This window comes from Rutidosis leptorrhynchoides, chromosome 11, assembly GCF_046630445.1.
Source record: "Rutidosis leptorrhynchoides isolate AG116_Rl617_1_P2 chromosome 11, CSIRO_AGI_Rlap_v1, whole genome shotgun sequence".
NCBI classification, from domain to species: Eukaryota; Viridiplantae; Streptophyta; class Magnoliopsida; order Asterales; family Asteraceae; genus Rutidosis; species Rutidosis leptorrhynchoides.
This window is the reverse complement of record NC_092343.1, coordinates 321,641,244-321,713,332: the sequence shown is the minus strand read 5'-3', so window position 1 is coordinate 321,713,332 and position 72,089 is coordinate 321,641,244. Positions and strand designations below refer to the sequence as shown.

Here is a 72,089-nt window from a genome sequence, read left to right as displayed (position 1 = left end):
TACTCCATCGTTGAACAAAACACCCTTAGGGATGGGTGGGTTAACGAGTCTACAAACTTTGTCAAAGGTTATGATCAAAAGAGCTAATGGTTTCAAGGTATCTGACCTTAAAGGCATGTTGAATCTTCAAGGTGAACTTTCCATTAGTGGTTTGGAAAAAGTAACAGTTCCACAACAAGCTACAGATGCCAACTTGGAGGGAAAGAAGGGTCTTGTGAGTTTGGATATGGAATGGAGTGATGTATTTGATGATTCTCGGAATTCAATTCTAGAATATAAAGTATTTCAAATGCTAAGGCCTCCCACTAAGTTGAACAAACTAAACATTTGGAGCTATGGGGGAATGAAATTTCCTAGTTGGTTTGTAGGTCCCTCATTTGATAAGTTAACAGAGCTTACAATAGAAAATTGTCCAAATTTGGTTGAGTTGTCAATTGGACTAATATCGACACTTGAGTATTTGTTTATATCTTTTTGTGAAAATTTGGTATCAATAGGAGAAAATGAGGTTAATGTTGGAAGTAGCGACAGGAAATCTGTCCTTAAAGAAGTTGTTCTTTCTCATTGTGATTCATTGGAGAGTTACAATTGCCCTAATACAGTTGAGAAATTGCACATATTTTATTGTGATTCAATGACATCAGTGAGTATGTCAACAACATTGCAGGAGCTGCCATCCTCTCTCAGGTCTCTTGACGTCTTTAATTGTAAGAATCTAAAATCTTTTTCTCATGAGCATTTGCAAAGTCTCACATCTTTGGAAGAGATGAGGATAATTAGGTATGATTCATTTCCATGTGGGTCGTGGCCTCCTAATTTAAGGAAGCTAGAAATAGGAAGGTTAAAGAAGCCAATGTCAGAGTGGGGGCTGCAGAATTACCCAGAGTGGGGGCTGCAGAATTACCCGACCTCACTTGTTATCCTAAGATTAGATGGTTCTAACTCCGGAGTGACTTCATTTGCAATGGAAGGAGATGAGATGAATGCTGCATTAACATCTTTTCTTCTACCACCATCTCTAACTTTTCTAGAAATCAGGAATTTTAATGATGTGGAATCAATTTCAGAGGTGGTCCAACATCTCACTCACCTTCAACGACTTTATATTTGGAGGTGCCCAAATATTAAGGATGTGCCACAATCAACTTCATCTTTGACAGTACATGTCGATTAATGAAAGGTATGTCCTCTCTATCTCTAGCAATACCAAAATAACAGTCTTAATTAATTAGCGTGTATATTAACATTTATTTTCTAATTTTATATGCTTCATTACATTTATTCAATGATACTCAATTCATTTGAATCTAATGGTTGCTCATTTTTGTGTTGTAGTATAACCCTCCAACTATGTTATTAAATTTCTCAAACACTTCCTAATAATATGTAATCCTTACTCGTTATTGTGAACATCGCACAATCTGTTTCATGAAATTTCTCAAAAGTTACTCAGTTTATTTTTTAGTTTTCTCAAAAGACGCTCACTTTCTGTTTGATTTCTGCTTCTCATTTGTCTGCAGTTGATATTCATTCAGGGTTAAACGACGTGATGTTACATTAATGCTCAAATCTTCCTAATTTCAGTACATGGATTAAATCGTTATCAGTGCCAATGTAACTTTGCTGATGAGAAGCTAACATCTGATGAGTTGATGAATTTGGCTTGATCTATTCAAAAACAGATTCATGTGTGTATGTATATATGTTTCATTGGTACTGCGCGCAGATGACTGGGAAAACTTATGGACACATATGAAACCTGCATTACTTCACTTAAAAGAATCTCCCCAGCAAACTTTAATAATTTGATAGTTGGAAATAATTTGATTATTGATTTTGGTTCACAAGTTTGATCTGACAATTGGTTTGTATGTGATATTTACAAATAATCAAATGTTTGTAAAATAACTCATGTCAGATGTTTTTTTTTTAAGTTTGTATTATGAAGCTTTCAGATGTGTGGTCACATACCTGATGCACTCCTTATGTTCTCCACTTTTAGGAAAACATGAATTTGTCTTATATTGTCTCATTTTCCTTTTTATCTTTATTAAAAGAACCTTTTATAAGGCCAGATTTTCATTCTCATAGTGAACTATATCACACTCAGAGGTTGCAAAATGGGTGGGTCATGCAGGTTTGATAATGGGTCAAAAATGGTACAAATTAAACTGGGTCAGATCGGGTCAGGTTTCATTACGTTCAACTGCAATCATTTTTGCTCATTTCTCAAACCTTGTTGAGAAGTTATGCGTTAGTATCTTTGTAAATTAAATATGTGCTTTTATATACTAACAAAGCAATTTGATAGTTCTTTCTTTTCATTTTTTTTTTTTTTTTCATTTTCACTTCAAAGTTTGGTGACTTCGACCTTTTTAACCTGTGTTTTTGTAGTTTAATACTTCCAGGTTTACCTATTAGACCTGTTACGGATACATAATCCTAATCAACCCATATTAACGGGTCGAAATGATTATTTTCATTTTATCCTAGCTGAACTAAGCAATTTTGTGAAATGAAAACTGATTAGAAATTAGCAATGCACAGCCTAGGTGTCAAACTCAAAATGGGTGGGTCATGCAGATTCGATAACGGGTCGAAAATGAAGAATATCTAAATATAAAATATAAACGTCTTTGATACGGATGTTATAAACCGGTGACCGAAAAAGAAGTTGATCTCGTCTTAATCTTATCTGTATATTAAGCCCTTATACGAGAACGCGTAAATACAGGCATAATATTTTTATAGAAAATGAAGCCTAATAATGACAATCCGTCGTTGAGATGAACTAAAGCAATTTAGTGAAATGAACACTGATTTGAAATTAGCAATGCACAGACTATCAAGTTGACCATGTATAAGTACTAATGTTCTTCGAGAGATATAGGAATTATGGTATTTGTTGAATTCATGTTGATAAAGTTATGCTAGTTAAATATTGAATTTCTGTATTCTCTCTCTTGTAGATTTGACTTTTGAGTATCTGTTGTATTGAGTTTCACTTTCTGTTAAACCAAATTTTGACTTTTTATCTTTTACGACACAGTTGAAATGTAGAAGAAAAGCCAACTTGAAAAGCTATTTTTTATTATTATTTTTTTTTTGGCAGAAAAAACGAAAACTATATATAAAGTTGCTTTCATCGAAAAATAAAAGCAGCTAAAACCGTACAAATAAACAAGAACCGACTAGGCTGGAGACTAGAAATAAATATTAGTTAGCCCTAGAAATAAATCTTTTGTTGAAAAGATTTGAACTGGATTTTTTTGGTTACAATAGTATTTGTTTGTCAGACTGATTATACCTGGTAACAAAAATGTTTCTTAGTCTAAGAGCAGTACACTAAAACTCCCCTAAGCAATGCTGAATTTTCAAAAACTAAGTAATTAATTGGTCAACTTCGGTCAGTTGATCCAAATCGGATTTAGTTGATCTAAATCGGATTTACTTGGTCCAAGTCGGATTTTTACGTCATCCAATACCTATCAAATTGGTTTAGTTGGTCAGATACCTATCAAAAGCAGCATCAGCTTATGGAACTGAAATTTCAAGATTCCGCAGCACCTGTATGTTCTCCACTTTTGGAAATACAAGAATTTGTTCTATATTGTCTCGTTTGCCTTTATTATTATCTCTATTAAAAGAACCCTTGTTCATAAAGCCGGATTTTCATTCTCATAGTGAATTATATATGTCAAACTTAAAGGTTACAAAATAGGTGGGTCTGGTCTAATAAATAGTATCTATATAAGCATGTTAATTAAATATGTAAAGCTTAACTGTATCTTGATTGGAATTATGAATCATGTCTATTATTGTTTATTTGGCTACATGAAAAAGATGGAATAATGATAAATGAGACGTCTAATAAATAAATAAACAGTGGCTGCTAATATTTCAGGCCGGGGATCTCAAGAACAAGAGGGAGCTACTACAAACTCGTGGTATCCTCCAGCTGTCGTTACCACACCCCTTTAATTTTGTAAGCGTATCCTCATCACCAACGACTCCGGACGCGACCATTGTTAACCTCAGCCTTTGATCTCATCTCAATACCGTCTTCGTCCTGCAATTGCAACGAAACGTTACCAACCCCGCTTTCTTCTTAAATTTGTTCTTAAAACCTTTGAGCCTTCCAATTTTAGGCCCACTAGTAAGTCCTCCTTTGACTCTTCCTGTTTATAGGAGAGTCCTTGACATCACCTTCAACCTTAGAAGACGACCTAAAACTATATGCTTTAACACCACTTAACAAACGCGATAACTCAATGGGAGCAATGAAGCTACCAAATTGCAAACAGGGATCGTCATTAACAATTCCATTATTATTTTCATCAACATTAATCGAAACACCCTCGGTTTCAGTTATAGCTTCGGATGAGGCATCGCCCTTCTCCGACCCTCACGAGTAAAAAAAGGCACACGAGTCGCCCTTGCAAAAACAATCCGAACCATGGTTAAAAGGCTCGAACAACTCTGGAATTATCCAACCCGAAAGGCACAATCGATGTCACAATTTCTCCTTGACATAGAACAGTAGACGAACACAATTGTTGTGCTCCACCAGACTCCACAATTGGAGTCATGGACACATCGACCAAATCGACACCCTCGATGTCGGCCATATGTCTGACCAAACCCCTGAGGGAGAAGATCATCTTTATACGTTTAGTAGTGATTAGAATAAACAACGTGAGAGCCAACAACAACATCTAGGTTAGCTTGACCATCTTCGAAATCAACATCAACATCATTAATGTCGTCCAACATCACTTTACAACTCAGCGCACTAATCCGGTCCAAGGTATACCCATCATTGTTCATTCTCTCCATCATAAACTTGTCATCATTAACCTCATTACTCAAACAGGAGTGTTGGAACACTCGCCCAAATCTTTCAAAACAACGTCAAGTAAATAACATCATTTCGCATGACGTATCGTTTGTGATTTGCTCATATTTGTAGAATTAGTTTGGCCATGTACAACTACCGTTTGTACCTAACCAAACTGGGGGGACTTAATGACGTACGTCACGTCATGCCCTGTCACGTGCCTAGTCACGTGCAACGCATGACGTCTAGCACGTAAGCCTGAAGAAAACCTAAAGCTGTATCACGTGAAACAACGTGATGACCACGTAACGGATAAGCTTAGCGTATTCAATTCAACTTTACGCGACTGATAGCGTTCCGTACTAACAAGATTGACTTGGTATTGCTGAACTGGACTATATCCCTACATTTCAGGAACGTGGAGAACGTGCAGAAGGCTGTAGGCATGATTAGGAGGTTCTAGTGGCAGTTACAGATCGTGGGTGCTATTATAATGGCTATCATGCATAACCGTCATTTATCAATCTATAAATAGCATCCCCAGACCTCATTTGAAGGCCAATCAACTCATCAATCAACTCGCACATACTAACCTTCTTTTGTAGCTTACCTTGGAGGCTCGGCAAAAGACAAACAACACCACCACATCCATATCCCTTTAACCGAAGGAACCCCTTCCAAAGTTTAATTTCTCCTTTTAATTTACTTGCACTCGAACCAAACAGTTTTGGTTTGATCATTTGGCGCCATCCGTGGGACCCGATTGATCAACGCTTTCGTAACAAGATGACAGAAGGTTCCAACCCACCACCCACTACCAACACTGGCAAAGAACCATATGACCCTTTCAAACCCCTCGACGATAGCACTTATGAAACTCCGAATGATTCCATCAAGGGCACCCGATTGCAGTTCGTTGGTGACGAAGAGGAAACTGATCGACGTGACTCGAAAGAGACGGAAACTCAAGAAGAGAACGTAAACCAGCTCAAACCCATTAACGGCGAGGAAGCCATACGCTTCTTGGCGAAGGGAGGATTCGTTATACCCTCACTCATGTCCAAAGGCGGTGAAAAGCCTACCGGCATGTCCAAAGCGCTACACCGTAAAACTACACGTTCGGCGTCGGAGACTGGGAAGAGCTCTAGCAAAACCCGGGAGGAGGCACGCAAGGACTTAATTGAGAATTTGATTCTTGCTGCACCAGAATCTATGAGTGCTCAGGCCGAGCAGCCTCGCGTGGCGGACAACATGCTGAATAACTGGTATGCTATGATGGGGGATAACGTCAAACGGTCATTCGAGGTTTCTGCAACGTCGGAAAAGTTTACCAGAGAAATAGCTACCCATCCGCTGCCCGCCGTCCTCACTACCCCCCTCACGCTTGGGATGCATGACGGAAGCTAGGATCCGGAAGACTTTTTGCAGCAATTTGAACACGCTGTCAAGACGCAACATTGGGATAACCCAACGGCATGCCATATGTTTCCGGGACAACTTCAGGCCGTTGCGCTGGAGTGGTTTGCCAAGCTACCCGCGTTAAGTATCACTAGCTTCACGGACCTTAGTACCAAGTTCGTGCAACGCTTCCAGAATTTTAAACGCACAGAGTTGACCCATTTGGATGCACACAACATCAAGATGAGGTCATGCGAGTCTTTGATGGGTTTTACCTCTCGCTTCACGGCGGAATGTCAGAAAATCCCAGACTTACCGGAGTCACAGCAAATTTCTGCGTACATCATGGCAATCTGTCAGGTTAGGCATTTGTCCCTGGTAAAAGCGATGCGGCATAAGTTACCAAAAACATACGTTGAGGCGGTGAAGATGGTGAAAGACTACTTACGGTCAGAGGAGTTCGTCGACGCTGCCATTGGCGATCACAAGACAACGGATCACAATGATAAATACGACAAAGGTAATGGTAAGGGGCACGCAAATAACAGCTATAAAGGTAGCGGTAGTAGCAGTGGCGGCGGTTATGGACGCTCCAGTCATAAGTCTGGCGACCGCCGCAATTACCGTCCATACGAACGTTACGGTTCTAAGAGGTTGTCGTCGGAGGAGGAAAGTTTAATAAAGTCGCTATCCAAGACTCCGAAGGAAATCTTGGCAACAGAGGAAATAAGCAGAGATTTCCCACCACCCAAGCCCATGAAACCACGTTTCACGGTAGACGAAACACAATAGTGCGTTTTCCACGAAGACAAAGGGCATGATGTTGATGACTGCCGCGAGCTAAAGAAAGTCATCATTGAAAGGCTTAAGTTAGGGAAGCTTAACCACTTAAAACCCTCGAACAAAGGAGGTTCCGTGACCAAGAGGTTTGCGTGGCAGAAAGGAAAAGATGAAGCGCCTGAAAAGCACATTCACATGATTCAGATGTGGCATTCGGGTCACGTAAGAAAGGCCGAAGCACTAGAGGAATGGGAATGCGCACCAATCATGTTCCCAGCGTTTTGGAAATTTTGCCCAACGGACCTACCGTTAACAATCACCGCAACAATCGGAAGCTGCCGAGTATCGCGTATTTATATCGATATGGGTAGCGCTGTAGACGTCATCTATGAACATTGTTTTTTGCAGTTACTGCAAGACGTAAGGGATAAGGTCAAGCCCCCGTTGCACCCCGTCGCGGGATGCACAGGCAAAAAAACTTGGCCCTTGGGACATGTTAATATTGACGTGACGGTAGGAGATGATCACCGTTCCCGTACCATGCAATTAACATTTGTAGTGGTTCGTAGCCAATCCAAGTACAATGTGATTCTAGGACAGACGGCGCTTCAAGAGTTGAGTGCCATACCTTCTACGGTTCACGGTATGCTAAAGTTCCCCACAAGGACGGCGCTTCAAGAGTTGGGTGCCATACCTTCTACGGTTAGGATCTTGCCCGAGTCTGCGCCGATATCAGTCAACCGGTCTTGCAGCCGACACCCATTAAGCAAGAGGGGGGTGTCATAATCAATCATGTGTTTCCCGAGAAAGTCATTAAGATCGGTAACACCCTTTCGGAGGGAACTAAGAGTGCCCTATGCGAGCACTGTCTAACAATGCCGATGTTTTCGCTTGGCAAGAGTCAGACACGACAGGAGTTCCAAGGGAGGTGGCGGAACACCATTTAAACGCAAATCCAAGCATAACACTGGTACGATAAAAAAAGAGGGGAATGGCGCCTGAACGAAGCGCGTTCCTACGTGGCGAGGTAGATAATCTTGTAACATATTGAGAGAGGTTCGCTACCAAACCTGGGTAGCTAACCCGGTGCTAGTCAAGAAAGCTAACGGGACGTGGTGCATGTGCGTTGATTTCAAAGACATCAACAAAGCATGCCCAAAGGATAACTATCCGTTACTGGAGATTGACTGGAAGGTTGAGTCGCTAGCCGGGTTCCGCTTTAAATGCTTCCTTGACGCATACAAAGGGAACCATCAGATTCAAATGGCGGAAGGAGACGAAGATAAGACGGCATTTCACACCGATCACGACATCTTTTGCTACACTAAGATTCCGTTTGGACTAAAGAACGCTGGGGGCAACATATCAACGAGTGATCGACGCCGCCTTCAAGAACCAGATAGGACGCAACATTGAAGCTTACGTCGATGATATCGTGATCAAAAGCCATACGGAACCGTCACTCCTTAAAGATATCCAGGAAACGTTCGACTCCCTGAGGAAAATAAATATGAAACTCAACCCGGAGAAATGCAACTTTGGTTTCGAAGAAGGTAACTTTCTTGGTCACGTTGTGACACCACGCGGCATAAGAGCGAATCCGAAAAAGATTCAGGTTGTGGATGAAATGGTATCGCCACGTACGAAAAAGGAAGTACAAAGTCTAAACGGGAAGCTAGCAGCGTTGTCCAGGTTCTTTTCGAAAGCAGCGGAGCGTTCTTTACCGTTCTTTCAGGTACTGAAGGCAAGCATAGGCAAAAGTTTCAAATGGACTCCGGAAGCAGAAAATGCCTTCCAAGAAATGAAAACGTTAATCAAAACCCTACCTACGCTAACAGCTCCGATACCGGGTGAAGTGTTCGTTCTAGCTAATGACACTAATGTTACATGCTTGTTTACTAATGTTCCAAAAATTTCAGGAGAAACTTTAACTGTTTACTTAGCAGCGGGTGCTGAAGCGATCAACTCGGTACTAGTGGCGGAGCGCGATGGAATCCAGATGCCGGTGTACTTCGTCAGCAAGGTTTTGCAGCATGGCGAAGTCAACTATAATCCAGTTGAGAAACTTGTTTATGCGCTAGTTCACACCGCTAGGAGGCTAAGGCGATACTTTCAAGCACATCACATTTTGGTGCTAACAGATACGCCTATCAAACAGGTACAACATTTTTGGAACGAACAAGTACAGCGGAGAATGTTTCTAACTTTTTCGTGGCACGTTTTAAGCAAGCCGGAGATCTCCGGCCGAATGGCAAAATGGGCAATCGAACTGGGAGAGCATGAAATCAGCTACGCGCCGCGTAACGCTATCAAAGGACAAATCATGGCCGATTTCATGGTAGAATTCATCAATTCAGGACCACCAACAGCTGCCAATGAGACGGCACCCCATTCCATCACGTGGGAACTTTACAATGATGGAGCGTCAAGTTCAGATGGGGCCGGTGCCGGCCTAATACTTACAAGCCCAGACGGAGAGGAACACACCTACGCCTTACGTTTCGCTTTCCCTGTTTCAAACAACGAAGTGGAATATGAAGCGTTGCTCTCTGGATTGCGCATCGCGGAAAAGATGTGTGACGACCCGGAAATTTCTGACCAAATTTAAACTTAATCTTTAAATGAATTAATATTTCTGACACGATAAGCAAAGTCTGTTAAGTTGAAATTCAAAAATTTTGAACTGTGTTCATGTAACCTTCGACTTTTCCGGACGATTCACGAACCACTATTTGTAAATAAGATATGTATATAAATATATGTATATATTTGAGATTGATATTTACATGATTAAATGTTTCCAACATGTTAAGCAATCACACTTGTTAAGATTTGATTAATTGAAACGGATTTTACATAAACGTTTGACCACCCAGTTTGTCCGACGATTCACGAACGTTAAAACTTGTACAAACGACATGATGATATATATATGGACATATATATATATATTTAACATGGTATTATTATAAGTAAGTATCTCATTAATTATTTTAACAATGGGTTATATACATAAAATGAGACTACTAAATTAAGGAATTTGAAACAAGATATATATGTAACGGTTATCGACGTAATAACGTCTTAATTAAAATAAATACATATGTATTGTATTAAGATATATTAATACATTATGTTTAACATGATATAATGATAATTAAGTATATCATTAAGTGTATTAACAATGAACTATATACATAAAACGAGACTACTAACTTAAGGGTTTCGAAACAATATATACAAGTAACGATTAACGACGAAATAACGACTTAATTAAAATATATATATATATATATATATATATATATATATATATATATATATATATATATATATATATATATATATATATATATATATATATATATATATATATATATATATATATATATGTATTGTATTAATATGTACTAATACACTTTTTAAAGCCTTAAGAACATATATCAAAATACTTATACTTAACAAAAATGCTTACAATTACATTCTCGTTCATTTTCATCAACAATTTTACTCGTATGCACCCGTATTCGTACTCGTACAATACACAGCTTCTAGATGTATATACTATTGGTATATACACTCAATCATCAGCTCCTTAGCAGCCCATGTAAGTCATTAAACATGTGAGAACCATCATTTGGCAACTAGCATGAATGATTACACAAAATTAAAAAAATATTATAAATCATTCATGAATTATTTACATGAAAACAAAATTACACATCCTTTATATCTAATCCATATACCAACGACCAAAAACACCTACAAACACTTTCATTCTTCAATTTTCTTCATCTAATTGATCTCTCTAAAGTTCCATCTTCAAGTTCTAAGTGTTCTTCATAAATTCTACAAGTTCTAGTTTCATAAAATCAAGAATACTTCCAAGTTTACTAGCTCACTTCCAATCTTGTAAAGTGATCATCCAACCTCAAGAAATCCTTGTTGTTTACAGTAAGATATCATTCTAAATCAAGGTAATAGTCATATACAAACTTTGATTCAATTCCTATAACTATAACTATCTTAATTCGAGTGATAATCTTACTTGAACTTGTTTTCGTGTCATGATTCTACTTCAAGAACTTTCAAGCCATCCAAGATCCTTTGAAGCTAGATCATTTCTTGTCACTTCCAGTAGGTTTATCTACTAAACTTGAGGTAGTAATGATGTTCATAACATCGTTCGATTCATACTTATATAATTATCTTATTTGAAGAAAATAACTTGTAATCACTAGAACATTGTTTAGTTAATTCTAAACTTGTTCGCAAACAAAGTTAATCCTTCTAACTTGACTTTTAAAAATAACTTAACACATATTTTATATCTATATGATATGCTAATTTAATGAGTTAAAACTTGGAAACACGAAGAACACCGTAAAACTGGATATACGCCGTCGTAGTAAAACCGGGGGCTGTTTCGGGTTGGATAATAATAATAAAAAAAAACTATCTTAGACTTTGATTTAAAGCTTTGTATTTTGGGAAAATAATATTTCATATAAACATGATAACATATCCAAAAATTATGGTTAAACTCAAAGTAGAAGTATGTTTTTCAAAATGGTCATCAAGATGTCGTTCTTTCGACGGAAATGACTACCTCTTTCAAATATGGACTTGTAACCTGTAACTCCGACTATAAACTACTACTTTTTCAATTTAGTTCTAAATACTACAGTTCTTTACGAAACCATAGAAATTTGAATCACTCAAAACCGATTTATAACGAAGAAGATATGGGCAAAACAAGATTGGTTAAAAATCACCAAAATAGCTACGGGATTATTTTGCAAAAATCTATACTAACCATGTCCTAGCTAACTTTTCTTGTATTATACATGTATTTATACATATTTCCTTGTACTATACTAGTCTTGGTTAATCGTAAGACACATGTACACAATACGTCGAGATAACTTCAAAGACAACAGTTTGTACAGTGGGTCGTGATTAAACCTTAGACAATATATATACAATACGTCAGATAAATCGTAAGACACATGTACACAACACGTCGAGATAACTTCAAAGACAATAGTTATACAATGGGTTGTGATTAAACATTAGACAATATATATACAATACGTCAGATAAATCGTAAGACACATGTACACAACACGTCGAGATAACTTCAAAGACAATAGTTGTACAATGGGTTGTGATTGAGTCTTAGACATTATATTTACAATACGTCTTGATTATTCCAGGGTGATGTATTGAACTATATATATGGACTACTAACGTTGGACTGCTAACATTGGACTACTAACGTTGGACTGCTAACTTGACAACTTAAATCATCAACACATAAATAAAAATATGATTTGAATATATTTATCATACTTTGATATATATGTATATATTTGTTATAGGTTCGTGAATCGATCCGTGGCTAAGTCTGATTTTCGACGAATTGAAAATTTGTGAAAGTGAGTTTCATTACTCCCTTTTATATATATTTTTGGGCTGAGAATACATGCGCTGTTTTATAAACTGTTTTACGAAATGGACACAAGTACTTAAACTATATTCTATGGTTGGATTACGAATATCAAATATCGCCCCTTGTTAGCTTGGTAGCCTAAGAATTAGGGAAATGGCCCCTAATTGACGCGAATCCTAAAGATAGATCTATGGACCTTGACAAGTCCCATTCGGGGTACGAATGCTTTAGTACTTCGATTGATATATACTGATTGCGACGGCCAGTATATAGCATGCAGATTGTGAAATGCCTGTATGCGGAGGATATTCTATATGCATCCTGTTAGTTCGGTTACCAAGTGTTCACCATCTGAATGATTTTATGTTTATGCAGATTGCGAAATGCCTGTATAATGATTATGGAAATGAAAATGAAAACAAAAATCTTGTGGTCTATTAAATTGTTAGAAATGAATATTTATGATAAACTAATGAACTCACCAACCTTTTGGTTGACACTTTTAAGCATGTTTATTCTCAGGTATGAAAGAAATCTTCCGCTGTGCATTTGCCCAATTTAAAGATATTACTTGGAGTCATTCATGACATATTTCAAAAGATGTTGCATTCGAGTCGTTGAGTTCAACAAGATTATATTAATGTAAATGACAGATTAAGTCATTTGTAGTCTGATTATATTGTGAAATGGTATGCATATTTGTCAACTATCATTTTAATGAAAGTTTTCTTTTAAAAACGAATGCAATTTTTGTAAAACGTATCATATAGAGGTCAATACCTCGCAATGAGACCAAATGTTATTGTATTCGTCCATATGGATTTGGACGGGCCATTTCAGTTGGTATCAGAGCGTTGGTCTTAGCGAACCAGGTCTTGCATTAAAGTGTCTAACTGATAAGTTGTTATGATGCATTAATGAGTCTGGACTTCGACCGTGTCTGCACGTCAAAAGTTTTTCTTATCATCTCTTGTCGGGAATTACCTGCTTAACATTCTTAGTCTATACACGTCTTACTGCATTGATTGCATGATTAGTGTATAGACAAAATTCATATCTTAGCGTATCTGTTACTGTAAACTTTGTCTGACAGCTTCCGAAAATTCCTCCGTAAATTGCGGAATCCTTTGTACTCTATATAGGTATTCTATGCAAATAGAATATCATCTGATATTCGAAAATCATTTAATACCTAAAATCCTTTATCTAACCGTGCAAGATGAATCCTGCAACTAGTTCGAGTTCTTCAGAATCTGACAGCTATTCCGATATGGATTTCTACCTGAGCTCCGAAAGCAGTGTAACCGGAATGGATCAACCAATCAGCCATCACCAATTTTGGATGAATTGGGGATGGGTTCATAGTCGACTTAATCAGTGGAGACAAGAAGAAGGCGATCCCTTCCATCCACCAAATTTTCCTCTTGGCGAAGAGCCTGAAGCACTTACTGGTGAACCTGTCCGAAACACCATCTTCACCCTCATTTCCAAAATAGCTCGCAACGATTACATCATATCTACTATTCTAAACCTTATTCATCCGCTCATTCCGACCACCCATCATCCTGGAGTAATAGAAGAAGTCAACGAACTTCGCAATCGAGTAATCAATCTGGAGAATATGGTGCACAACTTACAAGCACCAGCAACACCACCGACATCACCAGTACCCCCATCAACAGCACCTGTATCACCAGCAGTCTCACCATCATCAGCAACACCTGCAGTACCACAAGCTCCACAAGTTCCATAACCACCGCAGATATCAACACATAAATTACCAATAAGAATATTATACTATCGAGTTATGAAATATTAACTCATTCTTTCCAAAGAATTTACATATATATATATATATATGTATATGTATTTTGTATATGAATTTTGAAACCATATTATATCTTTTCATACTAATCTGATACGTGTGAATTTTGAAGGGTAAATACTACTCAATTAATTCACATTACTAAAATGCCATGATATACATCCTTCGTTAACAACCTAAATCTCTGCATCACCTCAAAGAATTCTGTCCCCTAATAAACCAAGTGTATTATTCAATTAGGTTTGATTTTACACTTTCATTTCAGATGTACCTGAAACTTTTTAGAAAATATCATTCGTACGTTGCGAAATTCACAAGAATTCCACGAACACCAACATATTCCACCGAGAAATATTTAAGTTCACAATTAATATGTTACACTGTACACTCTTCAATTATTCGATATTCATTATCTATACTCACTACTTTCACAATGATATATATTCTTCCATAGAAATCAGAACAACCATTTTCATTCAGATTCAATTACATACTCTGATTTTGACAAATCAGAATCCAAGTCAAGATATAACAGATAGCATCACTCTTAGATCCTTACATCTTTCAAAACCATAGTTTGAATTCAAAACTGTGCTAGAACATCACTCTTATTCATAAAACTCATAAATATATTCATTCAAAATCCTGAATGATTTCATCTTGAACATCATATGTATATTGACGATTACAACCTGCGTTCAAACCCTTTATGATTCTTGAAAATACCCCAACTACTGATCAATCGAGAAGATGAACCAACCACACATTATCGACAGAAAGAAAGAGTTATACTTATAGTCATACACCTGAAAAGCTCTCTAAACCTAAGTAAGACTTTATGTAAGACCCAAATATTTATTGTACATAATGTATTTATGGTGCACGATGCGTGTGTGAAGTGTACGAAGCATGTACGTGTCGCTTGCTCGAACGTCGAAGGAAACGGGACGTGGTCTGAAGTACCAAGGTGTGTACGTATCTTTTCAACCCCAAATAAAGTTTGTGTTGATGTTTCAAAGCCTTACCATTGGAAAGAAAATCTTATTACGTTTCCAACGATATTTGATTCATCGAAAACGGAGCTACGGACAAAAAGTTATGGCCAAAACAAGTTTCTGAAATCTGACCTGCAGAGTGGAGCGGCGCTCCACATAGTGGCGCGGCGCGCCGAATGGGTCAGAAGCAATTTTCAGCCTTTTTAAAGGCTTTAAATGAAGGGTACTTTGGTCTTTTCACTTGGGGTCGGTTTAGGGTCATCAAAACTGATCCTTTGATCAGTTTGGATCAAATTCTCACCAACCAAAACACTCTCAACCATTTTTAGAGAGAGAGTAAGGGTTTAGAGAGAGAGGGCTTGATTTGGGGAAGAAGGAGTCGATTTCTCACCAAAGCTCGGGTTCTAAAGTTGTTCCTTTCGTTCTTGGCTACGCGGTGATAGTATTGGTAAGCTCAAACTCCGAGTTTCAATTATTTGATTTGATATTCAAGTTAGGGTTTGAGTAAATTTGTTGTGAAACCCTTTTAGGTGATGAAATGAGTTTAGTGATGCTAGTAATCGGGTTTGTTGTTAATTGTTGGCGGATTTCGGGTTGGTGAACTATTTGGCCATGTTTAGAACTTGAAATTTAGTTAAATCACTTAAGTTAGTGATTATGGAAGTATTGGAACCCATTTAGGGTTATTTGGTTGACTAACTTTGACTTTGGGTCAAATTAGGGTTTCGTGGTGATTATGACCCAATTGGCGATTTAATGAAGTTTATAAACTTAAAATGGATTAAGTTGAAGTATAAAACCGAGTTAAATGTGTTTTGGTGTCAAAACTTGCAAAGAATGAGATTTTGACCTTTATGGGTCAAAATTAGGGTTTAAGGGTCAAAATGGGTATGACACGTGTTTAACACTTGAGTTCGGGTTTAATTGGCATATTAGGACCATTCTCACTTGTGTTAGTGACTATTGGTTAGTTTGGGCACGGTTTGTGCTTGGAAGTGCATTTGGGTCGAAATTGCACTTACGAATTGGGTTGATTTGTAAATCCACTCTAAGTGTATTATTGTAATTGTGGTAATGGAATAGGTACTTTCCATTGGCGAGTTGCGGATTACTTGGAAGCATTCTTCAAGACTTCAAGGTGAGTGGAATATCTATATATGTATGTGTATGATTTATGTGCCCGTGGAAATGGTGTCACATAGCCGTTTGGTGACCATAGTTGTGGGATATAGCCGTTTGGTGACCATAGTTGTGAGATATAGACATTTTGTCCACATTGATAGTTGCCCGTAGTAATGATGTCACATAGCCGTTTTTGTGACCGTAGTGGTGGGACATGGCCGTTCTTGTCCATAATGATTATTGTGAGTGGAATATGTATATATGTATGTATATGATTTATGTACCGTGTTGATGGTGTCACATAGCCGTTTTGTGACCAAGGTTGTGGGACTTAGCCGTATTAGTCCATGTTTTGTACTAAGGCACATAGCCGTGTTTGTGCATTTAGTGGCAAGTAATAGCCGTGTTTGTGTATTTAGTGGCAAGTAATAGCCGTGTTTTACTCCCACGTTGTTATTTGAGTTACCCGTACACATAGCCGTGTTGGTGTACGAAAGCGTGAGTAATAGCCGTGTTCTACTCACATTGAGCAAGTGATGCCATAGCCGTTTTTGGAACACTTGAGGGGTGATGCCATAGCCGTTTTTGGAACACCTCGGGGGGTTAGCATGCCATAGCCGTTTTTGGAAGCTAACGAATGTTATGAACATCGATGACTTGATTCGCGAAGTCGTTCCCCTAGCGAAGAGATTGGTTAACCATGAATTGTAATTGTTGATGCTAGCATTTAATTTGATTTATTATATATATTTATTTATGCTAATGATGTTGCTAGTTGTACGGTTTGACGTTACTAGCTATTGATTGCTTATGAGGTTGCTAGTTATACGATTTGATGATACTAGCGTTTGGTACGATGAGGTAAGTGATTTATGTGTATTTATGTGATGTCGTGGATGCGAGTAGGTAAGTTGTATATGCATGTATATATTTATTCTACTCACTAAGCATTAGCTTACCCTCTCGTTGTTGACTCTTTTTATAGATTGCATGCGGATTGGTGGCTCGGGTAAGCGCGAGGACTAGAAGACTTGCATAGTTTGCTTTAGAGACTTGCTTTTGGATTGTTTAGGATTGGGTAGCGTATCCCCAATCGCCATGCTCGGCTTCGTTTTGTATTAAAAGTCTTATGGTCAAATATTGCATTTTGGTACTCAAGGGGTAATTTGGGTCGATGTGGGACCCGCTTCGTAAATTTGATTTTATTAATTAAACGTGCTAGTTTTTCATATATGAAGTCATGGTTAAAAGCGTTTTAGCTAAATGTGTCGGGAACTAGTCAAACATTTTCATTAAATTGACTTCCGGGGACAGCGGGCTGTCCAGGTGGTTTGGCGCGCCGCGCGGCCACCTGGCGCGCCGCGCAGATGGCCTGCACCAGAAATTTTTTTTTTGTTTGAAATTTCGTCGTGTTTGGTCGGTTACGGTTTGGGTTGTTACAAGTGGTATCAGAGCATGGTCTAAGGGATTTAGGTGACTTGAGATAGGTGCCTAGACTTAGACTTTTGTGTGTGCTTAATTTGTTGCGGGACTTGTAGGATTACGGGTCGGAATGGGTTTAGTTAGTGCCTTGTTTATAGGTTGACTAACGTTTATATTAGTAATGCGGATATTATTAATATGCTCTTGTGTTGTGATAGTAATTCTCGCGTGTGTCTGTACCGCGTAGAATTTTGGTCGTGTTTGTTTATATCATCGAGCGAGGCGGTCGTTGTACTAACAAGTCGATGCGGCGTGTGTGCGTAATAAGAACTTGCAGACCTTATTACGGGTGCAAATCGTGTCTAACGAGTGATGTACGACGAGTGTTTAGCAAGATGGGAGGGTGTTGTGCGTGTCGTTTTATACGTGCGTGGACTAATCGTTTTGCATTCTTTAGAATGACGACGCGAAACGAGACCGAGACGAACGACACGGAATTTAACGCTAGAGTTACGGCCGCCGTTGCGGAGCAAATGAGGGCGTTTCGAGAAGAAATGGATGGGAAGTATTCCGAATTCCAAAATAGGGGTGAAATGGAGCGTTGTCTTAAGAGCTTCATGAGGACTAAACCCCCTATGTATGATGGGAAACCGGATCCTTTGGTGAGTACGATTTGGGTTTCGGATGTCGAAGGGTGTTTTCGTACTATGGAATGCCCACCCGAGAAAAAGACGAGACTCGCTACTAGTTTGTTGCGAGGTAGGGCGAAGGATTGGTTGGATGGCAAGATTGATCTTGTCGGTGGTGAGACGTTTATGGCATTATCATGGGACGAATTTAAGGAGGGATTCTTCGAGGAGTTCCGAACTTCAGCCGATTTATCGGAATTGCGTTGTGAGTTGCGAAATTTGCAACAGGGTTCTATGGACTTGAATACTTTAAAGACGACTTTTATGTCGAAGGCTCGTTTTTGCCCGGAATATTTGGGGAACGATCGTTTGTTGATGGAGGATTTCTATCGAACTTTGAGCGATGACTTGAAAAGCAAAATTAGCCGGGGTTACGCGAAGTCGTTTGCGGAGTTATTTGCGGTGGCTAGAGGTTTCGAGTCTTATACGCGATCGAAAAAGGCCGAACCTTCAAGTGAGAGAAGGGTTATTACTTATGGTGCTCCGAGTAAGAGGACTAAGGGTCCGAGTGCGAGTACGAGTAATGTGGTAAAGGGCGCGGTGGATTCTCGTGCGCCTAGGTGTTTAAATTGTGGCGTTAGGGGTCACAAGTTGTGGGAATGCACAATGCCGAGAAGTGATGACGGAATGTGCTACTATTGTCATAAAGAGGGACATCGCAAGCCGGATTGTCCCGAGTTGGCGGCGGCGAATGCCGCAAGGAGACGTTGAGGTACGTTTCGTTTTAATAAATATGTCTTTTGAATATTTATTTATGTGGCGTTTAGGTTCGGATTTGTTAGATGCATTGTGTTGTGCATGTTGTTGTTATGGGTGACGTTCCTAATGGAAGTACCATATGGTGACGTTTTAATTGATTGGTGAAGGGCGTAAGACTTGGTGCAACCAAGCATTCCTTATTGTTTGGGAAATGTTTCTACCAAGCCACGGAAATGGTTTTGGTGTCCGATTGTTAAGCGCGTGTTCGCTTTTATGTTGAAGTGATGAACCATGAGGTTCGCCGGGTGATTGGAACCCTTGAGATCGAGTGTTTGAAATCTCGATGTATGTCGGTAATGGAGTCATTATGACGCGACATTAGGTGCCTCTTTTATACCTACTAGCGTGGTGTTCGACTCCGACTAGGTTATGGTTGTGGTTGCATTGTACTTAGGGTACCGGAGTAAAACCCTTAGATACATGAGTGACTAGGTGGAATGTGACAAACTAATGAAATTGGATGATTGCGAGGGTATAGTTTGGGTATTTGTGGTACACTTTTCGTTCAAAGTGTTTAAGGATTGGTCAAGTCCTTCGTGTGCTCAAGGTTTGGAGCAAGGTATGGTAACGGGTCGTGTGAACCCAATTGTTTGTAAAGTCTACCTTTGGTAGCATTGTACGGTTGTACGAGTTGTGGATATGGAACGTAGTTCTAAGTGAGGGAGTGGCACTCCCGCACGAGGAGGTTTTAGTGTGAGATTTCGGATGATGCTTTTGTTAGATCCGGAAATTTGGTCGAGACCTAGTTTTGGTCAATTGGTGGTAGAGTACAATTTTTGGCTCATTGGTACTTATGATATTGGATTTGTAAATTACCACCGAGGTGGTAAGTTTGGTGAATCTCGTCGAGAGATAATGGACGTGTTTTGGCGAGCAAGGTGAAATCCCTCGGTTAAGGGATGTGCGTATCGGATTCTCTTCTAGAGAAATATTGTTTTGTGCCTATGCTTGATATAGGTGGTTCTTGCTCGATAGTGTGGACGGTTAGCGGTATCCGTTAGGGTTCACTATAGTGTAGCGGAGCGCGATGTTGCACTACTCATAGTGCGAGGTATTGTTATAGTGGTGAAGCATGACTTTCGGGGTCCGCTGACTTCATCATGAGGTATTGTTATATCGGTGAAGCATGACTTTCGGGTCCGCTGACTTCATCCGGTGTTGAGTGATCTATCAGTTGTTTTATACTCCTATGGTGGGATCGTGAGGACCGTATTGTGTGATTACTGATGCGATAGCCGTATTTCGCTCACATGTCGTTACGGGCGTGACAATGGTCGATTTTGTACGCCTAGGGTTTTAAGTTGTTATAGTCGATTGGACGCTAGCAGTTCTAGTCGTTCGCGTATGATGTTACGGTAGTTGCGTATTGGTTGTATTATACGCTACAAGGGATGTTTAGTGATTGGTGTTATCCGTAAGGATTCGTTTGGTTCGGTCTTCATCGTTTCGGGTTGTTGACCTTAGGTTGAGACTTGGTTGCTTTAGCACGGTACTTGGTAATGGTACGCTAGAGGAGTGATATCTCGGTTAGAGATGGGATGAGTTTCCCGATGCGAGGGAATGAGTATGGTTTTAGTGCTCGGATTGTGGATTTGAGAAAAATCGTGGATGACGATTTAGTTGTGGAAGGCGATTCGTCGGGAAGAATTGCTTAGGAAAGTCGGATTGGGACTTATGTTGAGGACCGTGGAGTGTGGTCCGTTTGGTTAAGTGACGAGGATCACGAGGACGTGATCGATTCTAAGTGGGGGAGAGTTGTAAGACCCAAATATTTATTGTACATAATGTATTTATGGTGCACGATGCGTGTGTGAAGTGTACGAAGCATGTACGTGTCGCTTGCTCGAACGTCGAAGGAAACGGGACGTGGTCTGAAGTACCAAGGTGTGTACGTATCTTTTCAACCCCAAATAAAGTTTGTGTTGATGTTTCAAAGCCTTACCATTGGAAAGAAAATCTTATTACGTTTCCAACGATATTTGATTCATCGAAAACGGAGCTACGGACAAAAAGTTATGGCCAAAACAAGTTTCTGAAATCTGACCTGCAGAGTGGAGCGGCGCTCCACATAGTGGCGCGGCGCGCCGAATGGGTCAGAAGCAATTTTCAGCCTTTTTAAAGGCTTTAAATGAAGGGTACTTTGGTCTTTTCACTTGGGGTCGGTTTAGGGTCATCAAAACTGATCCTTTGATCAGTTTGGATCAAATTCTCACCAACCAAAACACTCTCAACCATTTTTAGAGAGAGAGTAAGGGTTTAGAGAGAGAGGGCTTGATTTGGGGAAGAAGGAGTCGATTTCTCACCAAAGCTCGGGTTCTAAAGTTGTTCCTTTCGTTCTTGGCTACGCGGTGATAGTATTGGTAAGCTCAAACTCCGAGTTTCAATTATTTGATTTGATATTCAAGTTAGGGTTTGAGTAAATTTGTTGTGAAACCCTTTTAGGTGATGAAATGAGTTTAGTGATGCTAGTAATCGGGTTTGTTGTTAATTGTTGGCGGATTTCGGGTTGGTGAACTATTTGGCCATGTTTAGAACTTGAAATTTAGTTAAATCACTTAAGTTAGTGATTATGGAAGTATTGGAACCCATTTAGGGTTATTTGGTTGACTAACTTTGACTTTGGGTCAAATTAGGGTTTCGTGGTGATTATGACCCAATTGGCGATTTAATGAAGTTTATAAACTTAAAATGGATTAAGTTGAAGTATAAAACCGAGTTAAATGTGTTTTGGTGTCAAAACTTGCAAAGAATGAGATTTTGACCTTTATGGGTCAAAATTAGGGTTTAAGGGTCAAAATGGGTATGACACGTGTTTAACACTTGAGTTCGGGTTTAATTGGCATATTAGGACCATTCTCACTTGTGTTAGTGACTATTGGTTAGTTTGGGCACGGTTTGTGCTTGGAAGTGCATTTGGGTCGAAATTGCACTTACGAATTGGGTTGATTTGTAAATCCACTCTAAGTGTATTATTGTAATTGTGGTAATGGAATAGGTACTTTCCATTGGCGAGTTGCGGATTACTTGGAAGCATTCTTCAAGACTTCAAGGTGAGTGGAATATCTATATATGTATGTGTATGATTTATGTGCCCGTGGAAATGGTGTCACATAGCCGTTTGGTGACCATAGTTGTGGGATATAGCCGTTTGGTGACCATAGTTGTGAGATATAGACATTTTGTCCACATTGATAGTTGCCCGTAGTAATGATGTCACATAGCCGTTTTTGTGACCGTAGTGGTGGGACATGGCCGTTCTTGTCCATAATGATTATTGTGAGTGGAATATGTATATATGTATGTATATGATTTATGTACCGTGTTGATGGTGTCACATAGCCGTTTTGTGACCAAGGTTGTGGGACTTAGCCGTATTAGTCCATGTTTTGTACTAAGGCACATAGCCGTGTTTGTGCATTTAGTGGCAAGTAATAGCCGTGTTTGTGTATTTAGTGGCAAGTAATAGCCGTGTTTTACTCCCACGTTGTTATTTGAGTTACCCGTACACATAGCCGTGTTGGTGTACGAAAGCGTGAGTAATAGCCGTGTTCTACTCACATTGAGCAAGTGATGCCATAGCCGTTTTTGGAACACTTGAGGGGTGATGCCATAGCCGTTTTTGGAACACCTCGGGGGGTTAGCATGCCATAGCCGTTTTTGGAAGCTAACGAATGTTATGAACATCGATGACTTGATTCGCGAAGTCGTTCCCCTAGCGAAGAGATTGGTTAACCATGAATTGTAATTGTTGATGCTAGCATTTAATTTGATTTATTATATATATTTATTTATGCTAATGATGTTGCTAGTTGTACGGTTTGACGTTACTAGCTATTGATTGCTTATGAGGTTGCTAGTTATACGATTTGATGATACTAGCGTTTGGTACGATGAGGTAAGTGATTTATGTGTATTTATGTGATGTCGTGGATGCGAGTAGGTAAGTTGTATATGCATGTATATATTTATTCTACTCACTAAGCATTAGCTTACCCTCTCGTTGTTGACTCTTTTTATAGATTGCATGCGGATTGGTGGCTCGGGTAAGCGCGAGGACTAGAAGACTTGCATAGTTTGCTTTAGAGACTTGCTTTTGGATTGTTTAGGATTGGGTAGCGTATCCCCAATCGCCATGCTCGGCTTCGTTTTGTATTAAAAGTCTTATGGTCAAATATTGCATTTTGGTACTCAAGGGGTAATTTGGGTCGATGTGGGACCCGCTTCGTAAATTTGATTTTATTAATTAAACGTGCTAGTTTTTCATATATGAAGTCATGGTTAAAAGCGTTTTAGCTAAATGTGTCGGGAACTAGTCAAACATTTTCATTAAATTGACTTCCGGGGACAGCGGGCTGTCCAGGTGGTTTGGCGCGCCGCGCGGCCACCTGGCGCGCCACGCAGATGGCCTGCACCAGAAATTTTTTTTTTTGTTTGAAATTTCGTCGTGTTTGGTCGGTTACGGTTTGGGTTGTTACACTTTAACATGTATCCGTGATAAATCCTTAGGCATTATTATTACCGAAAATAACTTTGAAATTCCTTTTCAAGTATCTAGTTTTGTCACACCTTCAGCAATACAACTTCGACGTTTCATTTGGAGAAACCTTAATTAAACCTTGATATATACGATTGCCTTTCTATCGTTGTTACCGGGGAACCTTTTATGTTCCACCATATTAGCAGTAAACGTACCAGCGACTCCATTACTTTTCAACTTAAATCACTCCGAAATATCACTATCATTATTCATTGAAATCCATCATATACTCATCAACGTCTTGTAACGATAACTGTCATACCACATACCGGGAAGCATCAATCATTATTTCGAATTTCGCAACGTTTCTACGTCAACTGTTATATACTTACATATGACGTCTATCTCCCGGACTTACGTACTCCAATTCTGGAATTTTGAAAAGAACCCCAACCTGCGAATTAGTTCTTTGAGTTTTGAAAATGCTGAAGAAGCAGCAAAAACTGTAAACGACCTTAACAGTCAAAAGTTTGACGATAAAGAATAGAGTGTTGGAAACGCTCAACAGAAAATTGATACTAGAAAGCGGATTAAGCAAAACTATGAAGGAGACGGTGAACAAATTATAAGGACTAAACTTATACATAAAGAATCCAGATGATTCTGTATCCGATGAAATCTTTAGCGAATATCTTGCTCCTTACTTATTCTATATACTTGAGGAAGAATTTTCTTCATCAACCTTCGATCTTAGAAATTCCAAAAATATCATCATAAATATCCTTGATATTTCTGAGGATATTTTCATAAATATTCTTGTCCGAAATTACTTATCTCTTCGTGCTATCTGTGTTACATCTTAAAGGAAACTGTTTTAGTTTCTAAATTTCTATATACTTCGAGTTTAGATTATGAATGTTTTTGAAGTAGTGTTGGGAATCAAAGCATGAGTTAGTATAATATAATGACGCCTGATCAATGTGGTAATATTACAGTAAGTCATGCTGAGTTTCTAATGGAACATGATGATTCACAGATTATATCATCATCATGTGTCATGTTACACGAATCTTTCATTCTATTTAACCTCTAAAAATATCAAGAACATATTTTCTTGATAGTTCTATCTTTTCCGTGATACCGGTAATTTACCAAATTAAATCGTGCTATTATAATTCCTTTCTGCTTAAAACATTAGTTATGTTCATTTGAAATTTCGTACCTACAAAATCGAGACGTCTTGATCGCTTTACTTAAAGTTGAGAAGAGAAAACAAAAGCATGGAGCTCCGAAATATAAAGGAAAATATAAAGCCCAATAAAAAATCAGAAATTACAAACCGTGTATATCAATGCGTATAGCAATATAAAGACACGGGAGAATGATAAATACAACAATCCCTAGAGCATAATAGAAATAAACAGATTCCTTCGGAGGGAGCTGGAAAAGAAGGATAATGGTGGCGAACGTCAATATTAGGTCAAGAACCAGAACTGGATTGAGCATTTTTCACAATCTTTTGGATGTATGAATTGATGAAGAAAGTAGGGATGGTGATAATAATGAGTCGAAAGAGGTCAATTTATAGTAGATATAACAGACAGAGCAATCGAGGCAGATTACCGCATTTAATTAAAGAGGATCCTAATTTCCTTAAATCCTGAAAAATCAAATCTTTTATAGATTTCGAAGATTTTCTTTACATTCCTTGAAATCCGGAAATCAACTGTGACTACGTCAAAAATTAAGACGAAACTTTATTTCCTCAATTCCATCTTTTACGATAGCTTCATTCATACTCTTCGCGTAATCGAATTGTTCTATCCATATTTTCGCAAAGATGAAAAAAACTCTATATTTATTGAACTCGTGCTATTCATAAACGGAACTCGACTCATTCAAGGTATTCAAAATACTCCATTAATCTATTTCCTTGATAATGATTATATGAACGATCAAATTCATGATAAGAATTCAAGTTATAGTTCTTGATACAAGAATAATCTTACTTCCATTATCAAACTTTCCTTAAACAAATTTCGGGATGAAATTTCTTTAACGGGTAGGTACTGTGACAACTCGGAAATTTCAGACCAAATTTAAACTTAATCTTTAAATGAATTAATGTTTCCGACATGATAAGCAAAGTCTGTTAAATTGAAATTCAAAAATTTGGAACTGTGTTCATGTAACCTTCAACTTTTCCGGACGATTCACGGACCACTATTTGTAAATAATATATGTATATAAATATATGTATATATTTGAGATTGATATTTACATGATTAAATATTTCCAACATGTTTGGAAATCAAACTTGTTAAGACTTGATTAATTGAAACGGATTTTACGTAAACGTTTGACCACCCAGTTTGTCCGACGATTCACGAACGTTAATAACTTGTACAAACGACATGAGGATATATATATGGACATATATATATATATATATATATATATATATATATATATATATATATATATATATATATATATATATATATATATATATATATATATATATATATATATATATATATATATATATATATATATATATATATATATATTTAACATGGTATTATTATAATTAAGTATCTCATTAATTATTTTAACAATGGGTTATATACATAAAATGAGACTACTAAATTAAGGAATTTGAAACAAGATATATATGTAACGGTTATCGACGTAATAACGTCTTAATTAAAATAAATACATATGTATTGTATTAAGATATATTAATACATTATGTTTAACATGATATAATGGTAATTAAGTATATCATTAAGTGTATTAACAATGAACTATATACATAAAACGAGACTACTAACTTAAAGGTTTCGAAACAATATATACAAGTAACGATTAACGACGAAATAACGACTTAATTAAAATGTATATATATGTATTGTATTAATATGTACTAATACACTTTTTAAAGCCTTAAGAACATATATCAAAATACTTATACTTAACAAAAATGCTTACAATTACATTCTCGTTCATTTTCATCAACAATTTTACTCGTATGCACCCGTATTCGTACTCGTACAATACACAGCTTTTAGATGTATATACTATTGGTATATACACTCAATCATCAGCTCCTTAGCAGCCCATGTGAGTCATTAAACATGTGGGAACCATCATTTGGCAACTAGCATGAATGATTACACAAAATTACAAAAATATTATAAATCATTCATGAATTATTTACATGAAAACAAAATTACACATCCTTTATATCTAATCCATATACCAACGACCAAAAACACCTACAAACACTTTCATTCTTCAATTTTATTCATCTAATTGATCTCTCTAAAGTTCCATCTTCAAGTTCTAAGTGTTCTTCATAAATTCTACAAGTTCTAGTTTCATAAAATCAAGAATACTTCCAAGTTTACTAGCTCACTTCCAATCTTGTAAAGTGATCATCCAACCTCAAGAAATCCTTGTTGTTTACAGTAAGATATCATTCTAAATCAAGGTAATACTCATATACAAACTTTGATTCAATTCCTATAACTATAACTATCTTAATTCGAGTGATAATCTTACTTGAACTTGTTTTCGTGTCATGATTCTACTTCAAGAACTTTCAAGCCATCCAAGATCCTTTGAAGCTAGATCATTTCTTGTCACTTCCAGTAGGTTTATCTACTAAACTTTAGGTAGTAATGATGTTCATAACATCGTTCGATTCATACTTATATAATTATCTTATTTGAAGAAAATAACTTGTAATCACTAGAACATTGTTTAGTTAATTCTAAACTTGTTCGCAAACAAAGTTAATCCTTCTAACTTGACTTTTAAAAATAACTTAACACATATTTTATATCTATATGATATGCTAATTTAATGAGTTAAAACTTGGAAACACGAAGAACACCGTAAAACTGGATATACGCCGTCGTAGTAAAACCGGGGGCTGTTTCGGGTTGGATAATAATAATAATAAAAAACTATCTTAGACTTTGATTTAAAGCTTTGTATTTTGGGAAAATAATATTTCATATAAACATGATAACATATCCAAAAATTATGGTTAAACTCAAAGTAGAAGTATGTTTTTCAAAATGGTCATCAAGATGTCGTTCTTTCGACGGAAATGACTACCTCTTTCAAATATGGACTTGTAACCTGTAACTCTGACTATAAACCACTACTTTTTCAATTTAGTTCTAAATACTACAGTTCTTTACGAAACCATAGCAATTTGAATCACTCAAAACCGATTTATAACGAAGAAGATATGGGCAAAACAAGATTGGTTAAAAATCACCAAAATAGCTACGGGATTATTTTGCAAAAATCTATACTAACCATGTCCTAGCTAACTTTTCTTGTATTATACATGTATTTATACATATTTCCTTGTACTATACTAGTCTTGGTTAATCGTAAGACACATGTACACAATACGTCGAGATAACTTCAAAGACAACAGTTTGTACAGTGGGTCGTGATTAAACCTTAGACAATATATATACAATACGTCAGATAAATCGTAAGACACATGTACACAACACGTCGAGATAACTTCAAAGACAATAGTTTTACAATGGGTTGTGATTAAACCTTAGACAATATATATATACAATAAGTCAGATAAATCGTAAGACACATGTACACAACACGTCGAGATAACTTCAAAGACAATAGTTGTACAATGGGTTGTGATTGAGTCTTAGACATTATATTTACAATACGTCTTGATTATTCCAGGGTGATGTATTGAACTATATATATGGACTACTAATGTTGGACTGCTAACATTGGACTACTAACGTTGGACTGCTAACTTGACAACTTAAATCATCAACACGTAAATAAAAATATGATTTGAATATATATTTATCATAATTTGATATATATGTATATATTTGTTATAGGTTCGTGAATCGATCCGTGGCTAAGTCTGATTTTCGACGAATTGAAAATTTGTGAAAGTGAGTTTCATTACTCCCTTTTTATATATATTTTTGGGCTGAGAATACATGCGTTGTTTTATAAACTGTTTTACGAAATGGACACAAGTACTTAAACTATATTCTATGGCTGGATTACGAATATCAAATATCGCCCCTTGTTAGCTTGGTAGCCTAAGAATTAGGGAAATGGCTCCTAATTGACGCGAATCCTAAAGATAGATCTATGGACCTTGACAAGTCCCATTCGGGGTACGAATGCTTTAGTACTTCGATTGATATATACTGATTGCGACGGCCAGTATATAGCATGCAGATTGCGAAATGCCTGTATGCGGGGGATATTCTATATGCATCCTGTTAGTTCGGTTACCAAGTGTTCACCATCTGAATGATTTTATGTTTATGCAGATTGCGAAATGCCTGTATAATGATTATGGAAATGAAAATGAAAACAAAAATCTTGTGGTCTATTAAATTGTTAGAAATGAATATTTATGATAAATTGATGAACTCACCAACCTTTTGGTTGACACTTTTAAGCATGTTTATTCTCAGGTATGAAAGAAATCTTCCGCTGTGCATTTGCCCAATTTAAAGATATTACTTGGAGTCATTCATGACATATTTCAAAAGATGTTGCATTCGAGTCGTTGAGTTCAACAAGATTATATTAATGTAAATGACAGATTAAGTCATTTGTAGTCTGATTATATTGTGAAATGGTATGCATATTTGTCAACTATCGTTTTAATGAAAGTTTTCTTTTAAAAACGAATGCAATTTTTGTAAAACGTATCATATAGAGGTCAATACCTCGCAATGAGACCAAATGTTATTGTATTCGTCCATATGGATTTGGACGGGCCATTTCAAGATGGGTATCAAAGCATTGAAGGTGTCGGTTAATTCACAGTTGGTGGCAAATCAGTTGAACGGAACGTTCGAAGCCAGAGATCCTGCAATGCAAAAATATTTGAAACCACTGCTCATTTGTTTATGAATGGGTTAATTGGATTCATTTTAATTTTAAACGAGTAAAGAGAAATTTGAAAAGAAAAGTTACCGTTTGCAGTCTTCAATAATATCTGTAATCATTATTATGTTGTGGTAATCATCATGATTAATGCAATAGTTTACTAGTTCCTATAAAAAGCACATAGTATTGCTTGCAGTTAAATATACTAAAGAAAGGTAGTCAGTATTGATCCGTTAACCGATCTCTATTTAGATTGGTTTGCAGGTAAATATCATTATGTTATGACTAGTTTTAACCCAAATTTGTATTGACCCATTAACCGACCTTCAGCCATTTTGCCACCTTTAGTAATAAGCATATTTAACTTATTTTATATTGATCCAGTGCCTCAGAAAAATGTTGAGCTAATTGTGTTTGAGTTTTTTGTTTTCATTAGTATTAGAATGTTTGATCTATTATACTTGGTAAGTGAAAAAATGTTTCTTGGTCTAAGAGTAATATATTAATTCTATGATGTGTTTGATATGCATGAGAAAACTTAGAAAACGAACCCCCGGATAACTGATTTAAGGAACCAGGTTAGGTTTTAGATATGCTGTTTATTTTTGTGACACAGTGTATGATCATATGAACAAGCGAGTTAGCATCTACTCAAGAAACACTTGATGATCTCACTAACACAAAAGCTGAACTCCTTAAAAGTTACTAACCAGGTTCCTTGCTACTCAAGTTACAAGGTAACCAATTCTCTCTGTCATATCCTTCTTTTAAATTTTTGATCTAGTTTATCGGACCCTAGATTTTTTAAAAGAAATTTGAATCTCAGTCTTGCGTATTATTCGGTGATTGAATAAATATATAAAAATGTTATTAGTTCACTGTAATTTAATATATATGGCAAATTAATTACTTGTCGTTGCTGTTTGCCTAATTAGGGATTTGTGTTAGGTTATGTTTGAACCTTTCTATTCTAAACATATGATATGTGGAAAATTATGTTGGCCTGGGTGGGTTATAGCGAGTGTTATCTGGGTATGAGTCAAGTTCGGTTGGGTTTGAGCTAAAGCACTTTACACGTTGGCAGAATTTCACCTTTGACCAGTATAATAAAATCATCCAACATGTTTAGTTAAAGGTAAATGGATTCAACAACTTTTGATATTTTTCAATATTATGTTCATATGTTTCAGAGTCGTCAAGTAAAACATATGGGGAATCTGAAAAGCTCCAAGAGCAGCTTCTTGAAAAGGAGATTGATGCTGCGACATTTGTGCACAAGTACAAAAAAGCTACGTGTTGTTTACCATAAACGGACTCTCACACACATCGCAGCTTGGATATCTTTGGGTTGACCAATATTTGATTGAAGTGTATCAAGTTTGTGAATGGCTTTGTATTAAGTGCTAATTTTGAACATGAAAAGTACTAAAATTATTCCGAATCAGAATATAAGGAATGATTCAACACATTTGATTGAACTGTCAGTTTTTCTTTTAGATTTTTTAATTGCTTGAAACTCATCTAAAATGCTTGAAACTTCCGTCGTGTGGGCGACGAAAGCTCCGTGACAGAGCAAGTGACGTAAGTTGAGGGGGTTGATACAATTACTAGAAATAGTAGACCAAGACTTGAGAGTATAACTAAGAAATTACTATGCAATTCATAATTTTTTTTTAGTAATTTCCAAGAAATTGAAGATGAAAAGGTAGATATAATTATTGACTAAGAAAATACTAAGAAAGTGATGAGAGTATTAAGTTTGGCACCTAACGTTTTATATAGTGGGTGGAAGCTTATCCCTTCAATATCCACCACACTGTTATAATTTAGGAGTTTTATAACTACCTTTAGTTGTCTGGTTCTTGACTATAGACTACTTGATTAAAACAAGTAAACCAATGAAGTAAATGTATAAGTAAGAAGTATATGTATTAAGAAATGGTGTAAAAACTACATCATCATAACCCACATATTTATACTGCAAATATGAACTGTACATTTAATGGCTTATAAAATTGTGCAGCCAAAAATTTGACTTTTAGAAATGATTTCTCACAACACTCCCCCTTGGCTGATAATTTTATTTAGAGAGAAACTAGTACTGCCTCGTTAAAAACCTTGCTAAAGAAAACCCAGTGGGAAAAAACTTTAGCTAAGGGAAAAAGAGTGCAGCATAGAATTGACTCCCCCTCAAGTAGACATCGTTGAGCTTTTACATCTTTTGAACATGCCTCATGCCAATATTGTGAACGTGTGTTCTGAAAATAGCAGTTGGAAGTGCTTTGGTAAAAAGATCAGCAGAGTTTTTGCTAGATTGAACGTATATCATTTCAATCTGGTCGTCCTTGATGAGACCTTGAGTATATGAGAAGAATCTGGGAGGTATATGTTTTGTTCGATCACTTTTGATGTACCCTTCCTTCATCTGTGCTATGCAAGCTGCATTATCTTCATAGATAGTTGTTGGACTTTTATTACGTTCTAGTCCACAAGAATCAGTAATGAGTTGTGTCATTGATCTCAACCAAACACATTCCCGAGTAGCTTCATGTAATGCAATGACTTCGGCATGATTTGAGGATGTAGCAACAAGTGTTTGTTTCTGAGAACGCCATGAAATTGCTGTACCTCCATTTAGGAATACATATCCAGTTTGAGATTTAGCTTTATGAGGATCAGATAAATAACCTGCATTTGCATATCCAACCAAATCTTGTTTTGAATTGTTAGAATAAAATAATCCTAAATCAGCAGTTCCTCGAAGATATCGAAATATGTGTTTGATCCCGTTCCAGTGTCTTTTTGTAGGTGCTGAGCTGAATCTTGCTAACAAATTAACTGCAAAAGAAATGTCAGGTCTCGTACAATTTGTAAGATACATCAGAGCTCCAATTGCGCTAAGATATGGTACTTCTGGTCCAAGAATATCTTCATGATCTTCACATGGACGAAATGGATCATTTTCAACATTGAGTGATCTAACAACCATGGGAGTACTTAATGGTTTTGCTTTGTCCATATTGAAGCGTTTCAAAACCTTTTCAGTATATGTTGATTGATGTACAAGTAAACCATTAGGCATATGCTCAATTTGTAAACCAAGGCAATATTTGGTTTTTCCGAGATCTTTCATTTCAAATTCTTTCTTTAGAAGTTGAATGGCTTCATGGATCTCTTTATTTGTCCCTATGATGTTAAGATCATCAACATAAACAGCTATGATCACATATCCGGATGTTGTTTTCTTAATGAAAACACAAGGGCAAACAAGGTTATTGGTATACCCTTTGCTTATCAAGTAATCACTTAATCGTTTATACTACATGCGACCCGATTATTTCAACCCATATAAAGACCTTTGTAACTTGATTGAGTACATTTCTTTGGGTTTTCATTGGTTGCTTCTGATACCTTAAATCCTTCAGGTATCTTCGTATATATATCACTATCAAGTGATCCATAAAGATAAGCAGTCACAACATCCATGAGATGCATTTCTAAATTTTTAGAAACTGCCAGGCTGATTAAGTATCTAAAAGTAATTGCATCCATAATAGGAGAATAAGTTTCCTCATAATCAATTCCTGGTCTTTGAGAAAAACCTTGAGCTACAAGTCTAGCTTTATACCTTGTAACTTCATTTTTCTCATTTCTTTTTTGCACAAAAACCCATCTATATCCCACAGGTTTCACATCTTTAGGTGTGAGAATGATAGATCCGAAAACTTTTCTTTTATTGAGTGATTCAAATTCAGCTCGTATTGCTCCTTTCCAATGATCCCAATCATGTCTATTTTGACATTCCATGACAGATTTTGGTTCTGGATCATCATCATCATTCATGATGTCATATGCAACATTATATGAAAATATCTCATCAAGATTTTTCATTTCATTTCAGTTCCATAATATTTTTGAATGTGCATAATTGATTGAAAATTCTGTATTGACATCATCAATCTCCTCTGCAGAAGGAGTATTGATTTGTAGTTCTTTTTGAACACTTTCTTTTACCTCATTATCAGCTGATTTTCTTTTTCGAGGATTTTTATCTTTGGAACCAATTGGTCTCCCACGTTTCTGGCGTGGCAAAGACTCAAGAATGACATCATTTTTTGGAATTTCAATTCGAGCTGGAGCATTTGCTGCTGGTATATATGATTTAGTCACTCTTTTTGTATCTGTAAATGCATCAGGCAATTTATTCGCAAGTTCTTGCATATGCATTATTTTTTGAACTTCGGTCTCGCATTCTTTTGTGCGAGGATCAAGATACATTAATTGAGGTTAACACCATGAAACATCATTTTCTTTATTTTTTATTTCTTTAACGACCCGTCAAAATCGCTATTGACGCGGCACGTTAATCATTGATTCCACAGTGAGGTTTTGACCTCTATATGATACGTTTTGATAAAATATTGCATTCACTAAAATAAGTGACTTTCTAAACATAGAAAGTTATACATATGTGGGTGAGTGCTTAGGTATAAGCAAATCCCCAAAATACATAAGTTTTTATCATACAGTTTGACATCACAGTCAAATTATTTATTACACAACGCAGTTTTATTTCGAATGCAATAAACTTTATACAAAGCATGATAGACTCCATGCAGGCAACAAACACATCACAGCGAAAGCAGTCTAAGGACCTGAGAATAAAACATGCTAAAAAGTCAACACGAATGTTGGTGAGTTATAGGTTTAATTGCTCGAGTCATAAATATATATAAAGATAGACCACAAGATTTCATCAAAAGTTTATTAATAGATTCTACGTAACAGAGCACCCTGGTAACTAAACTTTAACGTTATAATGATAATTACCTCATTCGTTTTAATACACGCAAACCAACGTGTCATAAACTCAAATAACATACGTCCGTTAAAAGGCTAGCGCTACTAGCTCAGACGGGGATGTCAAGCCCTATGGATCCATATACAATTATTCGCGCCCACCAGTCCATATCCTATGTACTGGCTGCTACTAGTTACCAAAGCTAAGGGATTTTCGGTTTAACTCAGTGTAGAATTTAGTATGTACTTGTGTCCATTGCGTTTAAAATAAATTGCATGTATTCTCAGCCCAAAAATATTTAAAGTATTTAAAAAGGGATCTATAAACTCACGGTTCAATATTGAGACTCAATATTGTAGGCAAATTGCGTAGACGTAATGATGGTAGATGACTGTATGGTTGGCCTTGGATTCAAGAACAATACCCCGAACAATACCCAATATTTCCTTAGCTTAAAACGGTTTGAAACCCGAATTAAAACACCCTCGTATATACCTTATTATTATTAAACTTAAATTTAAATTTAAAATTATAATTATAATATAAATATAAATATTGAGAGAAAGAATTTCCGTGAATACTTCGTTGAGTAAACCGGCGTATTTATAGTACTTTTCAATTTACTGTAGCTCATGCGATCGCATGAGTTTTCAGTGTTTTTGCCATGCGATCGCATGGCCGCCTTTTCCGTTTTTGTTTGCTAGTTCGTCGACATCAAATAGTGTTTACTGTAGCAAATCACTGTAGCAAAGTCGTTTTCACTGTAGCACTGTAGCAAAATACGGTTTAACTATAGCAAATACTGTTTTACTGTAGCAAAGTCGTTTTTACAGTAGCAATTAGTGTTTTACTTGTACATCTTATAATATATATATATATATATATATATATATATATATATATATATAATATATATAATATTAAATCATATAGAGAATTGGTTTAAATTAGTCGAAATTTTTAGGGTCATCACAATTTCTCCCCCTAATCTAGGGAATAATGTTTCATTAAAGTGACAATCAGCAAAACGTGATGTAAAAACATCACCCGTCATGGGTTCAATATATCTTATTATTGAAGATGTTTCATATCCAACATATATTCCCATCCTTCTTTGAGGACCCATTTTAGTGCGTTGTGGTGGTGCGATAGGGACATAAACCGCACAACCAAATGTTCTAAGGTGGGAAATATTTTGCTGATGGCCAAAAGCAAGTTGCAAGGGAGAATATGTATGACTTGCGCTTGGTCTAATGCGAATTAATGATGCAGCATGCAAAATTGCATGGCCTCATACAGATACTGGGAGTTTTGTTCGCATTATTAATGGTCTAGCTATTAGCTGTAATCGTTTAATTAATGATTCAGCTAAACCATTTTGTGTATGCACATGGGCAACGGGATGTTCAACAATAATCCCAATAGACATGCAAAAGTTATTAAATGCTTGAGACGTAAACTCACCGGCATTATCTAGTCTCACCCTTTTAATAGTATAATCAGGGAAATGTGCTTTCAATTTAATAATTTGAGCAATAAATTTTGCAAATGCCATATTTCGACTTGATAATAGACAAACATGAGACCATCTACTAGATGCGTCTATTAGAACCATAAAATATCTAAATGGTCCACATGGTGGATGAATTGGTCCACATATATCACCTTGAATTCTTTCAAGAAACATTGGTGATTCTTTTTCAACCTTAAGAGGTGATGGTCTTATTATCAACTTTTCAAGTAAGCATGATGTACATGGGATAAGTGCATCATGAGGGATCCTTTGATCCGCCAATAGCTGTCCATGTGTATTTTGTATTATTATTTTCATCATTGTTGATCCTGGGTGGCCTAATCTCTCATGCCACAAACTGATCATTACAGGATCACATGATTTTTCTTTAACTACCACATTTACTTCAGGCACATTTATATGTGTATAATGTAAACCAGAATGAAGTCTTGGTAGTTTTTCAATTACACGATTCTTATCAGTGATACTTAAATATTTTTCATTTTCTGTTGTCACTGACTGATAATCATATCCATTTTGGTATATGTCAGAGAAACTTAACAAATTTCTCTTTGACATGGGAGAAAATAAGGCATTATTTATCAGAAAATTCGTACCATTTGGTAACATGAATTTTGCCTTTCCCATTCCTTTTATTAAGTCCACAGGACCTGATATAGTATGTATAGTTCCTTCCGTTGCTTTCAAGTCTGTGAAATATTTTTTAGATTTGAGTATGGTGTGAGTGGCACCACTGTCTGCAATACAAATATCTCCACCATTTGACTGATTTTTTATTCCAGCAGTATACATCATGAACTTCAAAAAAAATATGAGAAACAAATAATGAGTACATAATTCATCAATATATTACATTCAAAACATGTTACAAATGATAGCACATGATAAGGAAATTTGTAGTAAACTAGATATGGTGTAGATTGAAAATCTACAACCATTTATTTAACGGGAACATATAATAGGATATCTATATATATAGATATTAGAAATTTATTCATTAAAATAGTCACAAGTTGGCTCAGTGATTTTTGTATCAAGGCCATCCACAAGATTTGCTTCTTTTTGTTTTCCCTTTAGGGATTCTTGATACCGATTAACAGAATGCTGATTTGTTCGACAGTTTTTAGACCAGTGACCAATTTTACCACATCGGTAACAAGAATCTTCAACATTCTTTGAAGAGCCTTCTTCAACATTGTGATTTGTGTGATTGTATGGTGTTTGGATTTTATAATTTTGTGGATTATTATTTCTTTGTCCACGACCACGACCACCACGACCACGACCACCACCACGGCCATTACCATAAGGGTGATTTCGAACATAGTTATGATTTTTATTATTGTTATGGTAATTTCCATGATGATGGTTTTGGCCAATATGGCCACGACCTTGTCCACGCCCTCGTCCATGTGCATTTCTTCTTTTATTATTATTATTGTTAATAGCATTAGCTTCAGGAAATGCTAGCGCACCGGTAGGACGAGATTCTTGATTTTTCATCAGTAATTCTTTATTAACTTCTGCAACTAAGAGATAAGTTTGAAGTTTGGAAAAAGTTTTATAATTCTGCAATCTTAAATTTTCTTGCACAGTTATGTTTGCAGAATGCATTGTGGAGAAAGTTTTCTCCATCATATCAGCATCACTTATTTCTTGACCACAGAATTGAAGCTTTGAACAGATCTTGAACATGGCCGAGCTGTATTCACTTACCTTTTTGAAATCTTGGAACCTTAGATTTCTCCATTCTTCCCTCGCAGCTGGGAGTAATATTTCCTTTTGATTATCGAATCTACTCTTGATACTTTTCCATAAAACATGTGGATCTTTGATAGTGAGAAACATATGTTTTAAGGTGGTATCAATATGTTTGCGAATAAAAGCAATTGATTTTAATTTATCTTGATCGGAACATGTATTGTTTTCTTTTAAAGTTTCTAGAATACCCAATGATCCAAGATTTATTTCTACGTCCATAACCCATGATGTGTAGTTTGTTCCCGATATGTCTAAGGCATCAAACTCAAGCTTTGATAAGTTTGACATTTTCTATTTTCAGAAAGATGAACAACATAAATCATAATCATAATCATAATCAAATTTTTTTTTTCATAGACAAATAACAACATGAAATTAGAATTAGTTTAGATTCATAAGTAGCAAACAAAGGAATAATGGTATGATTACAAATAATAAAACCATAAGGAAAGGATAAAATATAGGTTCATCTAGTGGTGTACAAGCAACAAGGATGATAGCTATTATGACCAATACAGTAGGAAAAATCATCCTTGAGTTAATCATTTTTTAATAAAAAAATTTTGGAGAGTAGTAATTTGAGAAAATGAAGATTGATTTGTGAAAATGTGAAAACGGAGATGTTTAATTTATATTTGAAAAATATAGTCGTTGTAACGTCGTCAATCGACGTTAACGACCATTATGTGTATATGACCGTTGTAACGTCGTTAATTAATGTTAACGATCGTTATGTTGCCGTTGTATTAAAATAATTTTAATAAAAGAATTTTATTAGTATAAATATGATTACTATAAAATACATTTAGTATAAATACATTTAGTATAAATACGAAGATTAAGAGAATAAACATATTATGCATAAATAATAAATTTAAGAATAAACATTAGTATGCATGAAATAAATAATGATTAATTGCATAAGTAATCATAAATGTTAGATAACATAAATATAAATGTTAGTGAAGTTAATAAGAGTTAGATTACAGAAAATATAATTCAGGCGGTATAACCGACCATATATAACTTAAATAACATAAATATAAATGTTAGTGAAGTTAATAAAAGTTAGATTACAGAAATATAATTCAGGCGGTATAACCGACCATATATAACTTAAATAACATAAATATAAATGTTAGTGAAGTTAATAAAAGTTAGATTACAGAAATATAATTCAGGTGGTATAACCGACCATATATAACTTAAATAACATAAATATAAATGTTAGTGAAGTTAATAAAAGTTAAACAATTTCTTACCTAGATTAGTGACGTGTGCTTGCTTAGATAAACTTTGATAATACGGAGCACTTCGTGCTGATAACGTGTTATAATTTAGGAGTTTTATAACTACCTTTAGTTGTCTGGTTCTTGACTATAGACTACTTGATTAAAACAAGTAAACCAATGGAGTAAATGTATATGTAAGAAGTATATGTATTAAAAAATGGTGTAAAAACTACATCATCATAACCCACATATTTATACTACAAATATGAACTGTACATTTAATGGCTTATAAAATTGTGCAGCCAAAAATTTGACACTTAGAAATGATTTCTCACAACACACACAAATTATACACTCAAGTCTTCTTAGTCTCCTCTACTTTTTTCTTCATCGATCTGCAATTACCTAATACAACTCCTGTTTCATTTTTTCCTTCATCTATTGAAATCAACTACTAGATCCGTTTCAAGCAAACCAAATCTTTTAATTAATTTTAAATTCCAATGGCTGAAATCGTTCTTACTGCAACTGTCACCGTGCTGTTAGAAAATTTACTCTCTGGTAAGTTGATAAAGCTGACTGGATTTGTAGGAATTGAATCTCAGCTGAAAGATCTTCAAACAAACTGGAAATATATCGATGCTGTGCTTGCTGATGCAAGCGAGAAACAAATAACAGACAGATCTGTTAATGTCTGGTTACAAGATTTTCATGATCTTGCTTATGACATGGAAGATGTACTCGATGATATGGCTACCGAAACTATGCGAAGAAAGATGAATGATGAATCACATGGCAGCACAAGCACCGGTGAGGTATCGGTATTCAATAATTTCGTATCAAGTTTTAAAGCTAATATCGCTGATAACTATGATAACTTGATATATGCTCATAAGATGCGTTCTATGCTAAATGAGATTAACAACAAACTGGAGTTCTTTGTCAAGAAGGCAAAGGATCTAGGTATAGGTATACATGCCATAGCTCAACATAGATCAAACAATAATTTTAAACGACAGTAACAAACATCACTGATAGATAATGAAATGTGCTGTTCATATCGATTATAAACGTTTCATATTAATTGGTTTCGTTGCGAGGTTTTGACCTCTATATGAGACGTTTTTCAAAGACTGCATTTGTTTTTAAAACAAACCATAACCTTTATTTTTATCGACAAAGGTTTAAAAAAACATAACATAGATTATCAAGTGATGATAATCTAAAAGATAATGTTTTACACACGATCATTACATATTGGTTTACAATAATATTATACAACAAATTAAGTCTTCGAATGCAGTTTTTAAACAATATTATACAAGCATGCTGACTCTAAATCTTGTCCTTAAATTAGCATGCAACAGCGGAAGCTCTTAACAATCACCTAAGAATAATCATGCTTTAAACATAACAAAAATGTTGGTGAGTTATAGGTTTAATCTATATATATCAAATTGTAATTAATAGACCACAAGATTTCATTTTTCATAACAACCATCTCATATCACTACTACATTTATCCTCATTTAGACCCCATATATAGACGTGTTAATTTAATTAACACGTCTATATAAACAAATGGACACGTCTAATTAGAAAAAATACAGAACACTTCTAATTAACATATTATTTATACGTGTTGACACGTTTAATTGACATATTTAGATGTGTTGTTGATAAAAAAGGGCGGAACACCTCTAATTAACATATTAGTTAGACGCAGTGACACGTCTACTTAACTAGATGGAAGGAACGCGTTCAAATATAGACGTGTTGATACCTTAAATTATACAACACATTTAAGTTACTATTTTTTAGACTTGTTATTACGGAGTATAAAAATTTCTAAACTGTACAACAAAAACCCTAGGTAATCTGCGTCTCCCTTCATCCTCTCCATCTCTTCGTCTCTTCACCTCATCTTCAAACTTCATTCTCCATCTCCACAAGCTTCCTTCCCTCTATATCTATAAAATGGAAAAACCCCCAAACCTTTTTTATGTTCCTATTTCCACGGGCCACTGCATTCCTTCTGCGAAAACTACGATACTCGGTGTTGCCGACGACATATATGTACACTGAATCGTTGCCTGCTCTTTCAGTAACCGTCAATTTTGTTGTTTATCACTGGGTGTAAAACCCTAGGTAATTGTTTTGTAATTTTATCTATAGTTTTTACTTTCGCTATCGATTCACGAGATTTAGGGTTTCGATCTTAATATGATACTTCGGTACACTTCATTCATTTTGTCATCATAAAATCGCAGCAATTTATGTATATATCTATTTGTGTTCTACTAACCAAATCATACTGATGTTCCAAATTTGTGATGGATCAGAACTCCAGTTGCATAAAGTTCAGAAACATCCAACAACAATTGCAAGAAGGTGTGTTAAATTTTTGTTCTCCTGATCTAAATTTTTGAACTTTATGGTTTTAATTAGTGTTAGAATGTGATAAGCATCAGGTTGGTTTTTTCCCTGTTATAGAAAACAAACTCTACGATTCTTTATTTCAAATGTGTAAATCGTACATTTTGTACTTGAATTTTTCTTTTATAGAGGCAAATTATTGGCTAAGTTTACTTTATGGGTGTTATTGAGTCTGATATTGTATTTAGTTTAATAGTTCTTTAGTTAATTATAGTTATTCAACTTGAGGGCCTTTATTTGATTTTTTTGGCATTGCATAGTGTTGAGCAGAGTGAGAGTGCATAACTATTATGTAGATTTGGGACGCTAGATCGAAAGGAAGTTTTAAGAATATGCTCAAAGTAAATGGTTTCAACATTGCAGTTGTAAGTTTACTTTATGTTTCATTTAGGAATGATAGAATAAGCCTCTTGCAACGAGATCTCTTAACTGCTAATTCATAAATGATAAATCATGCTCTTTTAAAGTAATATGTTTCCTTAAAGAATAGTTAGTTAATACTTTATTCAAATCCACCTCCATTATAGCAAAATATAATGCATCATGAGAATGTATTATGAACTTTTTAACTGATTTTCGATGTCAGAGTTTTAACATTTAATTTCCAGTAAATCTTACAATCGTTTCTGTTACAGTTATGCCAAGTCAGAATGTCGTTTAACCCGGGTTCATAATATCTTCTCTTCGGCCTAGTGAAGCGGGCTTGGACCAATCTCTTGTTACTAATAACAGTCCAAGCTAATCATCTCCTGCAACGTAACGTCAGGTTATTTTTCTCTCTTCTTCATACTGCTCATTAACAATTAAAGATGGCACTAGTTGAGACCCATTTGTTTGAGAACGAGCTGATTGCTCATGTGTTACAGTATTTCTCATGGGTCTAATGTGTAAAATCGGAAGGCATAAAGATACAAAGGAAAAAGCCCAAAGCCTACGAAACCATGCTATACAAGAATTAGTTATGTTTAAATCGGATTAACTACAAAATGTAGAAAAAAGTGCTTTGGGTCATCCTAGCCCTTCTTGATCTACTATGACTCAAAGTTACTTATACATACCAGTTGCTCATATAAGGGCATAAGGCTATTAGAGCACCTATACTTTATGATTTGTTTTCGATTTGTAATCTGAGAATAATGCAGGCCTTTGCAACATGCGAAGTGTCATGAGACAATATGGTACTCGAAGAAGAAGGCTACAATAACTGAAGATGACGAGGAGGAAGGAATTAACTGAATAGAAAGAAACAATCCGGCTTTCATATACCTAATTCCTCATGAAATCATACAAGTACAAAGGGTGCCTTGGCTGATGGGATGACATGACATGCTGGATGGATGCTCAAAGAACTAGCTATAGCTACCTTTTTTTAGTTTAAAGTTTCCTCCACTGTAAATTATATTTATGATTTTTTTTTTTTGTAAATACTTTAAAGATATTTATATATTGTTTGGTTTTGTAGTAAATTAATTTGGTATATTTGGTACATTTGGTATTTGTCGGGTATTATTTGAAATATTTGATATTTTAACTAGGGTTAACATTTACCGGCAACACCGGAAACACGTCTAATTTAATCAATTAGACGTGTTCCTTTAATCAATTAGACGTGTCATTTACAATTAGATGTGTTAATTTAATCAATTAGACGTGTTAATTTAATCAATTAGAGGTGTTCCGGTAACACGTCTAATTGACAAAAAAGGAGGAACACGTCTAATTGAGTTTATTAGACCGGTTCAAGGAACTGCACTAATTAGCATTATCAATTAGTGCTGTGCTATCTAGACGTGTTAAATTGTGACGACCCGGAAATTTTCGACCAAATTTAAACTTAATCTTTAAATGAATTAATGTTTCCGACATGATAAGCAAAGTCTGTTAAGTTGAAATTCAAAAATTTGGAACTGTGTTCATGTAACCTTCGACTTTTCCGGACGATTCACGGACCACTATTTGTAAATAAGATATGTATATAAATATATGTATATATTTGAGATTGATATTTACATGATTAAATATTTCCAACATGTTAGGAAATCAAACTTGTTAAGACTTGATTAATTGAAACGGATTTTATGTAAACGTTTGACCACCCAGTTTGTCCGACGATTCACGAACGTTAATAACTTGTAAAAACGACATGATGATATATATATATATATATATATATATATATATATATATATATATATATATATATATATATATATATATATATATATCAAATGAGAACTAAAAAAAAGTAAAGAACTGGAAGAACTAATCTACACCATCAAATCTTTTAATCAATGGTTAAAAACAGAGATGGCAAAGTTGTAATTAATACAATGATGAAGCATGGAAATGTAAAAGGCTAATTTAGGAATCACAGTCAAAATATGAATTAATTATCTGTTGACCTATTCTCTCTCTGTCACCCTAATTCTTTGCACCCACGTATTCTTTTTCATAATCTCTTCATCTTTGGCCACTAAGGACTCTTCAACGTTAACTGCATATCATCATCGACCAATAACGACTCTTTATCCTTGTCACCGACTACTCTTCATCGTTGGCCGCCAATTACCCTTCTTCAGCCATGTTTTATCGTCGTTATCGCACAAGAAGTTATTGCCCAAATTCCATGGTCGAGTTTATAAAGATGAAGATTATAAAGATGATGGCGATTAAAGCGATAAATCTGGGATCCGGTTCATATTGATTAGTGATGAACAAAATGATGAAATTAACCCGACCATATAAAACCCGAGTATAAAGATGATGTAACCGCTAGTCTTGTTCATCTCCTACGTTGTTCACATGTACAACTTCTTTCATCATTTTTGTAGATAACAATCTATTCAAATTTCAGTTTTGTAGTCATTGTTCATTCTTTTATCAATGATTCCTAAATTGAATGAAGTCGATGACGATTATCACACATGTTCATATATGCACATGTGAGATATAGTTTTATATACAAGAATTGTAGAAACATGTGAACAATCTCAACCAATCAAACATGTTCCAAAGTGCACTTTCGGTCATGTTAAAGACAGGGGAAATTAAACGATAGCAAATGGGTGCACAACGATGAATATTTTCTATGAATGATTCCTTAGTTGAATGAAGTCGATGATTATCACACATGTTCATATATGCACATCAGCACATATGAGATATAGTTATATATACAAGAATTGTAAAAACATGTGTACAATTTTGTTGTTGCCAGAACCGATCACATATGTTCAAAAGTGCACTTCCGATTATGTTAGAGGATGGACCTTAAACGATAGCTAATGTGTGCACAACGATGAACATTTTGGAAAATGTTCACTTATGAACATTGATATATATGTACATGTGAACACTTACGATTGACTGCATGTATATAACTTTAAGAGTTTATAATACTTGTGCACAATTGCACAAAATCCACAAATAATAAGGAGAACAAAAAAATAAATGAGAACCAGAAACAATTGATAAGAAAATTGACAGGTGTTGATGATGATATTAAATATTGCTTTATCTGGTTTACTTTGACTAAATCTTATCGGAGTTTATTAATGTAGGAGATAACGTCCAAATAAAATAAAAAGAGAGAAAATAAAGGAAAATCCATTTTACAATCATGCCCTTTTCAGTTTTAAAAAATATTTTAATAAAAATATATGATTAGATTTGATCAAGGGTTGAAATTAGTTCTGGCGGTTCTTTACATTTTATTGGTTCTCGTTTGAACCTACCTCTATATATATATATATATATATATATATATATATATATATATATATATATATATATATATATATATATATATATATATATATATATATATATATAAAACATGGTATTATGATAAGTAAGTATCTCATTAAGTATATTAACAATGGATTATATACATAAAATTAGACTACTAAATTAAGGAATTTGAAACAAGATATATATGTAACGGTTATCGACGTAATAACGTCTTAATTAAAATAAATACATATGTATTGTATTAAGATATATTAATACATTATGTTTAACATGATATAATGATAATTAAGTATATCATTAAGTGTATTAACAATGAACTATATACATAAAAACGAGACTACTAACTTAAGGGTTTCGAAACAATATATACATGTAACGATTAACAACGAAATAACGACTTAATTAAAATGTATATATATGTATTGTATTAATATGTATTAATACACTTTTGAAAGCCTTAAGAACATATATCAAAATACTTATACTTAACAAAAATGCTTACAATTACATTCTCGTTCATTTTCATCAACAATTTTACTCGTATGCACCCGTATTCGTACTCGTACAATACACAACTTCTAGATGTATATACTATTGGTATATACACTCAATCATCAGCTCCTTAGCGGCCCATGTGAGTCATTAAACATGTGGGAACCATCTTTTGGCAACTAGCATGAATGATTACACAAAATTACAAAAATATTATAAATCATTCATGAATTATTTACATGAAAACAAAATTACACATCCTTTATATCTAATCCATATACCAACGACCAAAACCACCTACAAACACTTTCATTCTTCAATTTTCTTCATCTAATTGATCTCTCTCAAGTTCCATCTTCAAGTTCTAAGTGTTCTTTATAAATTCTACAAGTTCTAGTTTCATAGAATCAAGAATACTTCCAAGTTTACTAGCTCACTTCCAATCTTGTAAAGTGATCATCCAACCTCAAGAAATCCTTGTTTTTTACAGTAAGATATTATTCTAAATCAAGGTAATACTCATATACAAACTTTGATTCAATTCCTATAACTATAACTATCTTAATTCGAGTGATAATCTTACTTGAACTTGTTTTCGTGTCATGATTCTACTTCAAGAACTTTCAAGCCATCCAAGATCCTTTGAAGCTAGATCATTTCTTGTCACTTCCAGTAGGTTTACCTACTAAATTTGAGGTAGTAATGATGTTCATAACATCGTTCGATTCTTACTTATATAACTATCTTATTCGAAGAAAATAATTTGTAATCACTAGAACATAGTTTAGTTAATTCTAAATTTGTTCGCAAACAAAGTTAATCCTTCTAACTAGACTTTTAAAAATAACTAAACACATATTTTATATCTATATGATATGCTAACTCAATAATTTAAAACTTGGAAACACGAAGAACACCGTAAAACCGGACATACGCCGTCGTAGTAAAACCGGGAGCTGTTTCGGGTTGGATAATAAAAAAAAAAACTATCTAAGACTTTGATTTAAAGATTTGTATTTTGGGAAAATAATATTTCATATAAACATGATAACATATCCAAAAATTATGGTTAAACTCAAAGTAGAAGTATGTTTTTTTTCAAAATGGTCATCAAGATGTCGTTCTTTCGACGGAAATGACTACCTCTTTCAAATATGGACTTGTAACCTGTAACTCTGACTATAAACCACTACTTTTTCAGTTTAGTTCTAAATACTACAGTTCGTTACGAAACCATAGCAATTTGAATCACTCAAAACCGATTTATAACGAAGAAGATATGGGCAAAACAAGATTGGTTAGAAATCATCAAAATAGCTATGGGATTATTTTGCAAAAATCTATACTAACCATGTCCTAGCTAACTTTTCTTGTATTATACATGTATTTATACATATTTCCTTATACTATACTAGTCTTGGTTAATCGTAAGACACATGTACACAATACGTCGAGATAACTTCAAAGACAATAGTCGTACAATGGGTCATGATTGAGTCTTAGACAATATATTTACAATACGTCAGATAAATCGTAAGACACATGTACACAACACGTCGAGATAACTTCAAAGACAATAGTTGTACAATGGGTTGTGATTGAGTCTTAGACATTATATTTACAATACGTCTTGATTATTCCAGGGTGATGTATTGAATGTAGTGACCCGAACTTTTCTATGTTTATATATATTAATTGAGATTGATATTTACATGATTAAATGTTTCCAACATGTTAAGCAATCAAACTTGTTAAGACTTGATTAATTGAAATAGGTTTCATATAGACAATTGACCACCCAAGTTGACCGGTGATTCACGAACGTTAAAACTTGTAAAAACTATATGATGACATATATATGGTTATATATATAGTTAACATGATATTATGATAAGTAAACATATCATTAATTATATTAACAATGAACTACATATGTAAAAACAAGACTACTAACTTAATGATTTTGAAACGAGACATATATGTAACGATTATCGTTGTAACGACATTTAATGTATATATATCATATTAAGAGATATTCGTACATCATAATATCATGATAATATAATAATTTAAAATCTCTTTTGATATTATAAACATTGGGTTAACAACATTTAACAAGATCGTTAACCTAAAGGTTTCAAAACAACATTTACATGTAACGACTAACGATGACTTAACGACTCAGTTAAAATGTATATACATGTAGTGTTTTAATATGTATTCATACACTTTTGAAAGACTTCAAGACACTTATCAAAATACTTCTACTTAACAAAAATGCTTACAATTACATCCTCGTTCAGTTTCATCAACAATTCTACTCGTATGCACCCGTATTCGTACTCGTACAATACACAGCTTTTAGATGTATGTACTATTGGTATATACACTCCAATGATCAGCTCTTAGAAGCCCATGTGAGTCACCTAATATATGTGGGAACCATCATTTGGCAACTAGCATGAAATATCTCATAAAATTACAAAAATATGAGTAATCATTCATGACTTATTTACATGAAAACAAAATAACATATCCTTTATATCTAATCCATACACCAACGACCAAAAACACCTACAAACACTTTCATTCTTCAATTTTCTTCATCTAATTGATCTCTCTCAAGTTCTATCTTCAAGTTCTAAGTGTTCTTCATAAATTCCAAAAGTTCTAGTTTCATAAAATCAAGAATACTTTCAAGTTTGCTAGCTCACTTCCAATCTTGTAAGGTGATCATCCAACCTCAAGAAATCTTTGTTTCTTACAGTAGGTTATCATTCTAATACAATGTAATAATCATATTCAAACTATGGTTCAATTTCTATAACTATAACAATCTTATTTCAAGTGATGATCTTACTTGAACTTGTTTTCGTGTCATGATTCTGCTTCAAGAACTTCGAGCCATCCAAGGATCCGTTGAAGCTAGATCCATTTTTCACTTTTCCAGTAGGTTTATCCAAGGAACTTAAGGTAGTAATGATGTTCATAACATCATTCAATTCATACATATAAAGCTATCTTATTTGAAGGTTTAAACTTGTAATCACTAGAACATAGTTTAGTTAATTCTAAACTTGTTCGCAAACAAAAGTTAATCCTTCTAACTTGACTTTTAAAATCAACTAAACACATGTTATATATCTATATGATATGCTAACTTAATGATTTAAAACCTGGAGACACGAAAAACACCGTAAAACCGGATTTACGCCGTCGTAGTAACACCGCGGGCTGTTTTGGGTTAGTTAATTAAAAACTATGATAAACTTTGATTTAAAAGTTGTTATTCTGAGAAAATGATTTTTATTATGAACATGAAACTATATCCAAAAATTATGGTTAAACTCAAAGTGGAAGTATGTTTTCTAAAATGGTCATCTAGACGTCGTTCTTTCGACTGAAATGACTACCTTTACAAAAACTACTTGTAACTTATTTTTCCGACTATAAACCTATACTTTTTCTGTTTAGATTCATAAAATAGAGTTCAATATGAAACCATAGCAATTTGATTCACTCAAAACGGATTTAAAATGAAGAAGTTATGGGTAAAACAAGATTGGATAATTTTTCTCATTTTAGCTACGTGAAAATTGGTAACAAATCTATTCCAACCATAACTTAATCAACTTGTATTGTATATTATGTAATCTTGAGATACCATAGACACGTATACAATGTTTCGACCTATCATGTTGACACATCTATATATATTTCGGAACAACCATAGACACTCTATATGTGAATGTTGGAGTTAGCTATACAGGGTTGAGGTTGATTCCAAAATATATATAGTTTGAGTTGTGATCAATACTGAAATACGTATACACTGGGTCGTGGATTGATTCAAGATAATATTTATCGATTTATTTCTGTACATCTAACTGTGGACAACTAGTTGTAGGTTACTAACGAGGACAGCTGACTTAATAAACTTAAAACATCAAAATATATTAAAAGTGTTGTAAATATATTTTGAACATACTTTGATATATATGTATATATTGTTATAGGTTCGTGAATCAACCAGTGGCCAAATCTTACTTCCCGACGAAGTAAAAATCTGTGAAAGTGAGTTATAGTCCCACTTTTAAAATCTAATATTTTTGGGATGAGAATACATGCAGGTTTTATAAATGATTTACAAAATAGACACAAGTACGTGAAACTACATTCTATGGTTGAATTATCGAAATCGAATATGCCCCTTTTTATTAAGTCTGGTAATCTAAGAATTAGGGAACAGACACCCTAATTGACGCGAATCCTAAAGATAGATCTATTGGGCTTAACAAACCCCATCCAAAGTACCGGATGCTTTAGTACTTCGAAATTTATATCATATCCGAAGGGTGTCCCGGAATGATGGGGATATTCTTATATATGCATCTTGTTAATGTCGGTTACCAGGTGTTCACCATATGAATGATTTTTATCTCTATGTATGGGATGTGTATTGAAATATGAAATCTTGTGGTCTATTATTATGATTTGATATATATAGGTTAAACCTATAACTCACCAACATTTTTGTTGACGTTTTAAGCATGTTTATTCTCAGGTGATTATTAAGAGCTTCCGCTGTCACATACTTAAATAAGGACGAGATTTGGAGTCCATGCTTGTATGATATTGTGTAAAAACTGCATTCAAGAAACTTATTTTGTTGTAACATATTTGTATTGTAAACCATTATGTAATGGTCGTGTGTAAACAGGATATTTTAGATTATCATTATTTGATAATCTACGTAAAGCTTTTTAAAACCTTTATCTATGAAATAAAGGTTATGGTTTGTTTTAAAATGAATGCAGTCTTTGAAAAACGTCTCATATAGAGGTCAAAACCTCGCAACGAAATCAATTAATATGGAACGTTTTTAATCAATAAGAACGGGACATTTCAGTTGGTATCCGAGCGTTGGTCTTAGAGAACCAGAAAATTTGCATTAGTGTGTCTTATCGAGTTTGTAGGATGCATTAGTGAGTCTGGACTTCGACCGTGTTTTCTTTAAAAATGATTGCTTAACATTTTTGTTGGAAACTATATATTTTTAACATATGAATATTATGTGTTATATTAATCTCTTAACGTGTTTGATATTATGTGATAGATGTCTACCTCTAGAACAAGTCCCATTGACTCACCTAATAATAATGAAGAGTCAAATGTAAATTGGAATGATTCGTGGACTGATTCACAAGTTCCCGAAGAGGAACCGGAAGAAGAGTCGGAACCGGAAGAAGAATCGGAAATTGAAGAAGAATCGGAATCGGGTGAAGAAATAGAACCGGTGGGGGAAATAATAAAACGGTTAAGTAAAAGAAAATCCTCAACCAACCGACCAAGGTTAATTATGGTCAATGGTGTTTCCGCTAAGGAAGCAAAATATTGGGAGGATTACCAATTCTCCGATGAATCGGATTCCGACGAGAATTCCGATGATGTTATAGAAATTACCCCAACTGAATTTAAAAAGGCAAAAGAAAATAATAAGGGAAAGGGCATAAAAATAGAGAAATCTAATTCCAACCCCGATGAACTTTATATGTATCGTCAACCCCCGAAGTCCTTAAGTTGTAACAATGACCCGGGAACCTCTAAACCACCAGGTTTTTCTAAACCAATGTGGAAAACGACGGCTCGTATTAGGGAAACATCATATATCCCTAGAAACTTGGCAAAATGAACCAAAACCGAAGAAGAAGAAACGAGCGAGTCGGAATAAGATAGTTGTATTCGTGTGGTGTAATATATGTAATATAGTGTGCTTATGCTTTATGATATATGTAAAAATTGCTTGTATTAATAAGTATTTTTTTTTATGAATCTAACTCTTGTCTATTTTACAGTATAAAAACACAAAATGGATAGACAACCCAATATTTTAAGAGACCTACCCGGAGACATGATTGATGAAATCTTGTCTAGAGTCGGCCAGAATTCCTCGGCACAACTATTTAAGGCGAGATCAGTTTGTAAGACATTCGAAGAACGTTCCAAGAATGTCTTGGTTTATAAGAGACTTTCGTTTGAAAGATGGGGGATATCACATTGGGAAACCCATAAGTTACGATGTGTTTACTTTGACGCATATATTGCGGGGAACCCAAATGCTATTTTACGCAACGGGTTAAGAAATTATTTTGACTCAATATATCTGAATATTGGACTTCGTGATTTAGAAAAAGCGGCTAACATGCAACATAAAGAAGCATGTTATGCTTACGGATTATTAATGTTCGCTTCTCACCAAAGTGAGAACAAGAACATCGGGCTACAACTATTAAACAAAACATTTCCACAAGTGACGGAGTCGGTAATTGGGGTAAGAAATGAGGTTTTTAGATTATTACGGGACTGTTGGACATTACGTAACCCTCGTCCCTTTGACGACGTTACAACACGCTGTCTTATCAACGGCCATAACGGTTATGTTCCACAAGACCAAGGATGGGAAGTAGTCCTAGTAAAACCAGAATGCATGACTTGTTTCTGGACGTATGAATTACGTGTCTTTATTGCCTTTGCTGAACGACTTGTGTACTAGCTAGAATTATCTTCACAACTATCTTGTATCAAAGTTATTATGTGCTATATTTCATGCTTTATGTAAAATAAGCGGTATTGTAAGTTTGTAAAATATTGTATAAAAGTTTGAACTCAAAATATTATTATAATCAGTTTTTCATATAGAATTGTAGTAGTTGAATTGTATATTAGCTACTAAGTATGAACTTAACGGGTAGGTACTACCCGAATTTAAACTTATAAAATGCTAATATGAGGAAAAAGCTTTGATAAATGAGTTCATATTATGCTACGAAATACTATTAACTACTCTTAATATTCTGTATGATTAACTTGTTCCATTTGACTATTTTGAAGGAAATGGCACCGACTACTCGACACACCGTGAATATGAATGAAGAGGAATTCCGTACTTTTCTAGCTTCAAACATAGCCGCAGTACAGGCTGCGCTACATACCAACAATAACCTTGGATCTAGCAGTACAGGAAATCGTGTAGGATACACCTACAAAGAATTCACTGCCTGCAAACCTTTGGAATTTGATGGAACCGAAGGACCGATCGGATTGAAACGGTGGACCGAGAAGGTCGAATCGGTGTTTGCCATAAGTAAGTGTACTGAAGAGGACAAAGTGAAGTACGCTACGCATACCTTCACAGGTTCTGCGTTAACATGGTGGAATACCTATCTAGAGCAAGTGGGACAAGGCGATGCGTACGCACTACCGTGGTCAGCATTCAAGCACTTGATGAACGAGAAGTACCGTCCCAGAACCGAGGTCAATAAGCTCAAGACAGAACTTAGAGGGTTACGAACCCAAGGATTTGATATTACCACGTACGAAAGACGATTCACAGAATTGTGCCTATTGTGTCCGGGAGCATTCGAAGATGAGGAAGAGAAGATCGACGCGTTTGTGAAAGGATTACCGGAAAGAATCCAAGAAGATATAAGTTCACACGAGCCCGCCTCCATACAACAGGCATGTAGAATGGCTCACAAACTAGTGAACCAGATTGAAGAAAGAATTAAAGAACAGACTGCTGAAGAGGCCAATGTGAAGCAAGTCAAAAGAAAGTGGGAGGAAAACGGTGATAAGAATCACCAATACAACAACAACAGCAATTACAACAATAATCGCAGCAATTATCCCAACAATCGCAACATCAATCGCAACTACAACAAATGGCCCAACAACAACAACAACAACAACAGCAACTACAACAATCATTCCAACAACAATAATAACCGCAACAACAACAACAATCAGAAGCAGCTATGCCAAAGGTGTGAAAAGAATCACTCGGGGTTCTGCACCAAATTTTGCAACAAGTGTAAAAGAAATGGTCATAGCGCGGCGAAGTGTGAGGTCTACGGACCAGGGGTTAATAGAACGAAAGGAACAAATGGTGTCGGAACGAGTAATGGCGGAGCAAGTAGTGTCGGAGCAAGTTATGCCAATGTAGTTTGTTATAAATGTGGAAAACCGGGCCACATTATTAGAAATTGCCCGAACCAGGAGAACACGAATGGACAAGGCCGTGGAAGAGTTTTCAATATTAATGCGGCAGAGGCACAGGAAGACCCGGAGCTTGTTACGGGTACGTTTCTTATTGACAATAAATCTGCTTACGTTTTATTTGATTCGGGTGCGGATAGAAGCTATATGAGTAGAGATTTTTGTGCTAAATTAAGTTGTCCATTGACGCCTTTGGATAGTAAATTTTTACTCGAATTAGCAAATGGTAAATTAATTTCAGCAGATAATATATGTCGGAATCGAGAAATTAAACTGGTTAGCGAAACATTTAAGATTGATTTGATACCAGTAGAGTTAGGGAGTTTTGATGTGATAATCGGTATGGACTGGTTGAAAGAAGTGAAAGCAGAGATCGTTTGTTACAAAAATGCAATTCGCATTATACGAGAAAAAGGAAAACCCTTAATGGTGTACGGAGAAAAGGGCAACATGAAGCTACATCTTATTAGTAATTTGAAGGCACAAAAACTAATAAGAAAAGGTTGCTATGCTGTTCTAGCACACGTCGAGAAAGTACAAACTGAAGAAAAGAGCATCAATGATGTTCCTATTGCAAAAGAATTTCCCGATGTATTTCCGAAAGAATTACCGGGATTACCCCCACATCGATCCGTTGAATTTCAAATAGATCTTGTACCAGGAGCTGTACCAATAGCTCGTACTCCTTACAGACTCGCACCCAGCGAGATGAAAGAACTGCAAAGCCAATTACAAGAACTTTTAGAGCGTGGTTTCATTCGACCAAGCACATCACCGTGGGGAGCTCCTGTTTTGTTTGTCAAGAAGAAAGATGGTACATTCAGGTTGTGTATCGACTACCGAGAGTTGAACAAACTTACCATCAAGAACCGCTACCCACTACCGAGAATCGACGACTTATTTGATCAACTACAAGGCTCGTCTGTTTATTCAAAGATTGACTTACGTTCCGGGTATCATCAAATGCGGGTGAAAGAAGATGATATTCCAAAGACTGCTTTCAGAACACGTTACGGTCATTACGAGTTTATGGTCATGCCGTTTGGTTTAACTAATGCACCAGCTGTGTTCATGGACCTTATGAACCGAGTGTGTGGACCATACCTTGACAAGTTTGTCATTGTTTTCATTGATGACATACTTATTTACTCAAAGAATGACCAAGAACACGGTGAACATTTGGGAAAGGTGTTAGAAGTATTGAGGAAGGAAGAATTGTACGCTAAGTTTTCAAAGTGTGCATTTTGGTTGGAAGAAGTTCAATTCCTCGGTCACATAGTGAACAAAGAAGGTATTAAGGTGGATCCGGCAAAGATAGAAACTGTTGAAAAGTGGGAAACCCTGAAAACTCCGAAACACATACGCCAGTTTTTAGGACTAGCTGGTTACTACAGAAGGTTCATCCAAGACTTTTCCAGAATAGCAAAACCCTTGACTGCATTAACGCATAAAGGGAAGAAATTTGAATGGAAGGATGAACAAGAGAAAGCGTTTCAGTTATTGAAGAAAAAGCTAACTACGGCACCTATATTGTCATTGCCTGAAGGGAATGATGATTTTGTGATTTATTGTGACGCATCAAAGCAAGGTCTCGGTTGTGTATTAATGCAACGAAAGAAGGTGATTGCTTATGCCTCTAGACAATTGAAGATTCACGAGCAAAATTATACGACGCATGATTTGGAATTAGGCGCGATTGTTTTTGCATTAAAGACTTGGAGGCACTACTTATATGGGGTCAAAAGTATTATATATACCGACCACAAAAGTCTTCAACACATATTTAATCAGAAACAACTGAATATGAGGCAGCGTAGGTGGATTGAATTGTTGAATGATTACGACTTTGAGATTCGTTACCACCCGGGGAAGGCAAATGTGGTAGCCGATGCCTTGAGCAGGAAGGACAGAGAACCCATTCGAGTAAAATCTATGAATATAATGATTCATAATAACCTTACTACTTAAATAAAGGAGGCGCAACAAGGAGTTTTAAAAGAGGGAAATTTAAAGGATGAAATACCCAAAGGATCGGAGAAGCATCTTAATATTCGGGAAGACGGAACCCGGTATAGGGCTGAAAGGATTTGGGTACCAAAATTTGGAGATATGAGAGAAATGGTACTTAGAGAAGCTCATAAAACCAGATACTCAATACATCCTGGAACGGGGAAGATGTACAAGGATCTCAAGAAACATTTTTGGTGGCCGGGTATGAAAGCCGATGTTGCTAAATACGTAGGAGAATGTTTGACGTGTTCTAAGGTCACAGCTGAGCATCAGAAACCATCAGGTCTACTTCAACAACCCGAAATCCCAGAATGGAAATGGGAAAACATTACCATGGATTTCATCACTAAATTGCCAAGGACTGCAAGTGGTTTTGATACTATTTGGGTAATAGTTGATCGTCTCACCAAATCAGCACACTTCCTGCCAATAAGAGAAGATGACAAGATGGAGAAGTTAGCACGACTGTATTTGAAGGAAGTCGTCTCCAGACATGGAATACCAATCTCTATTATCTCTGATAGGGATGGGAGATTTATTTCAAGATTCTGGCAGACATTACAACAAGCATTAGGAACTCGTCTAGACATGAGTACTTCCTATCATCCACAAACTGATGGGCAGAGCGAAAGGACGATACAAACGCTTGAAGACATGCTACGAGCATGTGTTATTGATTTCGGAAACAGTTGGGATCGACATCTACCATTAGCAGAATTTTCCTACAACAACAGCTACCATTCAAGCATTGAGATGGCGCCGTTTGAAGCACTTTATGGTAGAAAGTGCAGGTCTCCGATTTGTTGGAGTGAAGTGGGGGATAGACAGATTACGGGTCTGGAGATTATACAAGAAACTACCGAGAAGATCATCCAAATTCAACAACGGTTGAAAACCGCCCAAAGTCGACAAAAGAGCTACGCTGACATTAAAAGAAAAGATATAGAATTTGAAATTGGAGAGATGGTCATGCTTAAAGTTGCACCTTGGAGAGGCGTTGTTCGATTTGGTAAACGAGGGAAATTAAATCCAAGGTATATTGGACCATTCAAGATTATTGATCGTGTTGGACCAGTAGCTTACCGACTTGAGTTACCTCAACAACTCGCGGCTGTACATAACACTTTCCACGTCTCGAATTTGAAGAAATGTTTTGCTAAAGAAGATCTCACTATTCCGTTAGATGAAATCCAAATCAACGAAAAACTTCAATTCATCGAAGAACCCGTCGAAATAATGGATCGTGAGGTTAAAAGACTTAAGCAAAACAAGATACCAATTGTTAAGGTTCGATGGAATGCTCGTAGAGGACCCGAGTTCACCTGGGAGCGTGAAGATCAGATGAAGAAGAAATACCCGCATCTATTTCCAGAAGATTCGTCAACACCTTCAACAGCTTAAAATTTCGGGACGAAATTTATTTAACGGGTAGGTACTGTAGTGACCCGAACTTTTCTATGTTTATATATATTAATTGAGATTGATATTTACATGATTAAATGTTTCCAACGTGTTAAGCAATCCAACTTGTTAAGACTTGATTAATTGAAATAGGTTTCATATAGACAATTGACCACCCAAGTTGACCGGTGATTCACGAACGTTAAAACTTGTAAAAACTATATGATGACATATATATGGTTATATATATAGTTAACATGATATTATGATAAGTAAACATATCATTAATTATATTAACAATGAACTACATATGTAAAAACAAGACTACTAACTTAATGATTTTGAAACGAGACATATATGTAACGATTATCGTTGTAACGACATTTAATGTATATATATCATATTAAGAGATATTCGTACATCATAATATCATGATAATATAATAATTTAAAATCTCTTTTGATATTATAAACATTGGGTTAACAACATTTAACAAGATCGTTAACCTAAAGGTTTCAAAACAACATTTACATGTAACGACTAACGATGACTTAACGACTCAGTTAAAATGTATATACATGTAGTGTTTTAATATGTATTCATACACTTTTGAAAGACTTCAAGACACTTATCAAAATACTTCTACTTAACAAAAATGCTTACAATTACATCCTCGTTCAGTTTCATCAACAATTCTACTCGTATGCACCCGTATTCGTACTCGTACAATACACAGCTTTTAGATGTATGTACTATTGGTATATACACTCCAATGATCAGCTCTTAGCAGCCCATGTGAGTCACCTAATACATGTGGGAACCATCATTTGGCAACTAGCATGAAATATCTCATAAAATTACAAAAATATGAGTAATCATTCATGACTTATTTACATGAAAACAAAATAACATATCCTTTATATCTAATCCATACACCAACGACCAAAAACACCTACAAACACTTTCATTCTTCAATTTTCTTCATCTAATTGATCTCTCTCAAGTTCTATCTTCAAGTTCTAAGTGTTCTTCATAAATTCCAAAAGTTCTAGTTTCATAAAATCAAGAATACTTTCAAGTTTGCTAGCTCACTTCCAATCTTGTAAGGTGATCATCCAACCTCAAGAAATCTTTATTTCTTACAGTAGGTTATCATTCTAATACAAGGTAATAATCATATTCAAACTTTGGTTCAATTTCTATAACTATAACAATCTTATTTCAAGTGATGATCTTACTTGAACTTGTTTTCGTGTCATGATTCTGCTTCAAGAACTTCGAGCCATCCAAGGATCCGTTGAAGCTAGATCCATTTTTCACTTTTCCAGTAGGTTTATCCAAGGAACTTAAGGTAGTAATGATGTTCATAACATCATTCAATTCATACATATAAAGCTATCTTATTTGAAGGTTTAAACTTGTAATCACTAGAACATAGTTTAGTTAATTCTAAACTTGTTCGCAAACAAAAGTTAATCCTTCTAACTTGACTTTTAAAATCAACTAAACACATGTTCTATATCTATATGATATGCTAACTTAATGATTTAAAACCTGGAGACACGAAAAACACCGTAAAACCGGATTTACGCCGTTGTAGTAACACCGCGGGCTGTTTTGGGTTAGTTAATTAAAAACTATGATAAACTTTGATTTAAAAGTTGTTATTCTGAGAAAATGATTTTTATTATGAACATGAAACTATATCCAAAAATTATGGTTAAACTCAAAGTGGAAGTATGTTTTCTAAAATGGTCATCTAGACGTCGTTCTTTCGATTGAAATGACTACCTTTACAAAAACGACTTGTAACTTATTTTTCCGACTATAAACCTATACTTTTTCTGTTTAGATTCATAAAATAGAGTTCAATATGAAACCATAGCAATTTGATTCACTCAAAACGGATTTAAAATGAAGAAGTTATGGGTAAAACAAGATTGGATAATTTTTCTCATTTTAGCTACGTGAAAATTGGTAACAAATCTATTCCAACCATAACTTAATCAACTTGTATTGTATATTATGTAATCTTGAGATACCATAGACACGTATACAATGTTTCGACCTATCATGTTGACACATCTATATATATTTCGGAACAACCATAGACACTCTATATGTGAATGTTGGAGTTAGCTATACAGGGTTGAGGTTGATTCCAAAATATATATAGTTTGAGTTGTGATCAATACTGAAATACGTATACACTGGGTCGTGGATTGATTCAAGATAATATTTATTGATTTATTTCTGTACATCTAACTGTGGACAACTAGTTGTAGGTTACTAACGAGGACAGCTGACTTAATAAACTTAAAACATCAAAATATATTAAAAGTGTTGTAAATATATTTTGAACATACTTTGATATATATGTATATATTGTTATAGGTTCGTGAATCAACCAGTGGCCAAATCTTACTTCCCGACGAAGTAAAAATCTGTGAAAGTGAGTTATAGTCCCACTTTTAAAATCTAATATTTTTGGGATGAGAATACATGCAGGTTTTATAAATGATTTACAAAATAGACACAAGTACGTGAAACTACATTCTATGGTTGAATTATCGAAATCGAATATGTCCCTTTTTATTAAGTCTGGTAATCTAAGAATTAGGGAACAGACACCCTAATTGACGCGAATCCTAAAGATAGATCTATTGGGCTTAACAAACCCCATCCAAAGTACCGGATGCTTTAGTACTTCGAAATTTATATCATATCCGAAGGGTGTCCCGGAATGATGGGGATATTCTTATATATGCATCTTGTTAATGTCGGTTACCAGGTGTTCACCATATGAATGATTTTTATCTCTATGTATGGGATGTGTATTGAAATATGAAATCTTGTGGTCTATTATTATGATTTGATATATATAGGTTAAACCTATAACTCACCAACATTTTTGTTGACGTTTTAAGCATGTTTATTCTCAGGTGATTATTAAGAGCTTCCGCTGTCACATACTTAAATAAGGACGAGATTTGGAGTCCATGCTTGTATGATATTGTGTAAAAACTGCATTCAAGAAACTTATTTTGTTGTAACATATTTGTATTGTAAGCCATTATGTAATGGTCGTGTGTAAACAGGATATTTTAGATTATCATTATTTGATAATCTACGTAAAGCTTTTTAAAACCTTTATCTATGAAATAAAGGTTATGGTTTGTTTTAAAATGAATGCAGTCTTTGAAAAACGTCTCATATAGAGGTCAAAACCTCGCAACGAAATCAATTAATATGGAACGTTTTTAATCAATAAGAACGGGACATTTCATTGAACTATATATATGGACTACTAACATTGGACTACTAACGTTGGACTGCTAACTTGACAACTTAAATCATCAACACGTAAATAAAAATATGATTTGAATATATTTATCATACTTTGATATATATGTACATATTTGTTATAGGTTCGTGAATCGATCCGTGGCTAAGTCTGATTTTCGACGAATTGAAAATTTGTGAAAGTGAGTTTCATTATTCTCTTTTATTATATTTTTGGGCTGAGAATACATGCGCTGTTTTATAAACCGTTTTACGAAATGGACACAAGTACTTAAACTATATTCTTTGGTTGGATTACGAATACCGAATATCGCCCCTTGTTAGCTTGGTAGCCTAAGAATTAGGGAAATGGCCCCTAATTGACGCGAATCCTAAAGATAGATCTATGGACCTTGACACGTCCCATTCGGGTTACGAATGCTTTAGTACTTCGATTGATATATACTGATTGCGACGGATGGTATATAGCATGCAGATTGCGAAATTCCTGTATGCGGGGGATATTCTATATGCATCCTGTTAGTTCGGTTACCAAGTGTTCACCATATGAATGATTTTATCTTTATGCAGATTGCGAAATGCCTGTATAATGATTATGGAAATGAAAATGAAAAATGGAAATCTTGTGGTCTATTAAATTGTTGGAAATGAATATTTCATGATTGTGGTTCTTGTTGATTCGGCGTTTAGGGGCAGAAATTCAAGTCGTGGGGTATTGGTTATAATTTTGCATTCGTAGTTTCTTTCTCCGCTAACATTTCTACATTTCGCTATACCACCACTTTGTTAGATTGTGTGATCGACGGGTTTTATCTCAGTTTCAGTTTCGTGGTGTTAGTCGTGGTTAGTTTCTTTATCCGATCTCATGTTCTAACTAGTGTTGCCCTTATGTGGACTAGTGTGGTGTTGATTTGGTCGGCGAATAGAAGCTTAGATTGTTGATATTGTAGTCATATGTGTTGTATTTTTTCGAGATTGGTAGAGTCGTGGAATCCTGTTTATTGAAGTTATTAGAATTGTTGTTACTAGCTTCTTGCTAGTTTTATTTTATATATAAATTTATTGCCTTTTAAAAAAAAATGAACTCACCAACCTTTTGGTTGACACTTTTAAGCATGTTACTCTCAGGTATGAAAGAAATCTTCCGCTGTGCATTTGCTCAAATTAAAGATATTACGTGGAGTCATTCTTGGCATATTTCTAAAGATGTTGCATTCGAGTCGTTGAGTTCAAAAAGATTATATTATTAAGTAAATGACAGATTAAGTCATTTAAAGTTTGGTTATATTGTAAAATGGTATGCATACTTGTCAACTATCATTGTAATGAAAGTTGTCTTTTAAAAACGAATGCAATGTTTGTAAAACGTATCATATAGAGGTCAAAACCTTGCAATGGGACCAAATGTTATTGTATTCATCCATATGGATTTGGACGGGCCATTACAGTTGGTATCGGAGCGTTGGTCTTAGCGAACCAGGTCTTGCATTAGTGTGTCTAATGAGTCTGGACTTCGACCGTGTCTGCATGTCAAAAGTTTTGTTTATCATCTCTTGTCGGGAATTACCTGCTTAACATTCTTAGTCTAGAAACATCTTACTGCATTGATTGCATGATTAGTGTATAGACAAAATTCATATCTTAGCGTATCTGTTACTGTAAACTTTGTCTGACAGCTTCCCAAAATTCCTCCGTAATTTGCAGAATCCTTTGTACTCTATATAGTTATTTTATGCAAATAGAATATCATCCGATATTCAAAAATTATTTCATACCGAAAATCCTTTATCTAACCGTGCAAGATGAATCCTGCAACTAGTTCGAGTTCCTCAGAATCTGACAGCTATTTCGATATGGATTTCTACCTGAGCTCCGAAAGCAGTGTAACCGGAATGGATCAACCAATCAGCCATCACCAATTCTGGATGAATTGGGGATGGGTTCGTAGTCGACTTAATCAGTGTAGACAAGAAGAAGGCGATCCCTTCCATCCACCAAATTTCCCTCTTGGTGAAGAACCTGAAGCACTTACCGGCGAACCTGTCCGGAACACCATCTTCACCCTCATTTCCAGAATAGCTCGCAATGATTATGTCATATCTACTATTCTAAACCTTATTCATCCGCTCATTCCGACCGCCCATCATCCCGGAGTAATAGAAGAAGTCAACGAACTTCGCGATCGAGTAATCAATCTGGAGAATATGGTGCACAACTTACAAGCACCAGCAACACCACCGGCATCACCAGTACCCCCATCAACAGCACCTGTATCACCAGCAGTCTCACCATCATCAGCAACACCGGAAGTGCCACAAGCACCACAAGTTCCATAACCATCGCAGATATCAACACATCAATCACCAATAAGAATATTATACTATCGAGTTATGAAATATTAACTCATTATTTCCAAAGAGTTTATATATATATTTTATATATATATATGAATTTTGAAACCGTATTATATCTTTTCATACTAAGCTGTTATGTGTGAATTTTGAAGGGTAAATACTACTCGATTAATTCGCATTACTAAAATGCCATGATATACATCCTTCGTTAACAACCTAAATCTCTGCATCACCTCAAAGAATTCTGTCCCCTAATAAACCAAGTGTATTATTCAATTAGGTTTGATTTTACACTTTCATTTTAGATGTACCCGAAACCTTCTAGAAAATATCATTCGTACCTTGCGAAATTCACAAGAATTCCACGAACACCCACATCTTCCACCGAGAAATATTTAAGTTCACAATTAATATGTTACACTGTACACCATTCAATTATTAATATTCATTATCTATACTCACTACTTTCACAACGATATATATTCTTCCATAGAAATCAGAACAACCATTTTCATTCAGATTCAATTACATATTTTGATTTTGACAGATCAGAATTCAAGTCAAGATATAACAGATAGCATCACTCTTAGATCCTTATATCTTTCAAAACCATACTTTGAATTCAAAACTGTGCAGAACATCACTCTTATTCATAAAACTCATAAATATATTCATTCAAAATCCTGAATGATTTCATCTTGAACATCATATGTATATTGACGATTACAACCTGCGTTCAAACCCTTTATGATTCTTGAAAATACCCCAACTACTGATCAATCGAGAAGATGAACCAACCACACATTATCGACAGAAAGAAAGAGTTATACTTATAGTCATACACCTGAAAAGCTCTCTAAACCTAAGTAAGACTTTAACATGTATCCTTGATAAATCCTTAGGCATTATTATTACCGAAAATAACTTTGCAATTCCTTTTCAAGTATCCAGTTTTGTCACACCTTCAGCAATACAACTTCGACGTTTCATTTGGATAAACCTTAATTAAACCTTGATATATACGATTGCCTTTCTATCGTTGTTACCGGGGAACCTTTTATGTTCCACCATATTAGCAGTAAACGTACCAGCGACTCCGTTAATTTTCAACTTAAATCACTCCGAAATATCACTATCATTATTCATTGAAATCCATCATATACTCATCAACGTCTTGTAACGATAACTGTCATACCACATACCGGGAAGCATCAATCATTATTTCGAATTTCGCAACGTTTCTACGTCAACTGTTATATACTTACATATGACGTCTATCTCCCGGACTTACGTACTCCAATTCTGGAATTTTGAAAAGCACCCCAACCTGCGAATTAGTTCTTTGAGTTTTGAAAATGCTGAAGAAGCAGCAAAAACTGTAAACGACCTTAACAGTCAAAAGTTTGACGATAAAGAATAGAGTGTTGGAAACGCTCAACAGAAAATTGATACTAGAAAGCGGATTAAGCAAAACTATGAAGGAGACGGTGAACAAATTATAAGGACTAAACTTGTACATAAAGAATCCGGATGATTCTGTATCCGATGAAATCTTTAGTGAATATCTTGCTCCTTACTTATTCTATATACTTGAGGAAGAATTTTCTTCATCAACCTTCGATCTTAGAAATTCCAAAAATATCATCATAAATATCCTTGATATTTCTGAGGATATTTTCATAAATATTCTTGTCCGAAATTACTTATCTCTTCATGCTATCTGTGTTACATCTTAAAGGAAACTGTTTTAGTTTCTAAATTTCTATATACTTCGAGTTTAGATTATGAATGTTTTTGAAGTAGTGTTGGGAATCAAAGCATGAGTTAGTATAATATAATGACGCCTGATCAATGTGGTAATATTACAGTAAGTCATGCTGAGTTTCTAATGGAACATGATGATTCACAGATTATATCATCATCATGTGTCATGTTACACGAATCTTCATTCTATTTAACCTCTAAAAATATCAAGAACATATTTTCTTAATAGTTCTATCTTTTCCGTGATACCGGTAATTTACCAAATTAAATCGTGCTATTATAATTCCTTTCTGCTTAAAACATTAGTTATGTTCATTTGAAATTTCGTACCTACAAAATCGAGACGTCTTGATCGCTTTACTTAAAGTTGAGAAGAGAAAACAAAAGCATGGAGCTCCGAAATATAAAGGAAAATATAAAGCCCAATAACAAATCAGAAATTACAAACCGTGTATATCAATGCGTATAGCAATATAAAGACACGGGAGAATGATAAATACAACAATCCCTAGAGCATAATAGAAATAAACAGATTCCTCCGGAGGGAGCTGGAAAAGAAGGATAATGGTGGCGAACGTCAATATTAGGTCAAGAACCAGAACTGGATTGAGCATTTTTCACAATCTTTTGGATGTATGAATTGATGAAGAAAGTAGGGATGGTGATAATAATGAGTCGAAAGAGGTCAATTTATAGTAGATATAACAGACAGAGCAATCGAGGCAGATTACCGCATTTAATTAAAGAGGATCCTAATTTCCTTAAATCCCGAAAAATCAAATCTTTTATAGATTTCGAAGATTTTCTTTACATTCCTTGAAATCCGGAAATCAACTGTGACTACGTCAAAAATTAAGACGAAACTTTATTTCCTCAATTCCATCTTTTACGATAGCTTCATTCATACTCTTCGCGTAATCGAATTGTTCTATCCATATTTTCGCAAAGATGAAAAAACTCTATATTTATTGAACTCGTGCTATTCATAAACGGAACTCGACTCATTCAAGGTATTCAAAATACTCCATTAATCTATTTCCTTGATAATGATTATATGAACGATCAAATTCATGATAAGAATTCAAGTTATAGTTCTTGATACAAGAATAATCTTACTTCCATTATCAAACTTTCCTTAAACAAATTTCGGGACGAAATTTCTTTAACGGGTAGGTACTGTGACAACCCGGAAATTTCAGACCAAATTTAAACTTAATCTTTAAATGAATTAATGTTTCCGACATGATAAGCAAAGTCTGTTAAATTGAAATTCAAAAATTTGGAACTGTGTTCATGTAACCTTCGACTTTTCCGGACGATTCACGGACCACTATTTGTAAATAAGATATGTATATAAATATATGTATATATTTGAGATTGATATTTACATGATTAAATATTTCCAACATGTTTGGAAATCAAACTTGTTAAGACTTGATTAATTGAAACGGATTTTATGTAAACGTTTGACCACCAAGTTTGTCCGACGATTCACGAACGTTAATAACTTGAAAAAACGACATGAGGATATATATATATATATATATATATATATATATATATATATATATATATATATATATATGGACATATATATATATGGACATATATATATATATATATATATATATATATATATATATATATATATATATATATATATATATATATATATATATATATATTTAACATGGTATTATGATAAGTAAGTATCTCATTAAGTATATTAACTATGGGTTATATACATAAAATGAGACTACTAAATTAAGGAATTTGAAACAAGATATATATGTAACGGTTATCGACGTAATAACGTCTTAATTAAAATAAATACATATGTATTGTATTAAGATATATTAATACATTATGTTTAACATGATATAATGATAATTAAGTATATCATTAAGTGTATTAACAATGAACTATATACATAAAAACGAGACTACTAACTTAAGGGTTTCGAAACAATATATACATGTAACGATTAACGACGAAATAACGACTTAATTAAAATGTATATATGTGTATTGTATTAATATGTATTAATACACTTTTGAAAGCCTTAAGAATATATATCAAAATACTTATACTTAACAAAAATGCTTACAATTACATTCTCGTTCATTTTTATCAACAATTTTACTCGTATGCACCCGTATTCGTACTCGTACAATACACAACTTCTAGATGTATATACTATTGGTATATACACTCAATCATCAGCTCCTTAGCAGCCCATGTGAGTCATTAAACATGTGGGAACTATCTTTTGGCAACTAGCATGAATGATTACACAAAATTACAAAAATATTATAAATCATTCATGAATTATTTACATGAAAACAAAATTACACATCCTTTATATCTAATCCATATACCAACGACCAAAAACACCTAAAAACACTTTAATTCTTCAATTTTCTTCATCTAATTGATCTCTCTCAAGTTCCATCTTCAAGTTCTAAGTGTTCTTCATAAATTCTACAAGTTCTAGTTTCATAGAATCAAGAATACTTCCAAGTTTACTAGCTCACTTCCAATCCTGTAAAGTGATCATCCAACCTCAAGAAATCCTTGTTGTTTACAGTAAGATATCATTCTAAATCAAGGTAATACTCATATACAAACTTTGATTCAATTCCTATAACTATAACTATCTTAATTCGAGTGATAATCTTACTTGAACTTGTTTTCGTGTCATGATTCTACTTCAAGAACTTTCAAGCCATCCAAGATCCTTTGAAGCTAGATCATTTCTTATCACTTCCAGTAGGTTTACCTACTAAACTTGAGGTAGTAATGATGTTCATAACATCGTTCGATTCTTACTTATATAACTATCTTATTCGAAGAAAATAACTTGTAATCACTAGAACATAGTTTAGTTAATTCTAAACTTGTTCGCAAACAAAGTTAATCCTTCTAACTAGACTTTTAAAAATAACTAAACACATGTTTTATATCTATATGATATGCTAACTCAATAATTTAAAACTTGGAAACACGAAGAACACTGTAAAACCGGACATACGCCGTCGTAGTAAAACCGGGAGCTGTTTCGCGTTGGATAAAAAAAAAAAAAACTATCTAAGACTTTGATTTAAAGATTTGTATTTTGGGAAAATAATATTTCATATAAACATGATAACATATCCAAAAATTATGGTTAAACTCAAAGTAGAAGTATGTTTTTTTCAAAATGGTTATCAAGATGTCTTTTTTTCGACGGAAATGACTACCTCTTTCAAATATGGACTTGTAACCTGTAACTCCAACTATAAACCACTACTTTTTCAGTTTAGTTCTAAATACTACAGTTCGTTACGAAACCATAGCAATTTGAATCATTCAAAATCGATTTATAACGAAGAAGATATGGGCAAAACAAGATTGGTTAGAAATCATCAAAATAGCTACGGGATTATTTTGCAAAAATCTATACTAACCATGTCCTAGCTAACTTTTCTTGTATTATACATGTATTTTTACATATTTCCTTATACTATACTAGTCTTGGTTAATCGTAAGACACATGTACATAATACGTCGAGATAACTTCAAAGACAATAGTTGTACAATGGGTCATGATTGAGTCTTAGACAATATATTTACAATACGTCAGATAAATCGTAAGACACATGTACACAACATGTCGAGATAACTTCAAAGACAATAGTTGTACAATGGGTTGTGATTGAGTCTTAGACATTATATTTACAATACGTCTTGATTATTCCAGGGTGATGTATTGAACTATATATATGGACTACTAACGTTGGACTGCTAACATTGGACTACTAACATTAGACTACTAACGTTGGACTGCTAACTTGATAACTTAAATCATCAACACGTAAATAAAAATATGATTTGAATATATTTATCATACTTTGATATATATGTATATATTTGTTATAGGTTCGTGAATCGATCCGTGGCTAAGTCTGATTTTCGACGAATTGAAAATTTGTGAAAGTGAGTTTCATTATTCCCTTTTATTATATTTTTGGGCTGAGAATACATACACTGTTTTATAAACCGTTTTACGAAATGGACATAAACTATATTCTATGGTTGGGTTACGAATACCGAATATCGCCCATTGTTAGCTTGGTAGCCTAAGAATTAGGGAAATGGCCCCTAATTGAAGCGAATTCTAAAGATAGATCTATGGACCTTGACACGTCCCATTCGGGTTACGAATGCTTTAGTACTTCGATTGATATATACTGATTGCGACGGCCGGTATATAGCATGCAGATTGCGAAATGCCTGTATGCGGGGGATACTCTATATGCATCCTGTTAGTTCGGTTACTAAGTGTTCACCATATGAATGATTTTATCTTTATGCAGATTGCGAAATGCCTGTATAATGGTTATGGAAATGAAAATGAAAAATGGAAATCTTGTGGTCTATTAAATTGTTGGAAATGAATATTTATGATAAACTAATGAACTCACCAACCTTTTGGTTGACACTTTTAAGCATGTTTATTCTCAGGTATGAAAGAAATCTTCCGCTGTGCATTTGCTCAAATTAAAGATATTACATGGAGTCATTCTTGGCATATTTCTAAAGACGTTGCATTCGAGTCGTTGAGTTCAAAAAGATTATATTATTAAGTAAATGACAGATTAAGTCATTTAAAGTTTGGTTATATTGTAAAATGGTATGCATACTTGTCAACTATCATTGTAATGAAAGTTGTCTTTTAAAAACGAATGCAATGTTTGTAAAACGTATCATATAGAGGTCAAAACCTCGCAATGGGACCAAATGTTATTGTATTCGTCCATATGGATTTGGACGGGCCATTACATAAATAACACGTCTAAATGAGCTTTTCCACACGTCTAAATAAGCCGAAATGTAGTAGTGTATCAGGCATTTCGCAAACTGCATAGAGATAAAAATCATTCATATGGTGAACACCTGGTAACCGACCTTAACTGGATGCATATAGAATATCCCCAACATTCCGGGACTCACATCGGACATGATAAATCGAAGTACTAAAGCATCCGTAACTCGGATGAGGCTTGTTGGGCCAAATAGATCTATCTTTAAAATTCGCGTCAATTGGTGGCAATTATCATAAACACCAATTCTTAGGCTACCAAGCTAAAAAGGGGCATATTCGGTTTGATAATTAAACATAGAATGTAATTTTAATCACTTGTGTCTATTTCGTAAAACATTTATAAAACTGCATGTATTCTCATCCCAAAAATAATAGATTTTAAAAGTGGGACTATAACTCACTTTCTTGTAATTTTCACTTCGTCGGAAAATAATACTTGGCCACGGGTTGATTCACGAACCTATAACAAATATATACATTTATATCAAAGTATGATCAAAATATATTCACAACATTTTTATTACGTTTTAATGATTTAGGTTTGTTAAGTTCACAGTCCAATAATCTACAACTAATTGTCCACAGTTAGATGTAAAGAAATAAATAAATATATATTATCTTGAATCAATCCACGACCCAGTGTATAGATATCTCAGGATAGATCACAACTCAAAGTATATATATTATTTTGGAATCAACCTCAACCCTGTATAGCTAACTCCCACATTACTACATATAGAGTGTCTATGGTTGTTCCAAATAATACATATACATGGGTCGATATGATATGTCAAAACATTGTATACGTGTCTATAGTCTATCAAGATTACATAATATACAATATAAGTTAATTAAGTTATGGTTGGAATAGATTTTTTACAAAGTTTCACGTAGCTAAAATAAGTAAAAATATCCAATTTTGTTTTACCCATAATTTCTTCGTTTCAAATCCGTTTTAAGTGAATCAAGTTGATATGGTTTCATAATGAACTGAAATTTATGAAACTAAACAGAAAAAGTATAAGTTTATAGTCGGAAATATAAGTTACAAGTCATATTTGAAAGAGGTAGTCATTTCCATCGAAAGAACGACATCTTGATGACCATTTTGAAAAACATACTTCAACTTTGTGTTTAACCATGATTTTTGGATATAGTATCATGTTCATATGAAATATCATTTTTCCAGAAAACAAACTTCAAATTCAAAGATTAAGATAGTTTTTATTTTTCCAACCCAAAACAGCACCCGATTTTACTACGACGGCGTATATCCGGTTTTACGGTGTTCATCGTGTTTCCAGGTTTTAAATCATTAAGTTAGCATATCATATAGATATAGAACACGTGTTTAGTTGATTTTAAAAGTTAAGTTAGAAGGATTAACTTAGTTTGCGAACTAGTTTAGAATCAACTAAACTATGTTCTAGTGATTACAAGTTTAAATCTTCGAATAAGATAGTTATATATATATGAATTGAATGATGTTATGAACATCATTACTACCTCAAGTATAGTAGCTAAACCTACTAAAAATGATGAGAAAATAACTTGAGCTTCAAAGGATCTTTGATAGCTTGGAAGTTCTTGAAGCAGAATCATGACACGAAAACAAGTTCAAGTAAGATTACTACTTGATTTAAGATAGTTATGTTTATAGAAATTGAATCAAAGCTTGAATATGAATATTACCTTGATTTAGGATGATAACCTACTATAAATAACAAAGGTTTCTTGATCTTGGATGATGTTATGACCCGAAAATTTCTTACCAAATTTAAACTTAATCTTTAACGTTTTCGACACGATAAGCAAAGCCTATGAAGTTGAATCTCAAAATTTTAAACTATTCAAATACTCTTCGATTGTTCTCAACGATTCGCGAACAATTATATGTAAATAGATACATATATATACTATAACTTGAAAATGTAACAAAGTTTAATTGCATGATACCGTATATTAAACTTATTGGTTTATATATCTAATTGAATATATATGATTTCAAGTTATTTATTAAATGATAGTAACATTCGTTTATTGATTCGATTGATATTTAGATAAGTTAACTAAAACGTTTAAGATGAACCAGTAAAACACTAATTTGCTACAGTATTTTCAAATTGCTACAGTACTCAAAATGCTACAGTGTTTTCGAAAATCACTATTTGCTACATAACTATTATCATCTAAAATTATTTATCTCTTCACGCTATCTGTGTTACATCATAAAAGAAACTATTTTAGTTTCTAATTTCTGAAAATTTTGAAAAATGAATAATTTTGAAATAGTATTTGAAACTGATACATGAATTAGTATAATATAATGACGCCTGATCAACGTGGTTATATTACAGTAAGTCATGCTGAGTTTCTAATGGAACTTGATAAAGGTTCACATATCACACCCTAATCATGAACCATGTTACATAACTCTTTTATTCTATTTAACCTCTAAACATATCAAGAAAATATTTTCTTGATGATTCGGTATTTTCTGGATATTCTGGTAATTTGACAAATCAAGATCGTGCCATTACGATCACCTTCTCGGAACATTAACTATGTTCATCCAAAACTCCATACCTACGAATTCGGGACCATTACAAGAGATGCCTAATCGTAAGAAGAAGAAACGAAGGGACAAAGCTCCGAAATAG

At 34.7% G+C, this 72,089-nt stretch overlaps 2 protein-coding genes and 1 long non-coding RNA gene across 5 annotated transcripts in view; all 3 read left to right on the top strand.

Moving 5' to 3' along the window:
* LOC139875702 (putative disease resistance RPP13-like protein 1) overlaps positions 1 to 1,174 on the top strand; it is a 3,124-nt gene extending 1,950 nt beyond the window's left edge. The window contains exon 2 of the mRNA XM_071863015.1: positions 1 to 1,174. This exon is cut by the window's left edge and continues 1,417 nt beyond it. Within this exon, the coding sequence (XP_071719116.1) occupies positions 1 to 1,174 (1,174 nt within the window).
* A 38,329-nt stretch (positions 1,175 to 39,503) lies between these two features.
* Positions 39,504 to 40,022, top strand: LOC139875701 (uncharacterized). Its single transcript, XM_071863014.1, has one exon. It carries the CDS (start codon positions 39,504 to 39,506, stop codon positions 40,020 to 40,022), a length of 519 nt encoding a protein of 172 aa, XP_071719115.1.
* An 812-nt stretch (positions 40,023 to 40,834) lies between these two features.
* LOC139877707 (uncharacterized) lies at positions 40,835 to 42,917 on the top strand. Of its 3 annotated transcripts, XR_011768734.1 has the most exons (5): positions 40,835 to 41,148; positions 41,343 to 41,391; positions 41,697 to 41,801; positions 42,072 to 42,202; positions 42,579 to 42,917. It is a non-coding gene; the product is annotated as an uncharacterized lncRNA (long non-coding RNA). The 3 variants fall into 3 exon arrangements; XR_011768732.1 differs by lacking the exon at positions 41,697 to 41,801; XR_011768733.1 differs by having other exon boundaries at positions 41,697 to 42,202.
* Positions 42,918 to 72,089: the final 29,172 nt, after the last annotated feature.

What these genes read in the sequence shown, in the direction of transcription:
- LOC139875701 (XM_071863014.1), top strand. Translation starts at nt 39,504, where the DNA reads ATGGCTGAAATCGTTCTTACTGCAACTGTCACCGTGCTGTTAGAAAAT.